Below are 72089 nucleotides of genomic sequence, written 5' to 3'. Positions count from 1 at the left end.
CCAAATGCGCCACGGAGACAGTCCTGCTCCACTCTCACCACCATCAGAACATATCTTCAAAGCTATCAGTGCAAAGAAAAAAGCAACACACCACTCCCGGGAGGGCTCGAACCTCCAACCTTTCGGTTAACAGCCGATCGCGCTAGCAAATTGCGCCACGGAGACAGTCCTGCTGTACTCTCACCACCATCAGAACATGTCTTCAAAGTGATCGGCCCAAAAAAAAGTGCCGCACCACCACCAGGTGGGCTCGAACCTCCAACTTTTCGGTTAAATGCCGAACGCGCTAGCCAATTGCGCCACGGAGACAGTCGTGCTCCACTCTCACCACCGTCAGAACATTTCTTCAGAGCTATCAGCCCAAAGAAAAAGAAGCGCCGCACCACCACCGGGTGGGTGAGAACCTCCAACCTTTCGGTCAACAGCAGACTGCGCTAGCCAATTGCGCCGCGGAGACAGTCGTGCTCCAGTCTCACCACCATCAGAACATATTTTCAAAGCTATCAGCGCAAAGAAAAACGCGACACACCACTCCCGGGAGGGCTCGAAACTCCAATTTTTCGGTTAACAGCCGAATGTGCTAGCCAATTGCGCCAAGGAGACAGTCGTGCTCCAATCTCACCACCGCGAGAACATTTGTGCAAAGCTATCAGTGGAAAGAAAAAAAAGTGCCGCACCACCACCTGGTGGGCTCGAAACTCCAATTTTTCGGTTAACAGCCAAACGTGCTAGCCAATTGCGCCACGGAGACAGTCGTCCTCCACTCTCACCACCGTCAGAACATTTCTTCAGAGCTATCAGCCCAAAGAAAAAAAAGCGCCCTGCCACCACCGGGTGGGCTCGGACCTCCAACCTTTCGGTGAACAGCCGATCGCGCTAGCCTATTGCGCCACAGAGACAGTCGTGCTTCACTCTCACCACCGTCAGAACATTTCTTCAGAGCTATCAGCCAAAAAAAAAATAAAGCGCCGCACCACCACCGGGTGGGCTCGAACCTCCAACCTTTAGGTTAACAGCGGATAGCGCTAGCCAATTGGGCCACGGAGACAGTTGTGCTCCACTCTCACCTCCATCAGAACATATCTTCAAAGCTATCAGCTCAAAGAAAAAAAAGCGCCGCACCACCACAGGCTGGGCTCGAACCTCAAACCTTTTGGTTAACAGCCGATCGTGCTAGCGAATTGCGCCACGTAGACAGTCCTGCTCCCCTCTTACCACCATCAGAACATATCTTCAAAGCAATCAGCCCATAGAAAAAAAAGCCCGCACCACCACCTAATGGGCTCGAACCTCCAACCTTTCGGTTAACGGCCGAACGTGCTAGCCAATTACGCCACGGAGATTTGCGTGCTCGAGTCTCACCACCGTCAGAACCTTTCTCTAAAGCTATCAGCGCAAAGAAAAAAAAGCGCCCCACCACCACCGGGTGGGCTCGAACCTCCAACCTTTCGGTGAACAGCCGATCGCGCTAGCCAATTGCGCCACGGAGACAGTCGTGCTCCACTTTCACCACCGTCAGAACATATGTTCAGTGCTATCAGCTCAAAGAAAAAAAAGCGCCGAACCACCACCGGGTGGGCTCGAACCTCCAACCTTTAGGTTAACAGCGGATAGCGCTAGCCAATTGGGCCACGGAGACAGTTGTGCTCCACTCTCACCACCATCAGAACATATCTTCAAAGCTATCAGCCCAAAGAAAAAAAAGCGCCGCACCACCACCGGGTGGGCTCGAACCTCAAACCTTTCGGTGAACAGCCGATCGCGCTAGCCAATTGCGCCACGGAGACAGTCGTGCTTCACTCTCACCACCGTCAGAACATTTCTTCAGAACTATCAGCCCAAATAAAATAAAGCGCCGCACCACCACCGGGTGGGCTCGAACCTCCAACCTTTAGGTTAACAGCGGATAGCGCTAGCCAATTGTGCCACGGAGACAGTTGTGCTCCACTCTCACCACCATCAGAACATATCTTCAAAGCTATCAGCCCAAAGAAAAAAAAGCGCCGCGCCACCACCGGGTGGGCTCGAACCTCAAACCTTTCGGTTAACAGCCGATCGCGCTAGCCAATTGCGCCACGGAGACAGTCCTGCTCCCCTCTCACCACCATCAGAACATATCTTCAAAGCAATCAGCCCATAGAAAAAAAAGCCCGCCCCACCACCGGGTTGGCTCGAACCTCCAACCTTTCGGTTAACGGCCGAACGTGCTAGCCAATTGCGCCACAGAGATTGTCGTGCTCGAGTCTCACCACCGTCAGAACATTTCTCCAAAGCTATCAGCGCAAAGAAAAAAAAGCGCCCCACCACCACCGGGTGTGCTCGAGGCTCCAACCTTTCGGTTAACAGCCGATCGCACTAGCCAATTGTGCCACGGACACAGTCCTGCTCCACTCTCACCACCATCAGAATATATCTTCAAAGCTATCAGCCCAAAGAAAAAGAAAAAAAAGCGCCGCACCGCCACCGGGTGGGCTCGAACCTCCAACCTTTTGGTTAACAGCCGATCGCTCTAGCCAATTGCGCAACGGAGACAGTCCTGCTCCACTCTCACCACCATCAGAACATATCTTAAAAGCTATCAGCCTAAAGAAAAAAAAGCAACACACCACTCCCAGGAGGGCTCGAACCTCCAACCTTTCGGTCAACAGCAGATCGCGTTAGCTAATTGCGCGACGGTGACAGTCGTGCTCCACTCTCAACACCATCAGAACATATCTTGAAAGCTATCAGCGAAAAGAAAAAAAAAGCGACAGACCGTCCCCGGGTGGGCTCAAACCTCCAACCTTTCGGTTAACCACCGATCGCGCTAGCCAATTGCGCCACGGAGACAGTCCTGCTTCACTCTCACCACCGTCAGAACATTTCTTCAGAGCTATCAGCCCAAAGAAAAAAGAGCGCCGCACCCCCACCAGGTGGGCTCGAACCTCCAACTTTTCGGTTAAATGCCGAACGCGCTAGCCAATTGCGCCACGGAGACAGTCGTGCTCCACTCTCACCACCGTCAGAACATTTCTTCAGAGCTATCAGCCCAAAGAAAAAGAAGCGCCGCACCACCACCGGGTGGGCGAGAACCTCCAACCTTTCGGTTAACAGCAGACTGCGCTAGCCAATTGCGCCGCGGAGACAGTCGTGCTCCAGTCTCACCACCATCAGAACATATATTCAGAGCTATCAGCCCAAAGAAAATAAAGCGCCGCACCACCACCGGGTGGGCTCGAACCTCCTACCTTTAGGTTAACAGCGGATAGCGCTAGCCAATTGGGCCACGGAGACAGTTGTGCTCCACTCTCACCACCATCAGAACATATCTTCAAAGCTATCAGCGCAAAGAAAAAAGCAACACACCCCCCCGGGTGGGCTTAAATCCAACTTTTCGGTTAACAGCCGATCGCGCTAGCCAATTGCGCCACGAAGACAGTCGTGCTCCACTCTCACCACCGTCAGAACATTTCTTCAGAGCTATCAGCCCAAAGAAAAAAAAGCAACACACCACTCCCGAGAGGGCTCGAACCTCCAACCTTTCGGTTAACAGCCGATCGCGCTAGCAAATTGCGCCACGGAGACAGTCCTGCTATACTCTCACCACCATCAGAACATGTCTTCAAAGTTATCGGCCCAAAAAAAAGTGCCGCACCACCACCAGGTGGGCTCGAACATCCAACTTTTCGGTTAACTGCCGAACGCGCTAGCCAATTGCGCCACGGAGACAGTCGTGCTCCACTCTCACCACCTTCAGAACATTTCTTCAGAGCTATCAGCCCAAAGAAAAAGAAGTGCCGCACCACCACCGGGTAGGCGAGAACCTCCAACCTTTCGGTCAACAGCAGATCGCGCTAGCCAATTGCGCCGCGGGGACAGTCGTGCTTCACTCTCACCACCGTCAGAACATTTCTTCAGAGCTATCAGCCCAAAGAAAATAAAGCACCGCACCACCACCGGGTGGGCTCGAACCTCAAACCTTTCGGTGAACAGCCGATCGCGCTAGCCAATTGCGCCACGGAGACAGTCGTGCTTCACTCTCACCACACTCAGAACATTTCTTCAGAACTATCAGCCCAAAGAAAATAAAGCGCCGCACCACCACCGGGTGGGCTCGAACCTCCAACCTTTAGGTTAACAGCGGATAGCGCTAGCCAATTCGGCCACGGAGACAGTTGTGCTCCACTCTCACCACCATCAGAACTCATCTTCAAAGCTATCAGCCCAAAGAGAAAAAAAGCGCCGCACCACCACCGGGTGGGCTCGAACCTCAAACCTTTCGGTGAACAGCCGATCGCGCTAGCCAATTGCGCCACGGAGACAGTCGTGCTTCACTCTCTCCACCGTCAGAACATTTCTTCAGAACTATCAGCCCAAAGAAAATAAAGCGCCGCACCACCACCGGGTGGGCTCGAACCTCCAACCTTTAGGTTAACAGCGGATAGCGCTAGCCAATTGGGCCACGGAGACAGTTGTGCTCCACTCTCACCACCATCAGAACATATCTTCAAAGCTATCAGCCGAAAGACAAAGAAAAAAAAAGCGCCGCACCGCCACAGGGTGGGCTCGAACCTCCAACCTTTCGGTTAACAGCCGATCGCTCTAGCCAATTGCGCCACGGAGACAGTCCTGCTCCACTCTCACCACCATCAGAACATATCTTAAAAGCTATCAGCCTAAAGAAAAAAAAGCAACACACCACTCCCAGGAGGGCTCGAACCTCCAACCTTTCGGTCAACAGCAGATCGCGTTAGCTAATTACGCGACGGAGACAGTCGTGCTCCACTCTCAACACCATCAGAACATATCTTGAAAGCTATCAGCAAAAAGAAAAAAAAGCGACACACCGTCCCCGGGTGGGCTCAAACCTCCAACCATTCGGTTAACCACCGATCGCGCTAGCCAATTGCGCCTGGGAGACAGTCCTGCTCCACTCTCACCACCATCAGAACATATCTTCAAAGCTATCAGTGCAAAGAAAAAAGCAACACACCACTCCCGGGAGGGCTCGAAACTCCAGTTTTTCGGTTAGCAGCCGAATGTGCTAGCCAATTGCGCCACGGAGACAGTCGTGCTCCACTCTCACCACCGTCAGAACATTTCTTCAGAGCTATCAGCCCAAAGAAAAAAGAGCGCCGCACCCCCACCGGGTGGGCTCGAACCTCCAACCCTTCGGTTAACAGCCGATCGCGCTAGCCAATTGCACCACGAAGACAGTCGTGCTCCACTCTCACCACCGTCAGAACATTTCTTCAGAGCTATCAGCCCAAAGAAAAAAAAGCAACACACCACTCCCGAGAGGGCTCGAACCTCCAACCTTTCGGCTAACAGCTGATCGCGCTAGCAAATTGCGCCACGGAGACAGTCCTGCTATACTCTCACAACCATCAGAAAATGTCTTCAAAGTTATCGGCCCAAAAAAAAGTGCCGCACCACCACCAGGTGGGCTCGAACCTCCAACTTTTCGGTTAAATGCCAAACGCGCTAGCCAATTGCGCCACGGAGACAGTCGTGCTTCACTCTCACCACACTCAGAACATTTCTTCAGAACTATCAGCCCAAAGAAAATAAAGCGCCGCACCACCACCGGGTGGGCTCGAACCTCCAACCTTTAGGTTAACAGCGGATAGCGCTAGCCAATTGGGCCACGGAGACAGTTGTGCTCCACTCTCACCACCATCAGAACTTATCTTCAAAGCTATCAGCCCAAAGAGAAAAAAGCGCCGCACCACCACCGGGTGGGCTCGAACCTCAAACCTTTCGGTGAACAGCCGATCGCGCTAGCCAATTGCGCCGCGGAGACAGTCGTGCTCCAGTCTCACCACCATCAGAACATATATTCAGAGCTATCAGCCCAAAGAAAATAAAGCGCCGCACCACCACCGGGTGGGCTCGAACCTCCTACCTTTAGGTTAACAGCGGATAGCGCTAGCCAATTGGGCCACGGAGACAGTTGTGCTCCACTCTCACCACCATCAGAACATATCTTCAAAGCTATCAGCGCAAAGAAAAAAGCAACACCCCCCCCCCCCGGGTGGGCTCAAACCTCCAACTTTTCGGTTAACAGCCGATCACGCTAGCCAATTGCGCCACGAAGACAGTCGTGCTCCACTCTCACCACCGTCAGAACATTTCTTCAGAGCTATCAGCCCAAAGAAAAAAAAGCAACACACCACTCCCGAGAGGGCTCGAACCTCCAACCTTTCGGTTAACAGCCGATCGCGCTAGCAAATTGCGCCACGGAGACAGTCCTGCTATACTCTCACCACCATCAGAACATGTCTTCAAAGTTATCGGCCCAAAAAAAAGTGCCGCACCACCACCAGGTGGGCTCGAACATCCAACTTTTCGGTTAACTGCCGAACGCGCTAGCCAATTGCGCCACGGAGACAGTCGTGCTCCACTCTCACCACCTTCAGAACATTTCTTCAGAGCTATCAGCCCAAAGAAAAAGAAGTGCCGCACCACCACCGGGTAGGCGAGAACCTCCAACCTTTCGGTCAACAGCAGATCGCGCTAGCCAATTGCGCCGCGGGGACAGTCGTGCTTCACTCTCACCACCGTCAGAACATTTCTTCAGAGCTATCAGCCCAAAGAAAATAAAGCGCCGCACCACCACCGGGTGGGCTCGAACCTCAAACCTTTCGGTGAACAGCCGATCGCGCTAGCCAATTGCGCCACGGAGACAGTCGTGCTTCACTCTCACCACACTCAGAACATTTCTTCAGAACTATCAGCCCAAAGAAAATAAAGAGCCGCACCACCACCGGGTGGGCTCGAACCTCCAACCTTTAGGTTAACAGCGGATAGCGCTAGCCGATTGGGCCACGGAGACAGTTGTGCTCCACTCTCACCACCATCAGAACTTATCTTCAAAGCTATCAGCCCAAAGAGAAAAAAGCGCCGCACCACCACCGGGTGGGCTCGAACCTCAAACCTTTCGGTGAACAGCCGATCGCGCTAGCCAATTGCGCCACGGAGACAGTCGTGCTTCACTCTCTCCACCGTCAGAACATTTCTTCAGAACAATCAGCCCAAAGAAAATAAAGCGCCGCACCACCACCGGGTGGGCTCGAACCTCCAACCTTTAGGTTAACAGCGGATAGCGCTAGCCAATTGGGCCACGGAGACAGTTGTGCTCCACTCTCAGCACCATCAGAACATATCTTCAAAGCTATCAGCGCAAAGACAAAGAAAAAAAAAGCGCCGCACCGCCACAGGGTGGGCTCGAACCTCCAACCTTTCGGTTAACAGCCGATCGCTCTAGCCAATTGCGCCACGGAGACAGTCCTGCTCCACTCTCACCACCATCAGAACATATCTTAAAAGCTATCAGCCTAAAGAAAAAAAAGCAACACACCACTCCCAGGAGGGCTCGAACCTCCAACCTTTCGGTCAACAGCAGATCGCGTTAGCTAATTACGCGACGGAGACAGTCGTGCTCCACTCTCAACACCATCAGAACATATCTTGAAAGCTATCAGCAAAAAGAAAAAAAAGCGACACACCGTCCCCGGGTGGGCTCAAACCTCCAACCATTCGGTTAACCACCGATCGCGCTAGCCAATTGCGCCTGGGAGACAGTCCTGCTCCACTCTCACCACCATCAGAACATATCTTCAAAGCTATCAGTGCAAAGAAAAAAGCAACACACCACTCCCGGGAGGGCTCGAAACTCCAGTTTTTCGGTTACCAGCCGAATGTGCTAGCCAATTGCGCCACGGAGACAGTCGTGCTCCACTCTCACCACCGTCAGAACATTTCTTCAGAGCTATCAGCCCAAAGAAAAAAGAGCGCCGCACCCCCACCGGGTGGGCTCGAACCTCCAACCCTTCGGTTAACAGCCGATCGCGCTAGCCAATTGCACCACGAAGACAGTCGTGCTCCACTCTCACCACCGTCAGAACATTTCTTCAGAGCTATCAGCCCAAAGAAAAAAAAGCAACACACCACTCCCGAGAGGGCTCGAACCTCCAACCTTTCGGCTAACAGCTGATCGTGCTAGCAAATTGCGCCACGGAGACAGTCCTGCTATACTCTCACAACCATCAGAAAATGTCTTCAAAGTTATCGGCCCAAAAAAAAGTGCCGCACCACCACCAGGTGGGCTCGAACCTCCAACTTTTCGGTTAAATGCCGAACGCGCTAGCCAATTGCGCCACGGAGACAGTCGTGCTTCACTCTCACCACACTCAGAACATTTCTTCAGAACTATCAGCCCAAAGAAAATAAAGCGCCGCACCACCACCGGGTGGGCTCGAACCTCCAACCTTTAGGTTAACAGCGGATAGCGCTAGCCAATTGGGCCACGGAGACAGTTGTGCTCCACTCTCACCACCATCAGAACTTATCTTCAAAGCTATCAGCCCAAAGAGAAAAAAGCGCCGCACCACCACCGGGTGGGCTCGAACCTCAAACCTTTCGGTGAACAGCCGATCGCGCTAGCCAATTGCGCCACGGAGACAGTCGTGCTTCACTCTCTCCACCGTCAGAACATTTCTTCAGAACTATCAGCCCAAAGAAAATAAAGCGCCGCACCACCACCGGGTGGGCTCGAACCTCCAACCTTTAGGTTAACAGCGGATAGCGCTAGCCAATTGGGCCACGAAGACAGTTGTGCTCCACTCTCACCACCATCAGAACATATCTTCAAAGCTATCAGCCCAAAGACAAAGAAAAAAAAAGCGCCGCACCGCCACAGGGTGGGCTCGAACCTCCAACCTTTCGGTTAACAGCCGATCGCTCTAGCCAATTGCGCCACGGAGACAGTCCTGCTCCACTCTCACCACCATCAGAACATATCTTAAAAGCTATCAGCCTAAAGAAAAAAAAGCAACACACCACTCCCAGGAGGGCTCGAACCTCCAACCTTTCGGTCAACAGCAGATCGCGTTAGCTAATTACGCGACGGAGACAGTCGTGCTCCACTCTCAACACCATCAGAACATATCTTGAAAGCTATCAGCAAAAAGAAAAAAAAGCGACACACCGTCCCCGGGTGGGCTCAAACCTCCAACCATTCGGTTAACCACCGATCGCGCTAGCCAATTGCGCCTGGGAGACAGTCCTGCTCCACTCTCACCACCATCAGAACATATCTTCAAAGCTATCAGTGCAAAGAAAAAAGCAACACACCACTCCCGGGAGGGCTCGAAACTCCAGTTTTTCGGTTACCAGCCGAATGTGCTAGCCAATTGCGCCACGGAGACAGTCGTGCTCCACTCTCACCACCGTCAGAACATTTCTTCAGAGCTATCAGCTCAAAGAAAAAAGAGCGCCGCACCCCCACCGGGTGGGCTCGAACCTCCAACCCTTCGGTTAACAGCCGATCGCGCTAGCCAATTGCACCACGAAGACAGTCGTGCTCCACTCTCACCACCGTCAGAACATTTCTTCAGAGCTATCAGCGCAAAGAAAAAAAAGCAACACACCACTCCCGAGAGGGCTCGAACCTCCAACCTTTCGGCTAACAGCTGATCGCGCTAGCAAATTGCGCCACGGAGACAGTCCTGCTATACTCTCACAACCATCAGAAAATGTCTTCAAAGTTATCGGCCCAAAAAAAAGTGCCGCACCACCACCAGGTGGGCTCGAACCTCCAACTTTTCGGTTAAATGCCGAACGCGCTAGCCAATTGCGCCACGGAGACAGTCGTGCTCCACTCTCACCACTGTCAGAACATTTCTTCAGAGCTATCGGCCCAAAGAAAAAGAAGCGCCGCACCACCACCGGGTGGGCGAGAACCTCCAACCTTTCGGTCAACAGCAGACTGCGCTAGCCAATTGCGCCGCGGAGACAGTCGTGCTGCAGTCTCACCACCATCAGAACATATTTTCAAAGCTATCAGCGCAAAGAAAAACGCGACACACCACTCCCGGGAGGGCTCGAAACTCCAATTTTTCGGTTAACAGCCGAATGTGCTATCCAATTGCGCCAAGGAGACAGTCGTGCTCCAATCTCACCACCGCGAGAACATTTGTGCAAAGCTATCAGTGAAAAGAAAAAAAAGTGCCGCACCACCACCTGGTGGGCTGGAAACTCCAATTTTTCGGTTAACAGCCAAACGTGCTAGCCAATTGCGCCACGGAGACAGTCGTCCTCCACTCTCACCACCGTCAGAACATTTCTTCAGAGGTATCAGCCCAAAGAAAAAAAAGCGCCCCACCACCACCGGGTGGGCTCGGACCTCCAACCTTTCGGTGAACAGCCGATCGCGCTAGCCTATTGCGCCACAGAGACAGTCGTGCTTCACTCTCACCACCGTCAGAACATTTCTTCAGAGCTATCAGCCCAAAAAAAATAAAGCGCCGCACCACCACCGGGTGGGCTCGAACCTCCAACCTTTATGTTAACAGCGGATAGCGCTAGCCAATTGGGCCACGGAGACAGTTGTGCTCCACTCTCACCTCCATCAGAACATATCTTCAAAGCTATCAGCCGAAAGAAAAAAAAAGCGCCGCACCACCACTGGCTGGGCTCGAACCTCAAACCTTTCGGTTAACAGCCGATCGTGCTAGCGAATTGCGCCACGTAGACAGTCCTGCTCCCCTCTTACCACCATCAGAACATATCTTCAAAGCAATCAGCCCATAGAAAAAAAAAGCCCGCACCACCACCTAATGGGCTCGAACCTCCAACCTTTCGGTTAACGGCCGAACGTGCTAGCCAATTACGCCACGGAGATTGTCGTGCTCGAGTCTCACCACCGTCAGAACCTTTCTCCAAAGCTATCAGCGCAAAGAAAAAAAAGCGCCCCACCACCACCGGGTGGGCTCGAAACTCCAATTTTTCGGTTGACAGCCGAACGTGCTAGCCAATTGCGCCACGGAGATAGTCGTGCTCCAATCTCACCACCATCAGAACATATCTTCAAAGCTATCAGCGCAAAGAAAACAAAAGCGACACACCGTCCCCGGGTGATCTCGAAACTCCAACCTTTCAGTTAGCAGCCGATCGCGCTGGCCAATTGCACCACGGCGACAGTCCTGCTCCACTCTCACCACCATCAGAACATATCTTCAAAGCTATCAGCCCAAAGAAAAAAAAGCGCCGCACCGCCACCAGGTGGGCTCGAACCTCCAACCTTTCGGTTAACAGCCGATCGCTCTAGCCAATTGCGCCACGGAGACAGTCCTGCTCCACTCTCACCACCATCAGAACATATCTTCAAAGCTATCAGCCTAAAGAAAAAAAAGCAACACACCACTCCCGGGAGGGCTCGAACCTCCAACCTTTCAGTTAACAGCCGATCGCGCTAGCCAATTGCGCCACGGAGACAGTCGTGCTCCAATCTTACCACCGTCAGAACATGTCTCCAAAGCTATCAGCGCAAAGAAAAAAGCAACACACCACTCCCGGGAGGGCTCGAACCACCAACCTTTCGGTCAACAGCAGATCGCGTTAGCTAATTGCGCGACGGAGACAGTCGTGCTCCACTCTCAACACCATCAGAACATATCTTCAAAGCTATCAGTGCAAAGAAAAAAGCAACACACCACTCCCGGGAGGGCTCGAAACTCCAGTTTTTCGGTTACCAGCCGAATGTGCTAGCCAATTGCGCCACGGAGACAGTCGTGCTCCACTCTCACCACCGTCAGAACATTTCTTCAGAGCTATCAGCCCAAAGAAAAAAGAGCGCCGCACCCCCACCGGGTGGGCTCGAACCTCCAACTTTTCGGTTAACAGCCGATCGCGCTAGCCAATTGCGCCACGAAGACAGTCGTGCTCCACTCTCACCACCGTCAGAACATTTCTTCAGAGCTATCAGCCCAAAGAAAAAAAAGCAACACACCACTCCCGAGAGGGCTCGAACCTCCAACCTTTCGGTTAACAGCCGATCGCGCTAGCAAATTGCGCCACGGAGACAGTCCTGCTGTACTCTCACCACCATCAGAACATGTCTTCAAAGTTATCGGCCCAAAAAAAAGTGCCGCACCACCACCAGGTGGGCTCGAACCTCCAACTTTTCGGTTAAATGCCGAACGCGCTAGCCAATTGCGCCACGGAGACAGTCGTGCTCCACTCTCACCACCGTCAGAACATTTATTCAGAGCTATCAGCCCAAAGAAAAAAAAGCAACACACCACTCCCCAGAGGGCTCGAACCTCCAACCTTTCGGTTAACAGCCGATCGCGCTAGCAAATTGCGCCACGTAGACAGTCCTGCTGTACTCTCACCACCATCAGAACATGTCTTCAAAGTTATCGGCCCAAAAAAAAGTGCCGCACCACCACCAGGTGGGCTCGAACCTCCAACCTTTTGGTGAACAGCCGATCGCGCTAGCCAATTGCGCCACGGAGACAGTCGTGCTCCACTTTCACCACCGTCAGAACATATGTTCAGTGCTATCAGCTCAAAGAAAAAAAAGCGCCGAACCACCACCGGGTGGGCTCGAACCTCCAACCTTTAGGTTAACAGCGGATAGCGCTAGCCAATTGGGCCACGGAGACAGTTGTGCTCCACTCTCACCACCATCAGAACATATCTTCAAAGCTATCAGCCCAAAGAAAAAAAAGCGCCGCACCACCACCGGGTGGGCTCGAACCTCAAACCTTTCGGTGAACAGCCGATCGCGCTAGCCAATTGCGCCACGGAGACAGTCGTGCTTCACTCTCACCACCGTCAGAACATTTTTTCAGAACTATCAGCCCAAAGAAAATAAAGCGCCGCACCACCACCGGGTGGGCTCGAACCTCCAACCTTTAGGTTAACAGCGGATAGCGCTAGCCAATTGTGCCACGGAGACAGTTGTGGTCCACTCTCACCACCATCAGAACATATCTTCAAAGCTATCAGCCCAAAGAAAAAAAAGCGCCGCGCCACCACCGGGTGGGCTCGAACCTCAAACCTTTCGGTTCACAGCCGATCGCGCTAGCCAATTGCGCCATGGAGACAGTCCTGCTCCCCTCTCACCACCATCAGAACATATCTCCAAAGCAATCAGCCCATAGAAAAAAAAGCCCGCCCCACCACCGGGTTGGCTCGAACCTCCAACCTTTCGGTTAACGGCCGAACGTGCTAGCCAATTGCGCCACAGAGATTGTCGTGCTCGAGTCTCACCACCGTCAGAACATTTCTCCAAAGCTATCAGCGCAAAGAAAAAAAAGCGCCCCACCACCACCGGGTGTGCTCGAGGCTCCAACCTTTCGGTTAACAGCCGATGGCACTAGCCAATTGTGCCACGGAGACAGTCCTGCTCCACTCTCACCACCATCAGAATATATCTTCAAAGCTATCAGCCCAAAGAAAAAGAAAAAAAAAGCGCCGCACCGCCACCGGGTGGGCTCGAACCTCCAACCTTTCGGTTAACAGCCGATCGCTCTAGCCAATTGCGCCACGGAGACAGTCCTGCTCCACTCTCACCACCATCAGAACATATCTTAAAAGCTATCAGCCTAAAGAAAAAAAAGCAACACACCACTCCCAGGAGGGCTCGAACCTCCAACCTTTCGGTCAACAGCAGATCGCGTTAGCTAATTGCGCGACGGAGACAGTCGTGCTCCACTCTCAACACCATCAGAACATATCTTGAAAGCTATCAGCGAAAAGAAAAAAAAGCGACAGACCGTCCCCGGGTGGGCTCAAACCTCCAACCTTTCGGTTAACCACCGATCGCGCTAGCCAATTGCGCCACGGAGACAGTCCTGCTTCACTCTCACCACCATCAGAACATATCTTCAAAGCTATCAGTGCAAAGAAAAAAGCAACACACCACTCCCGGGAGGGCTCGAAACTCCAGTTTTTGGTTACCAGCCGAATGTGCTAGCCAATTGCGCCACGGAGACAGTCGTGCTCCACTCTCACCACCGTCAGAACATTTCTTCAGAGCTATCAGCCCAAAGAAAAAAGAGCGCCGCACCCCCACCGGGTGGGCTCGAACCTCCAAACTTTCGGTTAACAGCCGATCGCGCTAGCCAATTGCGCCACGAAGACAGTCGTGCTCCACTCTCAACACCATCAGAACATTTCTTCAGAGCTATCAGCCCAAAGAAAAAAAAGCAACACACCACTCCGGAGAGGGCTCGAACCTCCAACCTTTCGGTTAACAGCCGATCGCGCTAGCAATTTGCGCCACGGAGACAGTCCTGCTATACTCTCACCACCATCAGAACATGTCTTTAAAGTTATCGGCCCAAAAAAAAGTGCCGCACCACCACCAGGTGGGCTCGAACCTCCAACTTTTCGGTTAAATGCCGAACGCGCTAGCCAATTGCGCCACGGAGACAGTCATGCTCCACTCTCACCACCGTCAGAACATTTCTTCAGAGCTATCAGCCCAAAGAAAAAGAAGCGCCGCACCACCACCGGGTGGGCGAGAACCTCCAACCTTTCGGTCAACAGCAGACTGCGCTAGCCAATTGCGCCGCGGAGACAGTCGTGCTCCAGTCTCACCACCATCAGAACATATATTCAAAGCTATCAGCGCAAAGAAAAACGCGACACACCACTCCCGGGAGGGCCCGAACCTCCAACCTTTAGGTTAACAGTGGATAGCGCTAGCCAATTGGGCCACGGAGACAGTTGTGCTCCACTCTCACCACCATCAGAACATATCTTCAAAGCTATCAGCCCAAAGAAAAAAAAGCGCCGCACCACCACAGGGTGGGCTCGAACCTCAAACCTTTCGGTTAACAGCCGATCGTGCTAGCCAATTGCGCCACGGAGACAGTCCTGCTCCCCTCTCACCACCGTCAGAACATTTCTTCAGAACTATCAGCCCAAAGAAAATAAAGCGCCGCACCACCACCGGGTGGGCTCGAACCTCCTACCTTTAGGTTAACAGCGGATAGCGCTAGCCAATTGGGCCACGGAGACAGTTGTGCTCCACTCTCACCACCATCAGAACATATCTTCAAAGCTATCAGCGCAAAGAAAAAAGCCACACACACCCCCCCCGGGTGGGCTCAAACCTCCAACTTTTCGGATAACAGCCGATCGCGCTAGCCAATTGCGCCACGAAGACAGTCGTGCTCCACTCTCACCACCGTCAGAACATTTCTTCAGAGCTATCAGCCCAAAGAAAAAAAAGCAACACACCACTCCCGAGAGGGCTCGAACCTCCAACCTTTCGGTTAACAGCCGATCGCGCTAGCAAATTGCGCCACGGAGACAGTCCTGCTATACTCTCACCACCATCAGAACATGTCTTCAAAGTTATCGGCCCAAAAAAAAGTGCCGCACCACCACCAGGTGGGCTCGAACATCCAACTTTTCGGTTAACTGCCGAACGCGCTAGCCAATTGCGCCACGGAGACAGTCGTGCTCCACTCTCACCACCGTCAGAACATTTCTTCAGAGCTATCAGCTCAAAGAAAAAAGAGCGCCGCACCCCCACCGGGTGGGCTCGAACCTCCAACCCTTCGGTTAACAGCCGATCGCGCTAGCCAATTGCACCACGAAGACAGTCGTGCTCCACTCTCACCACCGTCAGAACATTTCTTCAGAGCTATCAGCCCAAAGAAAATAAAGCGCCGCACCACCACCGGGGAGCTCGAACCTCAAACCTTTCGGTGAACAGCCAATCGCGCTAGCCAATTGCGCCACGGAGACAGTCGTGCTTCACTCTCACCACCGTCAGAACATTTCTTCAGAACTATCAGCCCAAAGAAAATAAAGCGCCGCACCACCACCGGGTGGGCTCGAACCTCCAACCTTTAGGTTAACAGCGGATAGCCCTAGCCAATTGGGCCACGGAGACAGTCGTGCTCCACTCTCACCACCATCAGAACTTATCTTCAAAGCTATCAGCCCAAAGAGAAAAAAGCGCCGCACCACCACCGGGTGGGCTCGAACCTCAAACCTTTCGGTGAACAGCCGATCGCGCTAGCCTATTGCGCCACGGAGACAGTCGTGCTTCACTCTCTCCACCGTCAGAACATTTCTTCAGAACTATCAGCCCAAAGAAAATAAAGCGCCGCACCACCACCGGGTGGGCTCGAACCTCCAACCTTTAGGTTAACAGCGGATAGCGCTAGCCAATTGGGCCACGGAGACAGTTGTGCTCCCCTCTCACCACCATCAGAACATATCTTCAAAGCTATCAGCCCAAAGACAAAGAAAAAAAAAGCGCCGCACCGCCACAGGGTGGGCTCGAACCTCAAACCTTTCGGTTAACAGCCGATCGCTCTAGCCAATTGCGCCACGGAGACAGTCCTGCTCCACTCTCACCACTGTCAGAACATTTCTTCAGAGCTATCGGCCCAAAGAAAAAGAAGCGCCGCACCACCACCGGGTGGGCGAGAACCTCCAACCTTTCGGTCAACAGCAGACTGCGCTAGCCAATTGCGCCGCGGAGACAGTCGTGCTGCAGTCTCACCACCATCAGAACATATTTTCAAAGCTATCAGCGCAAAGAAAAACGCGACACACCACTCCCGGGAGGGCTCGAAACTCCAATTTTTCGGTTAACAGCCGAATGTGCTATCCAATTGCGCCAAGGAGACAGTCGTGCTCCAATCTCACCACCGCGAGAACATTTGTGCAAAGCTATCAGTGGAAAGAAAAAAAAGTGCCGCACCACCACCTGGTGGGCTCGAAACTCCAATTTTTCGGTTAACAGCCAAACGTGCTAGCCAATTGCGCCACGGAGACAGTCGTCCTCCACTCTCACCACCGTCAGAACATTTCTTCAGAGGTATCAGCCCAAAGAAAAAAAAGCGCCCCACCACCACCGGGTGGGCTCGGACCTCCAACCTTTCGGTGAACAGCCGATCGCGCTAGCCTATTGCGCCACAGAGACAGTCGTGCTTCACTCTCACCACCGTCAGAACATTTCTTCAGAGCTATCAGCCCAAAAAAATAAAGCGCCGCACCACCACCGGGTGGGCTCGAACCTCCAACCTTTATGTTAACAGCGGATAGCGCTAGCCAATTGGGCCACGGAGACAGTTGTGCTCCACTCTCACCTCCATCAGAACATATCTTCAAAGCTATCAGCCGAAAGAAAAAAAAGCGCCGCACCACCACTGGCTGGGCTCGAACCTCAAACCTTTCGGTTAACAGCCGATCGTGCTAGCGAATTGCGCCACGTAGACAGTCCTGCTCCCCTCTTACCACCATCAGAACATATCTTCAAAGCAATCAGCCCATAGAAAAAAAAAGCCCGCACCACCACCTAATGGGCTCGAACCTCCAACCTTTCGGTTAACGGCCGAACGTGCTAGCCAATTACGCCACGGAGATTGTCGTGCTCGAGTCTCACCACCGTCAGAACCTTTCTCCAAAGCTATCAGCGCAAAGAAAAAAAAGCGCCCCACCACCACCGGGTGGGCTCGAAACTCCAATTTTTCGGTTGACAGCCGAACGTGCTAGCCAATTGCGCCACGGAGATAGTCGTGCTCCAATCTCACCACCATCAGAACATATCTTCAAAGCTATCAGCGCAAAGAAAACAAAAGCGACACACCGTCCCCGGGTGATCTCGAAACTCCAACCTTTCAGTTAGCAGCCGATCGCGCTGGCCAATTGCACCACGGCGACAGTCCTGCTCCACTCTCACCACCATCAGAACATATCTTCAAAGCTATCAGCCCAAAGAAAAAAAAGCGCCGCACCGCCACCAGGTGGGCTCGAACCTCCAACCTTTCGGTTAACAGCCGATCGCTCTAGCCAATTGCACCACGGAGACAGTCCTGCTCCACTCTCACCACCATCAGAACATATCTTCAAAGCTATCAGCCTAAAGAAAAAAAAGCAACACACCACTCCCGGGAGGGCTCGAACCTCCAACCTTTCAGTTAACAGCCGATCGCGCTAGCCAATTGCGCCACGGAGACAGTCGTGCTCCAATCTTACCACCGTCAGAACATGTCTCCAAAGCTATCAGCGCAAAGAAAAAAGCAACACACCACTCCCGGGAGGGCTCGAACCACCAACCTTTCGGTCAACAGCAGATCGCGTTAGCTAATTGCGCGACGGAGACAGTCGTGCTCCACTCTCAACACCATCAGAACATATCTTCAAAGCTATCAGTGCAAAGAAAAAAGCAACACACCACTCCCGGGAGGGCTCGAAACTCCAGTTTTTGGTTACCAGCCGAATGTGCTAGCCAATTGCGCCACGGAGACAGTCGTGCTCCACTCTCACCACCGTCAGAACATATCTTCAAAGCTATCAGCCGAAAGAAAAAAAAGCGCCGCACCACCACTGGCTGGGCTCGAACCTCCAACCTTTCGGTCAACAGCAGATCGCGTTAGCTAATTGCGCGACGGAGACAGTCGTGCTCCACTCTCAACACCATCAGAACATATCTTGAAAGCTATCAGCGAAAAGAAAAAAAAGCGACAGACCGTCCCCGGGTGGGCTCAAACCTCCAACCTTTCGGTTAACCACCGATCGCGCTAGCCAATTGCGCCACGGAGACAGTCCTGCTTCACTCTCACCACCATCAGAACATATCTTCAAAGCTATCAGTGCAAAGAAAAAAGCAACACACCACTCCCGGGAGGGCTCGAAACTCCAGTTTTTGGTTACCAGCCGAATGTGCTAGCCAATTGCGCCACGGAGACAGTCGTGCTCCACTCTCACCACCGTCAGAACATTTCTTCAGAGCTATCAGCCCAAAGAAAAAAGAGCGCCGCACCCCCACCGGGTGGGCTCGAACCTCCAAACTTTCGGTTAACAGCCGATCGCGCTAGCCAATTGCGCCACGAAGACAGTCGTGCTCCACTCTCAACACCATCAGAACATTTCTTCAGAGCTATCAGCCCAAAGAAAAAAAAGCAACACACCACTCCGGAGAGGGCTCGAACCTCCAACCTTTCGGTTAACAGCCGATCGCGCTAGCAATTTGCGCCACGGAGACAGTCCTGCTATACTCTCACCACCATCAGAACATGTCTTTAAAGTTATCGGCCCAAAAAAAAGTGCCGCACCACCACCAGGTGGGCTCGAACCTCCAACTTTTCGGTTAAATGCCGAACGCGCTAGCCAATTGCGCCACGGAGACAGTCATGCTCCACTCTCACCACCGTCAGAACATTTCTTCAGAGCTATCAGCCCAAAGAAAAAGAAGCGCCGCACCACCACCGGGTGGGCGAGAACCTCCAACCTTTCGGTCAACAGCAGACTGCGCTAGCCAATTGCGCCGCGGAGACAGTCGTGCTCCAGTCTCACCACCATCAGAACATATATTCAAAGCTATCAGCGCAAAGAAAAACGCGACACACCACTCCCGGGAGGGCCCGAACCTCCAACCTTTAGGTTAACAGTGGATAGCGCTAGCCAATTGGGCCACGGAGACAGTTGTGCTCCACTCTCACCACCATCAGAACATATCTTCAAAGCTATCAGCCCAAAGAAAAAAAAGCGCCGCACCAACACAGGGTGGGCTCGAACCTCAAACCTTTCGGTTAACAGCCGATCGTGCTAGCCAATTGCGCCACGGAGACAGTCCTGCTCCCCTCTCACCACCGTCAGAACATTTCTTCAGAACTATCAGCCCAAAGAAAATAAAGCGCCGCACCACCACCGGGTGGGCTCGAACCTCCTACCTTTAGGTTAACAGCGGATAGCGCTAGCCAATTGGGCCACGGAGACAGTTGTGCTCCACTCTCACCACCATCAGAACATATCTTCAAAGCTATCAGCGCAAAGAAAAAAGCCACACACACCCCCCCCGGGTGGGCTCAAACCTCCAACTTTTCGGATAACAGCCGATCGCGCTAGCCAATTGGGCCACGGAGACAGTCGTGCTCCACTCTCACCACCATCAGAACTTATCTTCAAAGCTATCAGCCCAAAGAGAAAAAAGCGCCGCACCACCACCGGGTGGGCTCGAACCTCAAACCTTTCGGTGAACAGCCGATCGCGCTAGCCTATTGCGCCACGGAGACAGTCGTGCTTCACTCTCTCCACCGTCAGAACATTTCTTCAGAACTATCAGCCCAAAGAAAATAAAGCGCCGCACCACCACCGGGTGGGCTCGAACCTCCAACCTTTAGGTTAACAGCGGATAGCGCTAGCCAATTGGGCCACGGAGACAGTTGTGCTCCCCTCTCACCACCATCAGAACATATCTTCAAAGCTATCAGCCCAAAGACAAAGAAAAAAAAAGCGCCGCACCGCCACAGGGTGGGCTCGAACCTCCAACCTTTCGGTTAACAGCCGATCGCTCTAGCCAATTGCGCCACGGAGACAGTCCTGCTCCACTCTCACCACCATCAGAACATATCTTAAAAGCTATCAGCCTAAAGAAAAAAAAGCAACACACCACTCCCAGGAGGGCTCAAACCTCCAACCTTTTGGTCAACAGCAGATCGCGTTAGCTAATTGCGCGACGGAGACAGTCCTGCTCCACTCTCACCACCATCAGAACATATCTTCAAAGCTATCAGTGCAAAGAAAAAAGCAACACACCACTCCCGGGAGGGCTCGAAACTCCAGTTTCTCGGTTACCAGCCGAATGTGCTAGCCAATGGCGCCACGGAGACAGTCGTGCTCCACTCTCACCACCGTCAGAACATATTTTCAGAGCTATCAGCCCAAAGAAAAATGAGCGCCGCACCCCCACCGGGTGGGCTCGAACCTCCAACCCTTCGGTTAACAGCCGATCGCGCTAGCCAATTGCGCCACGAAGACAGTCGTGCTCCACTCTCACCACCGTCAGAACATTTCTTCAGAGCTATCAGCCCAAAGAAAAAAAAGCAACACACCACTCCCGAGAGGGCTCGAACCTCCAACCTTTCGGTTAACAGCTGATCGCGCTAGCAAATTGCGCCACGGAGACAGTCCTGCTATACTCTCACAACCATCAGAACATGTCTTCAAAGTTATCGGCCCAAAAAAAAGTGCCGCACCACCACCAGGTGGGCTCGAACCTCCAACTTTTCGGTTAAATGCCGAACGCGCTAGCCAATTGCGCCACGGAGACAGTCGTGCTCCACTCTCACCACTGTCAGAACATTTCTTCAGAGCTATCAGCCCAAAGAAAAAGAAGCGCCGCACCACCACCGGGTGGGCGAGAACCTCCAACCTTTCGGTCAACAGCAGACTGCGCTAGCCAATTGCGCCGCGGAGACAGTCGTGCTCCAGTCTCACCACCATCAGAACATATTTTCAAAGCTATCAGCGCAAAGAAAAACGCGACACACCACTCCCGGGAGGGCTCGAAACTCCAATTTTTCGGTTAACAGCCAACTGTGCTAGCCAATTGCGCCAAGGAGACAGTCGTGCTCCAATCTCACCACCGCGAGAACATTTGTGCAAAGCTATCAGTGGAAAGAAAAAAAGTGCCGCACCACCACCTGGTGGGCTCGAAACTCCAATTTTTCGGTTAACAGCCAAACGTGCTAGCCAATTGCGCCACGGAGACAGTCGTCTTCCACTCTCACCACCGTCAGAACATATCTTCAAAGCAATCAGCCCATAGAAAAAAAAAGCCCGCACCACCACCTAATGGGCTAGAACCTCCAACCTTTCGTTTAACGGCCGAACGTGCTAGCCAATTACGCCACGGAGATTGTCGTGCTCGAGTCTCACCACCGTCAGAACGTTTCTCCAAAGCTATCAGCGCAAAGAAAAAAAAGCGCCCCACCACCACCGGGTGGGCTCGAAACTCCAATTTTTCGGTTGACAGCCGAACGTGCTAGCCAATTGCGCCACGGAGATAGTCGTGCTCCAATCTCACCACCATCAGAACATATCTTCAAAGCTATCAGCGCAAAGAAAACAAAAGCGACACACCGTCCCCGGGTGATCTCGAAACTCCAACCTTTCAGTTAGCAGCCGATCGCGCTGGCCAATTGCACCACGGCGACTGTCCTGCTCCACTCTCACCACCATCAGAACATATCTTCAAAGCTATCAGCCCAAAAAAAAAGCGCCGCACCGCCACCAGGTGGGCTCGAACCTCCAACCTTTCGGTTAACAGCCGATCGCTCTAGCCAATTGCGCCACGGAGACAGTCCTGCTCCACTCTCACCACCATCAGAACATATCTTCAAAGCTATCAGCCTAAAGAAAAAAAGCAACACACCACTCCCGGGAGGGCTCGAACCTCCAACCTTTCAGTTAACGGCCGATCGCGCTAGCCAATTGCGCCACGGAGACAGTCGTGCTCCAATCTTACCACCGTCAGAACATGTCCTCAAAGCTATCAGCGCAAAGAAAAAAGCAACACACCACTCCCGGGAGGGCTCGAACCACCAACCTTTCGGTCAACAGCAGATCGCGTTAGCTAATTGCGCGACGGAGACAGTCGTGCTCCACTCTCAACACCATCAGAACATATCTTGAAAGCTATCAGCGAAAAGAAAAAAAAGCGACACACCGTCCCCGGGTGGGCTCAAACCTCCAACCTTTCGGTTAACCACCGATCGCGCTAGCCAAATGCGCCACGGAGACAGTCCTGCTCCACTCTCACCACCATCAGAACATATCTTCAAAGCTATCAGTGCAAAGAAAAAAGCAACACACCACTCCCGGGAGGGCTCGAAACTCCAGTTTTTCGGTTACCAGCCGAATCTGCTAGCCAATTGCGCCACGGAGACAGTCGTGCTCCACTCTCACCACCGTCAGAACATTTCTTCAGAGCTATCAGCCCAAAGAAAAAAGAGCGCCGCACCCCCACCGGGTGGGCTCGAACCTCCAACCCTTCGGTTAACAGCCGATCGCGCTAGCCAATTGCGCCACGAAGACAGTCGTGCTCCACTCTCACCACCGTCAGAACATTTCTTCAGAGCTATCAGCCCAAAGAAAAAAAAGCAACACACCACTCCCGAGAGGGCTCGAACCTCCAACCTTTAGGTTAACAGCGGATAGCGCTAGCCAATTGGGCCACGGAGACAGTCGTGCTCCACTCTCAACACCGTCAGAACATTTCTACAGAGCTATCAGCCCAAAGAAAAAGAAGCGCCGCACCACCACCGGGTGGGTGAGAACCTCCAACCTTTCGGTCAACAGCAGACTGCGCTAGCCAATTGCGCCGCGGAGACAGTCGTGCTCCAGTCTCACCACCATCAGAACATATTTTCAAAGCTATCAGCGCAAAGAAAAACGCGACACACCACTCCCGGGAGGGCTCGAAACTCCAATTTTTCGGTTAACAGCCGAATGTGCTAGCCAATTGCGCCAAGGAGACAGTCGTGCTCCAATCTCACCACCGCGAGAACATTTGTGCAAAGCTATCAGTGGAAAGAAAAAAAAAGTGCCGCACCACCACCTGGTGGGCTCGAAACTCCAATTTTTCGGTTAACAGCCAAACGTGCTAGCCAATTGCGCCACGGAGACAGTCGTCCTCCACTCTCACCACCGTCAGAACATTTCTTCAGAGCTATCAGCTCAAAGAAAAAAAAGCGCCCCACCACCACCGTGTGGGCTCGGACCTCCAACCTTTCGGTGAACAGCCGATCGCGCTAGCCTATTGCGCCACGGAGACAGTCGTGCTTCACTCTCACCACCGTCAGAACATTTCTTCAGAGCTATCAGCCCAAAGAAAAAAAAGCGCCCCACCACCGCCGGGTGGGCTCGAACCTCCAACCTTTAGGTTAACAGCGGATAGCGCTAGCTAATTGGGCCACGGAGACAGTTGTGCTCCACTCTCACCTCCATCAGAACATATCTTCAAAGCTATCAGCCCAAAGAAAAAAAAGCGCCGCACCACCACAGGCTGGGCTCGAACCTCAAACCTTTCGGTTAACAGCCGATCGTGCAAGCGAATTGCGCCACGTAGACAGTCCTGCTCCCCTCTTACCACCATCAGAACATATCTTCAAAGCAATCAGCCCATAGAAAAAAAAAGCCCGCACCACCACCTAATGGGCTCGAACCTCCAACCTTTCGGTTAACGGCCGAACGTGCTAGCCAATTACGCCACGGAGATTGTCGTGCTCGAGTCTCACCACCGTCAGAACCTTTCTCTAAAGCTATCAGCGCAAAGAAAAAAAAGCGCCCCACCACCACCGGGTGGGCTCGAACCTCCAACCTTTCGGTGAACAGCCGATCGCGCTAGCCAATTGCGCCACGGAGACAGTCGTGCTCCACTCTCACCACCGTCATAACATATGTTCAGTGCTATCAGCTCAAAGAAAAAAAAGCGCCGCACCACCACCGGGTGGGCTCGAACCTCAAACCTTTCGGTGAACAGCCGATCGCGCCAGCCAATTGCGCCACGGAGACAGTCGTGCTTCACTCTCACCACCGTCAGAACATTTCTTCAGAACTATCAGCCCAAAGAAAATAAAGCGCCGCACCACCACCGGGTGGGCTCGAACCTCCAACCTTTAGGTTAACAGCGGATAACGCTAGCCAATTGTGCCACGGAGACAGTTGTGCTCCACTCTCACCACTGTCAGAACATATCTTCAAAGCTATCAGCCCAAAGAAAAAAAAGCGCCGCGCCACCACCGGGTGGGCTCGAACCTCAAACCTTTTGGTTAACAGCCGATCGCGCTAGCCAATTGCGCCACGGAGACAGTCCTGCTCCACTCTCACCACCATCAGAACATATCTTTAAAGCTATCAGCCCAAAGAAAAAAAAAGCACCGCACCACCACCGGGTGGGCTCGAACTTCCAACCTTTCGGTTAACGGCCAATCGCGCCAGCCCATTGCGCCACGGAGACAGTCCTGCTCCACTCTCACCACCATCAGAACATATCTTCAAAGCTATCAGCCCATAGACAAAAAAGCCCGCCCCACCACCGGGTTGGCTCGAACCTCCAACCTTTCGGTTAACGGCCGAACGTGCTAGCCAATTGCGCCACAGAGATTGTCGTGCTCAAGTCTCACCACCGTCAGAACATTTCTCCAAAGCTATCAGCGCAAAGAAAAAACAGCGCCCCACCACCACCGGGTGTGCTCGAGGCTCCAACCTTTCGGTTAACAGCCGATCGCACTAGCCAATTGCGCCACGGAGACAGTCCTGCTCCACTCTCACCACCATCAGAACATATCTTAAAAGCTATCAGCCTAAAGAAAAAAAAGCAACACACCACTCCCAGGAGGGCTCGAACCTCCAACCTTTCGGTCAACAGCAGATCGCGTTAGCTAATTGCGCGACGGACACAGTCGTGCTCCACTCTCAACACCATCAGAACATATCTTGAAAGCTATCAGCGAAAAGAAAAAAAAAGCGACAGACCGTCCCCGGGTGGGCTCAAACCTCCAACCTTTCGGTTAACCACCGATCGCGCTAGCCAATTGCGCCACGGAGACAGCCCTGCTTCCCTCTCACCACCATCAGAACATATCTTCAAAGCTATCAGTGCAAAGAAAAAAGCAACACCCCACTCCCGGGAGGGCTCGAAACTCCAGTTTTTCGGTTACCAGCCGAATGCGCTAGCCAATTGCGCCACGGAGACAGTCGTGCTCCACTCTCACCACCGTCAGAACATTTCTTTAGAGCTATCAGCCCAAAGAAAAAAGAGCGCCGCACCCCCGCCGGGTGGGCGAGAACCTCCAACCTTTCGGTCAACAGCAGACTGCGCTAGCCAATTGCGCCGCGGAGACAGTCGTGCTCCAGTCTCACCACCATCAGAACATATATTCAAAGCTATCAGCGCAAAGAAAAACGCGACACACCACTCCCGGGAGGGCCCGAACCTCCAACCTTTAGGTTAACAGCGGATAGCGCTAGCCAATTGGGCCACGGAGACAGTTGTGCTCCACTCTCACCACCATCAGAACATATCTTCAAAGCTATCAGCCCAAAGAAAAAAAAGCGCCGCACCACCACAGGGTGGGCTCGAACCTCAAACCTTTCGGTTAACAGCCGATCGTGCTAGCCAATTGCGCCACGGAGACAGTCCTGCTCCCCTCTCACCACCGTCAGAACATTTCTTCAGAACTATCAGCCCAAAGAAAATAAAGCGCCGCACCACCACTGGGTGGGCTCGAACCTCCTACCTTCAGGTTAACAGCGGATAGCGCTAGCCAATTGGGCCACGGAGACAGTCGTGCTCCAGTCTCACCACCATCAGAACATATATTCAAAGCTATCAGCGCAAAGAAAAACGCGACACACCACTCCCGGGAGGGCCCGAACCTCCAACCTTTAGGTTAACAGCGGATAGCGCTAGCCAATTGGGCCACGGAGACAGTCCTGCTCCCCTCTCACCACCGTCAGAACATTTCTTCAGAACTATCAGCCCAAAGAAAATAAAGCGCCGCACCACCACCGGGTGGGCTCGAACCTCCTACCTTTAGGTTAACAGCGGATAGCGCTAGCCAATTGGGCCACGGAGACAGTTGTGCTCCACTCTCACCACCATCAGAACATATCTTCAAAGCTATCAGCGCAAAGAAAAAAGCAACACCCCCCCTCCCGGGTGGGCTCAAACCTCCAACTTTTCGGTTAATAGCCGATCGCGCTAGCCAATTGCGCCAGCAAGACAGTCGTGCTCCACTCTCACCACCGTCAGAACATTTCTTCAGAGCTATCAGCCCAAAGAAAAAAAAGCAACACACCACTCCCGAGAGGGCTCGAACCTCCAACCTTTCGGTTAACTGCCGATCGCGCTAGCAAATTGCGCGACGGAGACAGTCCTGCTATACTCTCACCACCATCAGAATATGTCTTCAAAGTTATCGGCCCAAAAAAAAAGTGCCGCACCACCACCAGGTGGGCTCGAACATCCAACTTTTCGGTTAACTGCCGAAAGCGCAAGCCAATTGCGCCACGGAGACAGTCGTGCTCCACTCTCACCACCGTCAGAACATTTCTTCAGAGCTATCAGCCCAAAGAAAAAGAAGTGCCGCACCACCACCGGGTAGGCGAGAACCTCCAACCTTTCGGTCAACAGCAGATCGCGCTAGCCAATTGCGCCGCGGGGACAGTCGTGCTTCACTCTCACCACCGTCAGAACATTTCTTCAGAGCTATCAGCCCAAAGAAAATAAAGCGCCGCACCACCACCGGGTGGGCTCGAACCTCAAACCTTTCGGTGAACAGCCGATCGCGCTAGCTAATTGCGCCACGGAGACAGTCGTGCTTCACTCTCACCACCGTCAGAACATTTCTTGAAAGCTATCAGCGAAAAGAAAAAAAAAGCGACACACCGTCCCCGGGTGGGCTCAAACCTCCAACCATTCGGTTAACCACCGATCGCGCTAGCCAATTGCGCCAGGGAGACAGTCCTGCTCCACTCTCACCACCATCAGAACATTTCTTCAGAGCTATCAGCCCAAAGAAAAAGAAGTGCCGCACCACCACCGGGTAGGCGAGAACCTCCAACCTTTCGGTCAACAGCAGATCGCGCTAGCCAATTGCGCCGCGGGGACAGTCGTGCTTCACTCTCACCACCGTCAGAACATTTCTTCAGAGCTATCAGCCCAAAGAAAATAAAGCGCCGCACCACCACCGGGTGGGCTCGAACCTCAAACCTTTCGGTGAACAGCCGATCGCGCTAGCCAATTGCGCCACGGAGACAGTCGTGCTTCACTCTCACCACCGTCAGAACATTTCTTCAGAACTATCAGCCCAAAGAAATTAAAGCGCCGCACCACCACCGGGTGGGCTCGAACCTCCAACCTTTAGGTTAACAGCGGATAGCGCTAGCCAATTGGGCCACGGAGACAGTTGTGCTCCACTCTCACCACCATCAGAACTTATCTTCAAAGCTATCAGCCCAAAGAGAAAAAAGCGCCGCACCACCACCGGGTGGGCTCGAACCTCAAACCTTTCGGTGAACAGCCGATCGCGCTAGCCAATTGCGCCACGGAGACAGTCGTGCTTCACTCTCTCCACCGTCAGAACATTTCTTCAGAACTATCAGCCCAAAGAAAATAAAGCGCCGCACCACCACCGGGGGGGCTCGAACCTCCAACCTTTAGGTTAACAGCGGATAGCGCTAGCCAATTGGGCCACGGAGACAGTTGTGCTCCACTCTCACCACCATCACAACATATCTTCAAAGCTATCAGCCCAAAGACAAAGAAAAAAAAAGCGCCGCACCGCCACAGGGTGGGCTCGAACCTCCAACCTTTCGGTTAACAGCCGATCGCTCTAGCCAATTGCGCCACGGAGACAGTCCTGCTCCACTCTCACCACCATCAGAACATATCTTAAAAGCTATCAGCCTCAAGAAAAAAAAGCAACACACCACTCCCAGGAGGGCTCGAACCTCCAACCTTTCGGTCAACAGCAGATCGCGTTAGCTAATTGCGCGACGGAGACAGTCGTGCTCCACTCTCAACACCATCAGAACATATCTTGAAAGCTATCAGCGAAAAGAAAAAAAAGCGACACACCGTCCCCGGGTGGGTTCAAACCTCCAACCATTCGGTTAACCACCGATCGCGCTAGCCAATTGCGCCAGGGAGACAGTCCTGCTCCACTCTCACCACCATCAGAACATATCTTCAAAGCTATCAGTGCAAAGAAAAAAGCAACACACCACTCCCGGGAGGGCTCGAAACTCCAGTTTTTCGGTTACCAGCCGAATGTGCTAGCCAATTGCGCCACGGAGACAGTCGTGCTCCACTCTCGCCACCGTCAGAACATTTCTTCAGAGCTATCAGCCCAAAGAAAAAAGGGCGCCGCACCCCCACCGGGTGGGCTCGAACCTCCAACCCTTCGGTTAACAGCCGATCGTGCTAGCCAATTGCGCCACGAAGACAGTCGTGCTCCACTCTCGCCACCGTCAGAACATTTCTTCAGAGCTATCAGCCCAAAGAAAAAAAAGCAACACACCACTCCCGAGAGGGCTCGAACCTCCAACCTTTCGGTTAACAACTGATCGCGCTAGCAAATTGCGCCACGGAGACAGTCCTGCTATACTCTCACAACCATCAGAACATGTCTTCAAAGTTATCGGCCCAAAAAAAAGTGCCGCACCACCACCAGGTGGGCTCGAACCTCCAACTTTTCGGTTAAATGCCGAACGCGCTAGCCAATTGCGCCACGGAGACAGTCGTGCTCCACTCTCACCACTGTCAGAACATTTCTTCAGAGCTATCAGCCCAAAGAAAAAGAAGCGCCGCACCACCACCGGGTGGGCGAGAACCTCCAACCTTTCGGTCAACAGCAGACTGCGCTAGCCAAATGCGCCGCGGAGACAGTCGTGCTCCAGTCTCACCACCATCAGAACATATTTTCAAAGCTATCAGCCCAAAGAAAAAAAAGCGCCGCACCACCACCGGGTGGGCTCGAACCTCAAACCTTTCGGTGAACAGCCGATCGCGCCAGCCGATTGCGCCACGGAGACAGTCGTGCTTCACTCTCACCACCGTCGGAACATTTCTTCAGAACTATCAGCCCAAAGAAAATAAAGCGCCGCATCACCACCGGGTGGGCTCGAACCTCCAACCTTTAGGTTAACAGCGGATAGCGCTAGCCAATTGTGCCACGGAGACAGTTGTGCTCCACTCTCACCACCATCAGAACATATCTTCATAGCTATCAGCCCAAAGAAAAAAAAGCGCCGCGCCACCACCGGGTGGGCTCGAACCTCAAACCTTTCGGTTAACAGCCGATCGCGCTAGCCAATTGCGCCACGGAGACAGTCCTGCTCCCCTCTCACCACCATCAGAACATATGTTCAAAGCAATCAGCCCATAGAAAAAAAAAGCCCGCCCCACCACCGGGTTGGCTCGAACCTCCAACCTTTCGGTTAACGGCCGAAGTTGCTAGCCAATTGCGCCACAGAGATTGTCGTGCTCAAGTCTCACCACCGTCAGAACATTTCTCCAAAGCTATCAGCGCAAAGAAAAAACAGCGCCCCACCACCACCGGGTGTGCTCGAGGCTCCAACCTTTCGGTTAACAGCCGATCGCACTAGCCAATTGCGCCACGGAGACAGTCCTGCTCCACTCTCACCACCATCAGAACATATCTTAAAAGCTATCAGCCTAAAGAAAAAAAAGCAACACACCACTCCCAGGAGGGCTCGAACCTCCAACCTTTCGGTCAACAGCAGATCGCGTTATCTAATTGCGCGACGGACACAGTCGTGCTCCACTCTCAACACCATCAGAAAATATCTTGAAAGCTATCAGCGAAAAGAAAAAAAAAGCGACAGACCGTCCCCGGGTGGGCTCAAACCTCCAACCTTTCGGTTAACCACCGATCGCGCTAGCCAATTGCGCCACGGAGACAGCCCTGCTTCCCTCTCACCACCATCAGAACATATCTTCAAAGCTATCAGTGCAAAGAAAAAAGCAACACGCCACTCTCGGGAGGGCTCGAAACTCCAGTTTTTCGGTTACCAGCCGAATGTGCTAGCCAATTGCGCCACGGAGACAGTCGTGCTCCACTCTCACCACCGTCAGAACATTTCTTTAGAGCTATCAGCCCAAAGAAAAAACAGCGCCGCACCCCCATCGGGTGGGCTCGAACCTCCAACCTTTCGGTTAACAGCCGATCGCGCTAGCCAATTGCGCCACGAAGACAGTCGTGCTCCACTCTCACCATCATCAGAACATTTCTTCAGAGCTATCAGCCCAAAGAAAAAAAAGCAACACACCACTCCGGAGAGGGCTCGAACCTCCAACCTTTCGGTTAACAGCCGATCGCGCTAGCAAATTGCGCCACGGAGACAGTCCTGCTATACTCTCACCACCATCAGAACATGTCTTTAAAGTTATCGGCCCAAAAAAAAGTGCCGCACCACCACCAGGTGGGCTCGAACCTCCAACTTTTCGGTTAAATGCCGAACGCGCTAGCCAATTGCGCCACGGAGACAGTCGTGCTCCACTCTCACCACCGTCAGAACATTTCTTCAGAGCTATCAGCCCAAAGAAAAAGAAGCGGCGCACCACCACCGGGTGGGGGAGAACCTCCAACCTTTCGGTCAACAGCAGACTGCGCTAGCCAATTGCGCCGCGGAGACAGTCGTGCTCCAGTCTCACCACCATCAGAACATATATTCAAAGCTATCAGCGCAAAGAAAAAAGCAACACACACTTCCCACCCCCGGGTGGGCTCAAACCTCCAACTTTTCGGTTAACAGCCGATCGCGCTAGCCAATTGCGCCACGAAGACAGTCGTGCTCCACTCTCACCACCGTCAGAACATTTCTTCAGAGCTATCAGCCCAAAGAAAAAAAAGCAACACACCACTCCCGAGAGGGCTCGAACCTCCAACCTTTAGGTTAACAGCGGATAGCGCTAGCCAATTGGGCCACGGAGACAGTCCTGCTCCCCTCTCACCACCGTCAGAACAATTCTTCAGAACTATCAGCCCAAAGAAAATAAAGCGCCGCACCACCACCGGGTGGGCTCGAACCTCCTACCTTTAGGTTAACTTAGGTTAACAGCGGATAGCGCTAGCCAATTGGGCCACGGAGACAGTTGTGCTCCACTCTCACCACCATCAGAACATATCTTCAAAGCTATCAGCGCAAAGAAAAAAGCAACACACACTTCCCCCCCCCCGGGTGGGCTCAAACCTCCAACTTTTCGGTTAACAGCCGATCGCGCTAGCCAATTGCGCCACGAAGACAGTCGTGTTCCACTCTCACCACCGTCAGAACATTTCTTCAGAGCTATCAGCCCAAAGAAAAAAAAGCAACACACCACTCCCGAGAGGGCTCGAACCTCCAACCTTTCGGTTAACTGCCGATCGCGCTAGCAAATTGCGCCACGGAGACAGTCCTGCTATACTCTCACCACCATCAGAACATGTCTTCAAAGCTATCAGCCTAAAGAAAAAAAAGCAACACACCACTCCCAGGAGGGCTCGAACCTCCAACCTTTCGGTCAACAGCAGATCGCGTTAGCTAATTGCGCGACGGAGACAGTCGTGCTGCACTCTCAACACCATCAGAACATATCTTGAAAGCTATCAGCGAAAAGAAAAAAAAGCGACACACCGTCCCCAGGTGGGCTCAAACCTCCAACCTTTCGGTTAACCACCGATCGCGCTAGCCAATTGCGCCACGGAGACAGTCCTGCTCCACTCTCACCACCATCAGAACATATCTTCAAAGCTATCAGTGCAAAGAAAAAAGCAACACACCACTCCCGGGAGGGCTCGAAACTCCAGTTTTTTGGTTACCAGCCGAATGTGCTAGCCAATTGCGCCACAGAGACAGTCGTGCTCCACTCTCACCACCGTCAGAACATTTCTTCAGAGCTATCAGCCCAAAGAAAAAGAAGCGCCGCACCACCACCGGTTGGGCTCGAACCTCCAACCTTTCGGTCAGCAGCAGATCGCGTTAGCCAATTGCGCGACGGAGACAGTCGTGCTCCACTCTCAACACCATCAGAACATATCTTCAAAGCAATCAGCCCATAGAAAAAAAAAGCCCGCACCACCACCAGGTGGGCTCGAACCTTCAACCTTTCGGTTAACGGCCGAACGTGCTAGCCAAGTGTGCCACGGAGATTGTCGTGCTCCACTCTCACCACCATCAGAACATATCTTCAATGCTATCAGCCTAATGAAAAAAAATCAACACACCACTCCCGGGAGGGCTCGAACCTCCAACCTTTCAGTTAACAGCCGATCACGCTAGCCAATTGCGCCACGGAGACAGTAGTGCTCCAATCTCACCACCGTCAGAACATGTCTCCAAAGCTATCAACGCAAAGAAAAAGGCAACACACCACTCCCGGGAGGGCTCGAACCACCAACATTTCGGTTAACAGCCGATCGCGCTAGCAAATTGCGCCACAGAGACAGTCGTGCTCCACTCTCACCACCGTCAGAACATTTCTTCAGAGCTATCAGCCCAAAGAAAAAGAAGCGCCGCACCACCACCGGTTGGGCTCGAACCTCCAAACTTTCAGTCAGCAGCAGATCGCGTTAGCCAATTGCGCGACGGAGACAGTCGTGCTCCACTCTCAACACCATCAGAACATATCTTCAAAGCTATGTGCGAAAATAAAAAAAAGTGACACACCGTCCCCGGGTGGGCTCAAACCTCAAACCTCTCGGTTAACAGCCGATCGCGCTAGCCAATTGCGCCACGGAGACAGGCCTGCTCCACTCTCACCACCATCAAAACATTTCTTCAGAGCTATCAGCCCAAAGAAAAAGAAGCGCCGCACCACCACTGGGTGGGAGAGAACCTCGAACCTTTCGGTCAACAGCAGATTGCGCTAGCCAATTACGCCGCGGAGACAGTCGTGCTCCAGTCTCACCACCATCAGAACATATTTTCAAAGCTATCAGCGCAAAGAAAAACGCGACACACCACTCCCGGGAGGGCTCAAAACTCCAATTTTTCGGTTAACAGCCGAATGTGCTAGCCAATTGCGCCACGGAGACAGTCGTGCTCCAATCTCACCACCGCGAGAACATTTCTGCAAAGCTATCAGTGAAAAAAAAAAGTGCCGCACCACCACCGGGTGGGCTCGAAACTCCAATTTTTCGGTTGACAGCCGAACGTGCTAGCCAATTCCGCCACGGAGATAGTCATGCTCCAATCTCACCACCATCAGAACATTTCTTCAAAGCTATCAGCGCAAAGAAAAAAAAGCGCCCCACCACCACCGGGTGTGCTCGAGCCTCCAACCTTTCGGTTAACAGCCGATCGCACTAGCCAATTGTGCCACGGAGACAGTCCTGCTCCACTCTCACCACCATCAGAACATATCTTCAAAGCTATCAGCCCAAAGAAAAAGAAAAAAAGCGCCGCACCACCACCGGGTGGGCTCGAATCTCCAACCTTTCGGTTAACAGCCGATCGCTCTAGCCAATTGCGCCACGGAGACAGTCCTGCTCCACTCTTACCACCATCAGAACATATCTTAAAAGCTATCAGCCTAAAGAAAAAAAAGCAACACACCACTCCCAGGAGGGCTCGAACCTCCAACCTTTCGGTCAACAGCAGATCGCGTTAGCTAATTGCGCGACGGAGACAGTCGTGCTGCACTCTCAACACCATCAGAACATATCTTGAAAGCTATCAGCGAAAAGAAAAAAAAGCGACACACCGTACCCAGGTGGGCTCAAACCTCCAACCTTTCGGTTAACCACCGATCGCGCTAGCCAATTGCGCCACGGAGACAGTCCTGCTCCACTCTCACCACCATCAGAACATATCTTCAAAGCTATCAGTGCAAAGAAAAAAGCAACACACCACTCCCGGGAGGGCTCGAAACTCCAGTTTTTTGGTTACCAGCCGAATGTGCTAGCCAATTGCGCCACGGAGACAGTCGTGCTCCACTCTCACCACCGTCAGAACATTTCTTCAGAGCTATCAGCCCAAAGAAAAAGAAGCGCCGCACCACCACCGGTTGGGCTCGAACCTCCAACCTTTCGGTCAGCAGCAGATCGCGTTAGCCAATTGCGCGACGGAGACAGTCGTGCTCCACTCTCAACACCATCAGAACATATCTTCAAAGCAATCAGCCCATAGAAAAAAAAGCCCGCACCACTCCCGAGAGGGCTCGAACCTGCAACATTTCGGTTAACAGCCGATCGCGCTAGCAAATTGCGCCACGGAGACAGTCCTGCTATACTCTCACCACCATCAGAACATGTCTTCAAAGTTATCGGCCCAAAAAAAAGTTCCGCACCACCACCAGGTGGGCTCGAACCTCCAACTTTTCGGTTAAATGCCGAACACGCTAGCCAATTGTGCCACGGAGACAGTCGTGCTCCACTCTCACCACCGTCAGAACATTTCTTCAGAGCTATCAGCCCAAAGAAAAAGAAGCGCCGCACCACCACCGGGTGGGCGAGAACCTCCAACCTTTCGGTCAACAGCAGACTGCACTAGCCAATTGCGCCGCGGAGACAGTCGTGCTCCAGTCTCACCACCATCAGAACATATTTTCAAAGCTATCAGCCCAAAGAAAAAGAAGCGCCGCACCACCACCGGGTGGGCGAGAACCTCCAACCTTTCGGTCAACAGCAGACTGCACTAGCCAATTGGGCCACGGAGACAGTCGTGCTCCACTCTCACCACCATCAGAACATATCTTCAAAGGAATCAGCCCAAAGAAAAAAAAAGCGCCGCACCCCCACCGGGTGGGCTCGAACCTCCAACCTTTCGGTTAACAGCCGATCGCGCTAGCCAATTGCGCCACGAAGACAGTCGTGCTCCACTCTCACCACCGTCAGAACATTTCTTCAGAGCTATCAGCCCAAAGAAAAAAAAGCAACACACCACTCCCGAGAGGGCTCGTACTTACAACCTTTCGGTTATTAGCCGATCGCGCTAGCAAATTGCGCCACGGAGACAGTCGTGCTCCACTCTCACCACCATCAGAACATACCTTCAAAGCAATCAGCCCATAGAAAAAAAAGCCCGCACCACCACCAGGTGGGCTCGAACCTTCAACCTTTCGGTTAACGGCCGAACGTGCTAGCCAATTGTGCCACGGAGATTGTCGTGCTCGAGTCTCACCACCGTCAGAATCTTTCTTTAAAGCTATCAGCGCAAAGAAAAAAAAGCGCCGCACCGCCACCGGGTGGGCTCGAACCTCCAACCTTTTGTTTAACAGCCGATCGTTCTAGCCAATAGCGCCACCGAGACAGTCCTGCTCCGCTCTCACCACCATCAGAACATATCTTCAATGCTATCAGCCTAAAGAAAAAAAAGCAACACACCACTCCCGGGAGGGCTCGAACCTCCAACCTTTCAGTTAACAGCCGATCACGCTAGCCAATTGCGCCACGGAGACAGTAGTGCTCCAATCTCACCACCGTCAGAACATGTCTCCAAAGCTATCAACGCAAAGAAAAAGGCAACACACCACTCCCGGGAGGGCTCGAACCACCAACATTTCGGTTAACAGCCGATCGCGCTAGCAAATTGCGCCACAGAGACAGTCGTGCTCCATTCTCACCACCCTCAGAACATTTTTCAGAGCTATCAGCCCAAAGAAAAAAGAAGCGCTGCACTACCACCGGTTGGGCTCGAACCTCCAAACTTTCGGTCAGCAGCAGATCGCGTTAGCCAATTGCGCGACGGAGACAGTCGTGCTCCACTCTCAACACCATCAGAACATATCTTCAAAGCTATCTGCGAAAATAAAAAAAAGCGACACACCGTCCCCGGGTGGGCTCAAACCTCCAACCTCTCGGTTAACAGCCGATCGCGCTAGCCAATTGCGCCACGGAGACAGTCCTGCTCCACTCTCACCACCATCAAAACGTTTCTTCAGAGCTATCAGCCCAAAGAAAAAGAAGCGCCGCACCACCACCGGGTGGGCGAGAACCTCCAACCTTTCGGTCAACGGCAGATTGCGCTAGCCAATTGCGCCGCGGAGACAGTCGTGCTCCAGTCTCACCACCATCAGAAAATATTTTCAAAGCTATCAGCGCAAAGAAAAACGCGACACACCACTCCCGGGAGGGCTCAAAACTCCAATTTTTCGGTTAACAGCCGAATGTGCTAGCCAATTGCGCCAAGGAGACAGTCGTGCTCCAATCTCACCACCGCGAGAACATTTCTGCAAAGCTATCAGTGGAAAGAAAAAAAAGTGCCGCACCACCACCTGGTGGGCTCGAAACTCCAATTTTTCGGTTATTAGCCAAACGTGCTAGCCAATTGCGCCACGGAGACAGTCGTCCTCCACTCTCACCACCGTCAGAACATTTCTTCAGAGCTATCAGCTCAAAGAAAAAAAAGCGCCCCACCACCACCGGGTGGGCTCGGACCTCCAACCTTTCGGTGAACAGCCGATCGCGCTAGCCTATTGCGCCACGGAGACAGTCGTGCTTCACTCTCACCACCGTCAGAACATTTCTTCAGAGCTATCAGCCCAAAGGAAATAAAGCGCCGCACCCCCACCGGGTGGGCTCGAACCTCCAACCTTTAGATTAACAGCGGATAGCGCTAGCCAATTGGGCCACGGAGACAGTTGTGCTCCACTCTCACCACCATCAGAACATATCTTCAAAGCAATCAGCCCATAGAAAAAAAAAGCCCGCACCACCACCGGGTGGGCTCGAACCTCCAACCTTTCGGTTAACGGCCGAACGTGCTAGCCGATTGCGCCACGGAGATTGTCGTGCTCGAGTCTCACCACCATCAGAACATATCTTCAAAGCTATCAGTGCAAAGAAAAAAGCAACACACCACTCCTGGGAGGGCTCGAAACTCCAGTTTTTCGGTTACCAGCCGAATGTGCTAGCCAATTGCGCCACGGAGACAGTCGTGCTCCACTCTCACCACCGTCAGAACATTTCTTCAGAGCTATCAGCCCAAAGAAAAAAGAGCGCCGCACCCCCACCGGGTGGGCTCGAACCTCCAACCCTTCGGTTAACAGCCGATCGCGCTAGCAAATTGCGCCACGGAGACAGTCCGGCTATACTCTCACCACCATCAGAACATTTCTTCAGAGCTATCAGCCCAAAGAAAAAAAAGCAACACACCACTCCCGAGAGGGCACGAACCTCCAACCTTTCGGTTAACAGCTGATCGCGCTAGCAAATTGCGCCACGGAGACAGTCCGGCTATACTCTCACCACCATCAGAACATGTCTTCAAAGTTATCGGCCCAAAAAAAAGTGCCGCACCACCACCAGGTGGGCTCGAACCTCCAACTTTTCGGTTAAATGCCGAACGCGCTAGCCAATTGCGCCACGGAGACAGTCGTGCTACACTCTCACCACTGTCAGAACATTTCTTCAGAGCTATCAGCCCAAAGAAAAAGAAGCGCCGCACCACCACCGGGTGGGCGAGAACCTCCAACCTTTCGGTCAACAGCAGACTGCGCTAGCCAATTGCGCCGCGGAGACAGTCGTGCTCCAGTCTCACCACCATCAGAACATATTTTCAAAGCTATCAGCGCAAAGAAAAACGCGACACACCCCTCCCGGGAGGGCTCGAAACTCCAATTTTTCGGTTAACAGCCGAATGTGCTAGCCAATTGCGCCAAGGAGACAGTCGTGCTCCAATCTCACCACCGCGAAAATATTTCTGCAAAGCTATCAGTGGAAAGAAAAAAAAGTGCCGCACCACCACCTGGTGGGCTCGAAACTCCAATTTTTCGGTTAACAGCCAAACGTGCTAGCCAATTGCGCCACGGAGACAGTCGTCCTCCTCTCTCACCACCGTCAGAACATTTCTCCAGAGCTATCAACCCAAAGAAAAAAAAGCGCCCCACCACCACCGGGTGGCCTCGGACCTCCAACCTTTCGGTGAACAGCCGATCGCGCTAGCCTATTGCGCCACCGAGACAGTCGTGCTTCAATCTCACCACCGCCAGAACATTTCTTCAGAGCTATCAGCCCAAAGAAAATAAAGCGCCGCACCTCCACCGGGTGGGCTCGAACCACCTACCTTTAGGTTAACAGCCGATCGTGCTAGCCAATTGCGCCACGGAGACAATCTGCTCCCCTCTCACCACCATCAGAACATATCTTCAAAGCAATCAGCCCATAGAAAAAAAAAAGCCCGCACCACCACCGGGTGGGCTCGAACCTCCAACCTTTCGGTTAACGGCCGAACGTGCTAGGCAATTGCGCCACGGAGATTGTCGTGCTCGAGTCTCACCACCGTCAGAACCTTTCTCTAAAGCTATCAGCGCAAAGAAAAAAAAGCGCCCCACCACCACCGGGTGGGCTCGAAACTCCAATTTTTCGGTTGACAGCCGAACGTGCTAGCCAATTCCGCCACGGAGATAGTCGTGCTCCAATCTCACCACCGTCAGAACATTTCTCCAAAGCTATCAGCGCAAAGAAAAAAAAGCGCCCCACCACCACCGGGTGTGCTCGAGCCTCCAACCTTTCGGTTAACAGCCGATCGCACTAGCCAATTGTGCCACGGAGACAGTCCTGCTCCACTCTCACCACCATCAGAACATATCTTCAAAGCTATCAGCCCAAAGAAAAAGAAAAAAAAAGCGCCGCACCACCACCGGGTGGGCTCGAACCTCCAACCTTTCGGTTAACAGCCGATCACTCTAGCCAATTGCGCCACGGAGACAGTCCTGCTCCACTCTCACCACCATCAGAACATATCTTAAAAGCTATCAGCCTAAAGAAAAAAAAGCAACACACCACTCCCAGGAGGGCTCGAACCTCCAACCTTTCGGTCAACAGCAGATCGCGTTAGCTAATTGCGCGACGGAGACAGTCGTGCTGCACTCTCAACACCATCAGAACATATCTTGAAAGCTATCAGCGAAAAGAAAAAAAAGCGACACACCGTCCCCAGGTGGGCTCAAACCTCCAACCTTTCGGTTAACCACCAATCGCGCTAGCCAATTGCGCCAAGGAGACAGTCCTGCTCCACTCTCACCAACATCAGAACATATCTTCAAAGCTATCAGTGCAAAGAAAAAAGCAACACACCACTCCCGGGAGGGCTCGAAACTCCAGTTTTTTGGTTACCAGCCGAATGTGCTAGCCAATTGCGCCACGGAGACAGTCGTGCTCCACTCTCACCACCGTCAGAACATTTCTTGAGAGCTATCAGCCTAAAGAAAAAAGAGCGCCGCACCCCCACCGGGTGGGCTCGAACCTCCACCCTTTCGGTTAACAGCCGATCGCGCTAGCCCATTGCGCCACGAAGACAGTCGGGCTCCACTCTCACCACCATCAGAACATTTCTTCAGAGCTATCAGCCCAAAGAAAAAAAGCATCACACCACTCCCGAGAGGGCTCGAACCTCCAACCTTTCGGTTAACAGCCGATCGCGCTAGCAAATTGCGCCACGGAGACAGTCCTGCTATACTCTCACCACCATCAGAACATGTCTTCAAAGTTATCGGCCCAAAAAAAAGTTCCGCACCACCACCAGGTGGGCTCGAACCTCCAACTTTTCGGTTAAATGCCGAACGCGCTAGCCAATTGCGCCACGGAGACAGTCGTGCTCCACTCTCACCACCGTCAGAACATTTCTTCAGAGCTATCAGCCCAAAGAAAAAGAAGCGCCGCACCACCACCGGGTGGGCGAGAACCTCCAACCTTTCGGTCAACAGCAGACTGCACTAGCCAATTGCGCCGCGGAGACAGTCGTGCTCCAGTCTCACCACCATCAGAACATATTTTCAAAGCTATCAGCGCAAAGAAAAACGCGACACACCACTCCCGGGAGGGCTCGAACCTCCAACTTTTCAGTTAACAGCCGATCGCGCTAGCCAATTGCGCCAAGGAGACAGTCGTGCTCCAATCTCACCACTGTCAGAACATATCTTCAAAGCTATCAGCCCAAAGAAATAAAGCGCCGCACCACCACCGAGTGGGCTCGAACCTCCAACCTTTAGGTTAACAGCAGATAGCGCTAGCCAATTGGGCCACGGAGACAGTCGTGCTCCACTCTCACCACCATCAGAACATATCTTCAAAGCAATCAGCCCTAAGAAAAAAAAGCGCCGCACCCCCACCGGGTGGGCTCGAACCTCCAACCTTTCGGTTAACAGCCGATCGCGCTAGCCAATTGCGCCACGAAGACAGTCGTGCTTCACTCTCACCACCGTCAGAACATTTCTTTAGAGCTATCAGCCCAAAGAAAAAAAAGCAACACACCACTCCCGAGAGGGCTCGAACTTCCAACCTTTCGGTTATTAGCCGATCGCGCTAGCAAATTGCGCCACGAAGACAGTCGTGCTCCACTCTCACCACCATCAGAACATATCTTCAAAGCAACCAGCCCATAGAAAAAAAGCCCGCACCACCACCAGGTGGGCTCGAACCTTCAACCTTTCGGTTAACGGCCGAACGTGCTAGCCAAGTGTGCCACGGAGATTGTCGTGCTCGAGTCTCACCACCGTCAGAACCTTTCTCTAAAGCTATCAGCGCAAAGAAAAAAAAGCGCCGCACCGCCACTGGGTGGGCTCGAACCTCCAACCTTTTGTTTAACAGCCGATTGTTCTAGCCAATTGCGCCACGGAGACAGTCCTGCTCCACTCTCACCACCATCAGAACATATCTTCAATGCTATCAGCCTAAAGAAAAAAAAGCAACACACCACTCCCGGGAGGGCTCGAACCTCCAACCTTTCAGTTAACAGCCGATCACGCTAGCCAATTGCGCCACGGAGACAGTAGTGCTCCAATCTCACCACCGTCAGAACATGTCTCCAAAGCTATCAACGCAAAGAAAAAGGCAACACACCACTCACGGGAGGGCTCGAACCACCAATATTTCGGTTAACAGCCGATCGCGCTAGCAAATTGCGCCACAGAGACAGTCGTGCTTCACTCTCACCATCGTCAGAACATTTCTTCAGAGCTATCAGCCTAAAGAAAAAAAAGCAACACACCACTCCCAGGAGGGCTCGAACCTCCAACCTTTCGGTCAACAGCAGATCGCGTTAGCTAATTGCGCGACGGAGAAAGTCGTGCTCCACTCTCAACACCATCAGAACATATCTTGAAAGCTATCAGCGAAAAGAAAAAAAAAGCGACACACCGTCCCCGGGTGGGCTCAAACCTCCAACCATTCGGTTAACCACCGATCGCGCTAGCCAATTGCGCCAGGGAGACAGTCCTGCTCCACTCTCACCACCATCAGAACATATCTTCAAAGCTATCAGTGCAAAGAAAAAAGCAACACACCACTCCCGGGAGGGCTCGAAACTCCAGTTTTTCGGTTACCAGCCGAATGTGCTAGCCAATTGCGCCACGGACACAGTCGTGCTCCACTCTCACCATCGTCAGAACATTTCTTCAGAGCTATCAGCCCAAAGAAAAAAGAGCGCCGCACCCCCACCGGGTGGGCTCGAACCTCCAACCCTTCGGTTAACAGCCGATCGCGCTAGCCAATTGCTCCACGAAGACAGTTGTGCTCCACTCTCACCACCGTCAGAACATTTCTTCAGAGCTATCAGCCCAAAGAAAAAAAAGCAACACACCACTCCCGAGAGGGCTCGAACCTCCAACCTTTCGGTTAACAGCTGATCGCGCTAGCAAATTGCGCCACGGAAACAGTCCGGCTATACTCTCACCACCATCAGAACATGTCTTCAAAGTTATCGGCCCCAAAAAAAGTGCCGCACCACCACCAGGCGGGCTCGAACCTCCAACTTTTCAGTTAAATGCCGAACGCGCTAGCCAATTGCGCCACGGAGACAGTCGTGCTCCACTCTCACCACTGTCAGAACATTTCTTCAGAGCTATCAGCCCAAAGAAAAAGAAGCGCCGCACCACCACCGGGTGGGCGAGAACCTCCAACCTTTCGGTCAACAGCAGACTGCGCTAGCCAATTGCGCCGCGGAGACAGTCGTGCTCCAGTCTCACCACCATCAGAACATATTTTCAAAGCTATCAGCGCAAAGAAAAACGCGACACACCACTCCCGGGAGGGCTCGAAACTCCAATTTTTCGGTTAACAGCCGAATGTGCTAGCCAATTGCGCCAAGGAGACAGTCGTGCTCCAATCTCACCACCGCGAAAATATTTGTGCAAAGCTATCAGTGGAAAGAAAAAAAAGTGCCGCACCACCACCTGGTGGGCTCGAAACTCCAATTTTTTGGTTAACAGCCAAACGTGCTAGCCAATTGCGCCACGGAGACAGTCGTCCTCCTCTCTCACCACCGTCAGAACATTTCTTCAGAGCTATCAGCCCAAAGAAAAAAAAGCGCCCCACCACCACCGGGTGGACTCGGACCTCCAACCTTTCGGTGAACAGCCGATCGCGCTAGCCTATTGCGCCACCGAGACAGTCGTGCTTCTCTCTCACCACCGTCAGAACATTTCTTCAGAGCTATCAGCCCAAAGAAAATAAAGCGCCGCACCTCCACCGGGTGGGCTCGAACCACCAACCTTTAGGTTAACAGCCGATCGTGCTAGCCAATTGCGCCACGGAGACAGTCCTGCTCCACTCTCACCACCATCAGAACATATCTTCAAAGCTATCAGCCCAAAGAAAAAGAAAAAAAAGCGCCGCACCACCACCGGGTGGGCTCGAACCTCCAACCTTTCGGTTAACAGCCGATCGCTCTAGCCAATTGCGCCACGGAGACAGTCCTGCTCCACTCTCACCACCATCAGAACATATCTTAAAAGCTATCAGCCTAAAGAAAAGAAAGCAACACACCACTCCCAGGAGGGCTCGAACCTCCAACCTTTCGGTCAACAGCAGATCGCGTTAGCTAATTGCGCGACGGAGACAGTCGTGCTGCACTCTCAACACCATCAGAACATATCTTGAAAGCTATCAGCGAAAAGAAAAAAAAGCGACACACCGTCCCCAGGTGGGCTCAAACCTCCAACCTTTCGGTTAACCACCGATCGCGCTAGCCAATTGCGCCACGGAGACAGTCCTGCTCCACTCTCACCACCATGAGAACATATCTTCAAAGCTATCAGTGCAAAGAAAAAAGCAACACACCACTCCCGGGAGGGCTCGAAACTCCAGTTTTTTGGTTACCAGCCGAATGTGCTAGCCAATTGCGCCACGGAGACAGTCGTGCTCCACTCTCACCACCGTCAGAACATTTCTTGAGAGCTATCAGCCTAAAGAAAAAAGAGCGCCGCACCCCCACCGGGTGGGCTCGAACCTCCAACCTTTCGGTTAACAGCCGATCGCGCTAGCCCATTGCGCCACGAAGACAGTCGGGCTCCACTCTCACCACCATCAGAACATTTCTTCAGAGCTATCAGCCCAAAGAAAAAAAGCAACACACCACTCCCGAGAGGGCTCGAACCTCCAACCTTTCGGTTAACAGCTGATCGCGCTAGCAAATTGCGCCACGGAGACAGTCCTGCTATACTCTCACCACCATCAGAACATGTCTTCAAAGTTATCGGCCCAAAAAAAAGTTCCGCACCACCTCCAGGTGGACTCGAACCTCCAACTTTTCGGTTAAATGCCGAACGCGCTAGCCAATTGTGCCACGGAGACAGTCGTGCTCCACTCTCACCACCATCAGAACATTTCTTCAGAGCTATCAGCCCAAAGAAAAAGAAGCGCCGCACCACCACCGGGTGGGCGAGAACCTCCAACCTTTCGGTCAACAGCAGACTGCACTAGCCAATTGCGCCGCGGAGACAGTCGTGCTCCAGTCTTACCACCATCAGAACATATTTTCAAAGCTATCAGCGCAAAGAAAAACGCGACACACCACTCCCGGGAGGGCTCGAACCTCCAACTTTTCAGTTAACAGCCGATCGTGCTAGCCAATTGCGCCACGGAGACAGTCGTGCTCCAATCTCACCACTGTCAGAACATATCTTCAAAGCTATCAGCCCAAAGAAATAAAGCGCCGCACCACCACCGAGTGGGCTCGAACCTCCAACCTTTAGGTTAACAGCAGATAGCGCTAGCCAATTGGGCCACGGAGACAGTCGTGCTCCACTCTCACCACCATCAGAACATATCTTCAAAGCAATCAGCCCTAAGAAAAAAAAGCGCCGCACTCCACCGGGTGGGCTTGAACCTCCAACCTTTCGGTTAACAGCCGATCGCGCTAGCCAATTGCGCCACGAAGACAGTCGTGCTTCACTCTCACCACCGTCAGAACATTTCTTCAGAGCTATCAGCCCAAAGAAAAAAAAGCAACACACCACTCCCGAGAGGGCTCGAACTTCCAACCTTTCGGTTATTAGCCGATCGCGCTAGCAAATTGCGCCACGGAGACAGTCGTGCTCCACTCTCACCACCATCAGAACATATCTTCAAAGCAACCAGCCCATAGAAAAAAAAGCCCGCACCACCACCAGGTGGGCTCGAACCTTCAACCTTTCGGGTAACGGCCGAACGTGCTAGCCAAGTGTGCCACGGAGATTGTCGTTCTCGAGTCTCACCACCGTCAGAACCTTTCTCTAAAGCTATCAGCGCAAAGAAAAAAAAGCGCCGCACCGCCACCGGGTGGGCTCGAACCTCCAACCTTTTGTTTAACAGCCGATTGTTCTAGCCAATTGCGCCACGGAGACAGTCCTGCTCCACTCTCACCACCATCAGAACATATCTTCAATGCTATAAGCCTAAAAAAAAGCAACACACCACTCCCGGGAGGGCTCGAACCTCCAACCTTTCAGTTAACAGCCGATCACGCTAGCCAATTGCGCCACGGAGACAGTAGTGCTCCAATCTCACCACCGTCAGAACATGTCTCCAAAGCTATCAACGCAAAGAAAAAGGCAACACACCACTCCCGGGAGGGCTCGAACCACCAACATTTCGGTTAACAGCCGATCGCGCTAGCAAATCGCGCCACAGAGACAGTCGTGCTCCACTCTCGCCACCGTCAGAACATTTCTTCAGAGCTATCAGCCCAAAGAAAAAGAAGCGCCGCACCACCACCGGTTGGGCTCGAACCTCCAACCTTTCGGTCAGCAGCAGATCGCGTCAGCCAATTGCGCGACGGAGACAGTCGTGCTCCACTCTCAACACCATCAGAACATATCTTCAAAGCTATCTGCGAAAATAAAAACGCGACACACCACTCCCGGGAGGGCTCAAAACTCCAATTTTTCGGTTAACAGCCGAATGTGCTAGCCAATTGCGCCAAGGAGACAGTCGTGCTCCAATCTCACCACCGCGAGAACATTTCTGCAAAGCTATCAGTGGAAAAAAAAAAGTGCCGCACCACCACCGGGTGGGCTCGAAACTCCAATTTTTCGGTTGACAGCCGAACGTGCTAGCCAATTCCGCCACGGAGATAGTCATGCTCCAATCTCACCACCGTCAGAACATTTCTCCAAAGCTATCAGCGCAAAGAAAAAAAAGCGCCCCACCACCACCGGGTGTGCTCGAGCCTCCAACCTTTCGGTTAACAGCCGATCGCACTAGCCAATTGTGCCACGGAGACAGTCCTGCTCCACTCTCACTACCATCAGAACATATCTTCAAAGCTATCAGCCCAAAGAAAAAGAAAAAAAAGCGCCGCACCACCACCGGGTGGGCTCGAATCTCCTACCTTTCGGTTAACAGCCGATCGCTCTAGCCAATTGCGCCACGGAGACAGTCCTGCTCCACTCTCACCATCATCAGAACATATCTTAAAAGCTATCAGCCTAAAGAAAAAAAAACCAACACACCACTCCCAGGAGGGCTCGAACCTCCAACCTTTCGGTCAACAGCAGATCGCGTTAGCTAATTGCGCGACGGAGACAGTCGTGCTGCACTCTCAACACCATCAGAACATATCTTGAAAGCTATCAGCGAAAAGAAAAAAAGGCGACACACCGTCCCCAGGTGGGCTCAAACCTCCAACCTTTCGGTTAACCACCGATCGCGGTAGCCAATTGCGCCACGGAGACAGTCGTGCTCCACTCTCACCACCGTCAGAACATTTCTTCAGAGCTATCAGCCCAAAGAAAAAAGAGCGCCGCACCCCCACCGGGTGGGCTCGAACCTCCAACCTTTCGGTTAACAGCCGATCGCGCTAGCCCATTGCGCCACGAAGACAGTCGGGCTCCACTCTCACCACCATCAGAACATTTCTTCAGAGCTATCAGCCCAAAGAAAAAGAAGCGCCGCACCACCACCGGGTGGGCGAGAACCTCCAACCATTCGGTCAACAGCAGACTGCACTAGCCAATTGCGCCGCGGAGACAGTCGTGCTCCAGTCTCACCACCATCAGAACATATTTTCAAAGCTATCAGCGCAAAGAAAAACGCGACACACCACTCCCGGGAGGTCTCGAACCTCCAACTTTTCAGTTAACAGCCGATCGCGCTAGCCAATTGCGCCACGGAGACAGTCGTGCTCCAATCTCACCACTGTCAGAACATATCTTCAAAGCTATCAGCCCAAAGAAATAAAGCGCCGCACCACCACCGAGTGGGCTCGAACCTCCAACCTTTAGGTTAACAGCAGATAGCGCTAGCCAATTGGGCCACGGAGACAGTCGTGCTCCACTCTCACCACCATCAGAACATATCTTCAAAGCAATCAGCCCTAAGAAAAAAAAGCGCCGCACCCCCACCGGGTGGGCTCGAACCTCCAACCTTTCGGTTAACAGCCGATCGCGCTAGCCAATTGCGCCACGAAGACAGTCGTGCATCACTCTCACCACCGTCAGAACATTTCTTCAGAGCTATCAGCCCAAAGAAAAAAAAGCAACACACCACTCCCGAGAGGGCTCGAACTTCCAACCTTTCGGTTATTAGCCGATCGCGCTAGCAAATTGCGCCACGGAGACAGTCGTGCTCCACTCTCACCACCACCAGAACATATCTTCAAAGCAATCAGCCCATAGAAAAAAAAGCCCGCACCACCACCAGGTGGGCTCGAACCTTCAACCTTTCGGTTAACGGCCGAACGTGCTAGCCAAGTGTGCCACGGAGATTGTCGTGCTCGAGTCTCACCACCGTCAGAACCTTTCTCTAAAGCTATCAGCGCAAAGAAAAAAAGCGCCGCACCGCCACCGGGTGGGCTCGAACCTCCAACCTTTTGTTTAACAGCCGATTGTTCTAGCCAATTGCGCCACGGAGACAGTCCTGCTCCACTCTCACCACCATCAGAACATATCTTCAATGCTATCAGCCTAAAGAAAAAAAAGCAACACACCACTCCCGGGAGGGCTCGAACCTCGAACCTTTCAGTTAACAGCCGATCACGCTAGCCAATTGCGCCACGGAGACAGTAGTGCTCCAATCTCACCACCGTCAGAACGTGTCTCCAAAGCTATCAACGCAAAGAAAAAGGCAACACACCACTCCCGGGAGGGCTCGAACCACCAACATTTCGGTTAACAGCCGATCGCGCTAGCAAATTGCGCCACAGAGACAGTCGTGCTCCACTCTCACCACCGTCAGAACATTTCTTTAGAGCTATCAGCCCAAAGAAAAAGAAGCGCCGCACCACCACCGGTTGGGCTCGAACCTCCAACCTTTAGGTCAGCAGCGGATCGCGTTAGCCAATTGCGCGACGGAGACAGTCGTGCTCCACTCTCAACACCATCAGAACATATCTTCAAAGCTATCTGCGAAAATAAAAAAAAGTGACACACCATCCCCGGGTGGGCTCAAACCTCCAACCTCTCGGTTAACAGCCGATCGCGCTAGCCAATTGCGCCACGGAGACAGTCCTGCTCCACTCTCACCACCATCAAAACGTTTCTTCAGAGCTATCAGCCCAAAGAAAAAGAAGCGCCGCACCACCACCGGGTGGGAGAGAACCTCCAACCTTTCGGTCAACAGCAGATTGCGCTAGCCAATTTCGCCGCGGAGACAGTCGTGCTCCAGTCTCACCACCATCAGAACATATTTTCAAAGCTATCAGCGCAAAGAAAAACGCGACACACCACTCCCGGGAGGGCTCAAAGCTCCAATTTTTCGGTTAACAGCCGAATGTGCTAGCCAATTGCGCCAAGGAGACAGTCGTGCTCCAATCTCACCACCGCGAGAACATTTCTGCAAAGCTATCAGTGGAAAAAAAAGTGCCGCACCACCACCGGGTGGGCTCGAAACTCCAATTTTTCGGTTGACAGCCGAACGTGCTAGCCAATTCCGCCACGGAGATAGTCATGCTCCAATCTCACCACCGTCAGAACATTTCTCCAAAGCTATCAGCGCAAAGAAAAAAAAGCGCCCCACCACCACCGGGTGTGCTCGAGCCTCCAACCTTTCGGTTAACAGCCGATCGCACTAGCCAATTGTGCCACGGAGACAGTCCTGCTCCACTCTCACCACCATCAGAACATATCTTCAAAGCTATCAGCGCAAAGAAAAAGAAAAAAAAAGCGCCGCACCACCACCGGGTGGGCTCGAATCTCCTACCTTTCGGTTAACAGCCGATCGCTCTAGCCAATTGCGCCACGGAGACAGTCCTGCTCCACTCTCACCACCATCAGAACATATCTTAAAAGCTATCAGCCTAAAGAAAAAAAAGCAATACACCACTCCCAGGAGGGCTCGAACCTCCAACCTTTCGGTCAACAGCAGATCGCGTTAGCTAATTGCGCGACGGAGACAGTCGTGCTGCACTCTCAACACCATCAGAACATATCTTGAAAGCTATCAGCGAAAAGAAAAAAAAGCGACACACCGTCCCCAGGTGGGCTCAAACCTCCAACCTTTCGGTTAACCACCGATCGCGCTAGCCAATTGCGCCACGGAGACAGTCCTGCTCCACTCTCACCACCATCAGAACATATCTTCAAAGCTATCAGTGCAAAGAAAAAAGCAACACACCACTCCCGGGAGGGCTCGAAACTCCAGTTTTTTGGTTACCAGCCGAATGTGCTAGCCAGTTGCGCCACGGAGACAGTCGTGCTCCACTCTCACCACCGTCAGAACATTTCTTCAGAGCTCTCAGCCCAAAGAAAAAAGAGCGCCGCACCCCCACCGGGTGGGCTCGAACCTCCAACCTTTCGGTTAACAGCTGATCGCGCTAGCCCATTGCGCCACGAAGACAGTCGGGCTCCACTCTCACAACCATCAGAACATTTCTTCAGAGCTATCAGCCCAAAGAAAAAAAGCAACACACCACTCCCGAGAGGGCTCGAACCTCCAAACTTTCGGTTAACAGCCGATCGCGGTAGCAAATTGCGCCACGGAGACAGTCCTGCTATACTCTCACCACCATCAGAACATGTCTTCAATGTTATCGGCCTAAAAAAAGTTCCGCACCACCACCAGGTGGGCTCGAACCTCCAACTTTTCGGTTAAATGCCGAACGCGCTAGCCAATTGCGCCACGGAGACAGTCGTGCTCCACTCTCACCACCGTCAGAACATTTCTTCAGAGCTATCAGCCCAAAGAGAAAAAAGCGCCGCACCACCACCGGGTGGGCGAGAACCTCCAACCTTTCGGTCAACAGCAGACTGCACTAGCCAATTGCGCCGCGGAGACAGTCGTGCTCCAGTCTCACCACCATCAGAACATATTCTCAAAGCTATCAGCGCAAAGAAAAACGCGACACACCACTCCCGGGAGGGCTCGAACCTCCAACTTTTCAGTTAACAGCCGATCGCGCTAGCCAATTGCGCCACGGAGACAGTCGTGCTCCAATCTCACCACTGTCAGAACATATCTTCAAAGCTATCAGCCCAAAGAAATAAAGCGCCGCACCACCACCGAGTGGGCTCGAACCTCCAACCTTTAGGTCAACAGCAGATAGCGCTAGCCAATTGGGCCATGGAGACAGTCGTGCTCCACTCTCACCACCATCAGAATATATCTTCAAAGCAATCAGCCTAAAGAAAAAAAAGCGCCGCACCCCCACCGGGTGGGCTCGAACCTCCAACCTTTCGGTTAACAGCCGATCGCGCTAGCCAATTGCGCCACGAAGACAGTCGTGCTCCACTCTCACCACCGTCAGAACATTTCTTCAGAGCTATCAGCCCAAAGAAAAAAAAGCAACACACCACTCCCGAGAGGGCTCGAACTTCCAACCTTTCGGTTATTAGCCGATCGCGCTAGCAAATTGCGCCACGGAGACAGTCGTGCTCCACTCTCACCACCATCAGAACATATCTTCAAAGCAATCAGCCCATAGAAAAAAAAGCCCGCACCACCACCAGGTGGGCTCTAACCTTATACCTTTCGGTTAACAGCCGAACGTGCTAGCCAATTGTGCCACGGAGATTGTCGTGCTCGAGTCTCACCACCGTCAGAATCTTTCTCTAAAGCTATCAGCGCAAAGAAAAAAAAGCGCCGCACCGCCACCGGGTGGGCTCGAACCTCCAACCTTTTGTTTAACAGCCGATCGTTCTAGCCAATAGCGCCACCGAGACAGTCCTGCTCCGCTCTCACCACCATCAGAACATATCTTCAATGCTATCAGCCTAAAGAAAAAAAGCAACACACCACTCCCGGGAGAGCTCGAACCTCCAACCTTTCAGTTAACAGCCGATCACGCTAGCCAATTGCGCCACGGAGACAGTAGTGCTCCAATCTCACCACCGTCAGAACATGTCTCCAAAGCTATCAACGCAAAGAAAAAGGCAACACACCACTCCCGGGAGGGCTCGAACCACCAACATTTCGGTTAACAGCCGATCGCGCTAGCAAATCGCGCCACAGAGACAGTCGTGCTCCACTCTCACCACCGTCAGAACATTTCTTCAGAGCTATCAGCCCAAAGAAAAAAGAAGCGCCGCACCACCACCGGTTGGGCTCGAACCTCCAACCTTTCGGTCAGCAGCAGACCGCGTTAGCCAATTGCGCGACGGAGACAGTCGTGCTCCACTCTCAACACCATCAGAACATATCTTCAAAGCTATCTGCGAAAATAAAAAAAAGCGACACACCGTCCCCGGGTGGGCTCAAACCTCCAACCTCTCGGTTAACAGCCGATCGCGCTAGCCAATTGCGCCATGGAGACAGTCCTGCTCCACTCTCACCACCATCAAAACGTTTCTTCAGAGCTATCAGCCCAAAGAAAAAGAAGCGCCGCACCACCACCGGGTGGGCGAGAACCTCCAACCTTTCGGTCAACAGCAGATTGCGCTAGCCAATTGCGCCGCGGAGACAGTCGTGCTCCAGTCTCACCACCATCAGAAAATATTTTCAAAGCTATCAGCGCAAAGAAAAACGCGACACACCACTCCCGGGAGGGCTTAAAACTCCAATTTTTCGGTTAACAGCCGAATGTGCTAGCCAATTGCGCCAAGGAGACAGTCGTGCTCCAATCTCACCACCGCGAGAACATTTCTGCAAAGCTATCAGTGGAAAGAAAAAAAAGTGCCGCACCACCACCTGGTGGGCTCGAAACTCCAATTTTTCGGTTAACAGCCAAACGTGCTAGCCAATTGCGCCACGGAGACAGTCGTCCTCCACTCTCACCACCGTCAGAACATTTCTTCAGAGCTATCAGCTCAAAGAAAAAAAAGCGCCCCACCAACACCGGGTGGGCTCGGACCTCCAACCTTTCAGTGAACAGCCGATCGCGCTAGCCTATTGCGCCACGGAGACAGTCGTGCTTCACTCTCACCACCGTCAGAACATTTCTTCAGAGCTATCAGCCCAAAGAAAATAAAGCGCCGCACCACCACCGGGTGGGCTCGAACCTCCAACCTTTAGGATAACAGCGGATAGCGCTAGCCAATTGGGCCACGGAGACAGTTGTGCTCCACTCTCACCACCGTCAGAACATATCTTCAAAGCTATCAGCCCAAAGAAAAAAAAGCGCCGCACCACCACAGGGTGGGCTCGAACCTCAAACCTTTCAGTTAACAGCCGATCGTGCTAGCCAATTGCGCCACGGAGACAGTCCTGCTCCCCTCTCACCACCATCAGAACATATCTTCAAAGCAATCAGCCCATAGAAAAAAAAGCCCGCATCACCACCGGGTGGGCTCGAACCTCCAACCTTTCGGTTAACGGCCGAACGTGCTAGCCGATTGCGCCACGGAGATTGTCGTGCTCGAGTCTCACCACCGTCAGAATCTTTCTCTAAAGCTATCAGCGCAAAGAAAAAAAAGCGCCCCACCACCGCCGGGTGGGCTCGAAACTCCAAATTTTCGGTTGACAGCCGAACGTGCTAGCCAATTGCGCCACGGAGATAGTCGTGCTGCAATCTCACCACCGTCAGAACATTTCTCCAAAGCTATCAGCGCAAAGAAAACAAAGCGCCCCACCACCACCGGGTGGGCTCGAACCTCCAACCTTTCGGTTAACAGCTGATCGCGCTAGCCCATTGCGCCACGAAGACAGTCGGGCTCCACTCTCACCACCATCAGAACATTTCTTCAGAGCTATCAGCCCAAAGAAAAAAAGCAACACACCACTCCCGAGAGGGCTCGAACCTCCAAACTTTCGGTTAACAGCCGATCGCGCTAGCAAATTGCGCCACGGAGACAGTCCTGCTTTACTCTCACCACCATCAGAACATGTCTTCAATGTTATCGGCCTAAAAAAAAGTTCCGCACCACCACCAGGTGGGCTCGAACCTCCAACTTTTCGGTTAAATGCCGAACGCGCTAGCCAATTGCGCCACGGAGACAGTCGTGCTCCACTCTCACCACCGTCAGAACATTTCTTCAGAGCTATCAGCCCAAAGAGAAAGAAGCGCCGCACCACCACCGGGTGGGCGAGAACCTCCAACCTTTCGGTCAACAGCAGACTGCACTAGCCAATTGCGCCGCGGAGACAGTCGTGCTCCAGTCTCACCACCATCAGAACATATTTTCAAAGCTATCAGCGCAAAGAAAAACGCGACACACCACTCCCGGGAGGGCTCGAACCTCCAACTTTTCAGTTAACAGCCGATCGCGCTAGCCAATTGCGCCACGGAGACAGTCGTGCTCCAATCTCACCACTGTCAGAACATATCTTCAAAGCTATCAGCCCAAAGAAATAAAGCGCCGCACCACCACGAGTGGGCTCGAACCTCCAACCTTTAGGTCAACAGCAGATAGCGCTAGCCAATTGGGCCATGGAGACAGTCGTGCTCCACTCTCACCACCATCAGAATATATCTTCAAAGCAATCAGCCTAAAGAAAAAAAAGCGCCGCACCCCCACCGGGTGGGCTCGAACCTCCAACCTTTCGGTTAACAGCCGATCGCGCTAGCCAATTGCGCCACGAAGACAGTCGTGCTCCACTCTCACCACCGTCAGAACATTTCTTCAGAGCTATCAGCCCAAAGAAAAAAAAGCAACACACCACTCCCGAGAGGGCTCGAACTTCCAACCTTTCGGTTATTAGCCGATCGCGCTAGCAAATTGCGCCACGGGGACAGTCGTGCTCCACTCTCACCACCATCAGAACATATCTTCAAAGCAATCAGCCCATAGAAAAAAAAGCCCGCACCACCACCAGGTGGGCTCTAACCTTATACCTTTCGGTTAACAGCCGAACGTGCTAGCCAATTGTGCCACGGAGATTGTCGTGCTCGAGTCTCACCACCGTCAGAATCTTTCTCTAAAGCTATCAGCGCAAAGAAAAAAAAGCGCCGCACCGCCACCGGGTGGGCTCGAACCTCCAACCTTTTGTTTAACAGCCGATCGTTCTAGCCAATAGCGCCACCGAGACAGTCCTGCTCCGCTCTCACCACCATCAGAACATATCTTCAATGCTATCAGCCTAAAGAAAAAAAGCAACACACCACTCCCGGGAGAGCTCGAACCTCCAACCTTTCAGTTAACAGCCGATCACGCTAGCCAATTGCGCCACGGAGACAGTAGTGCTCCAATCTCACCACCGTCAGAACATGTCTCCAAAGCTATCAACGCAAAGAAAAAGGCAACACACCACTCCCGGGAGGGCTCGAACCACCAACATTTCGGTTAACAGCCGATCGCGCTAGCAAATCGCGCCACAGAGCCAGTCGTGCTCCACTCTCACCACCGTCAGAACATTTCTTCAGAGCTATCAGCCCAAAGAAAAAAGAAGCGCCGCACCACCACCGGTTAAGCTCGAACCTCCAACCTTTCGGTCAGCAGCAGACCGCGTTAGCCAATTGCGCGACGGAGACAGTCGTGCTCCACTCTCAACACCATCAGAACATATCTTCAAAGCTATCTGCGAAAATAAAAAAAGCGACACACCGTCCCCGGGTGGGCTCAAACCTCCAACCTCTCGGTTAACAGCCGATCGCGCTAGCCAATTGCGCCATGGAGACAGTCCTGCTCCACTCTCACCACCATCAAAACGTTTCTTCAGAGCTATCAGCCCAAAGAAAAAGAAGCGCCGCACCACCACCGGGTGGGCGAGAACCTCCAACCTTTCGGTCAACAGCAGATTGCGCTAGCCAATTGCGCCGCGGAGACAGTCGTGCTCCAGTCTCACCACCATCAGAAAATATTTTCAAAGCTATCAGCGCAAAGAAAAACGTGACACACCACTCCCGGGAGGGCTTAAAACTCCAATTTTTCGGTTAACAGCCGAATGTGCTAGCCAATTGCGCCAAGGAGACAGTCGTGCTCCAATCTCACCACCGCGAGAACATTTCTGCAAAGCTATCAGTGGAAAGAAAAAAAGTGCCGCACCACCACCTGGTGGGCTTGAAACTCCAATTTTTCGGTTAACAGCCAAACGTGCTAGCCAATTGCGCCACGGAGACAGTCGTCCTCCACTCTCACCACCGTCAGAACATTTCTTCAGAGCTATCAGCTCAAAGAAAAAAAAGCGCCCCACCAACACCGGGTGGGCTCGGACCTCCAACCTTTCGGTGAACAGCCGATCGCGCTAGCCTATTGCGCCACGGAGACAGTCGTGCTTCACTCTCACCACCGTCAGAACATTTCTTCAGAGCTATCAGCCCAAAGAAAATAAAGCGCCGCACCACCACCGGGTGGGCTCGAACCTCCAACCTTTAGGTTAACAGCGGATAGCGCTAGCCAATTGGGCCACGGAGACAGTTGTGCTCCACTCTCACCACCGTCAGAACATATCTTCAAAGCTATCAGCCCAAAGAAAAAAAAGCGCCGCACCACCACAGGGTGGGCTCGAACCTGAAACCTTTCAGTTAACAGCCGATCGTGCTAGCCAATTGCGCCACGGAGACAGTCCTGCTCCCCTCTCACCACCATCAGAATATAACTTCAAAGCAATCAGCCCATAGAAAAAAAAGCCCGCACCACCACCGGGTGGGCTCGAACCTCCAACCTTTCGGTTAACGGCCGAACGTGCTAGCCGATTGCGCCACGGAGATTGTCGTGCTCGAGTCTCACCACCGTCAGAATCTTTCTCTAAAGCTATCAGCGCAAAGAAAAAAAAGCGCCCCACCACCGCCGGGTGGGCTCGAAACTCCAAATTTTCGGTTGACAGCCGAACGTGCTAGCCAATTGCGCCACGGAGATAGTCGTGCTGCAATCTCACCACCGTCAGAACATTTCTCCAAAGCTATCAGCGCAAAGAAAACAAAGCGCCCCACCACCACCGGGTGTGCTCGAGCCTCCAACCTTTCGGTTAACAGCCGATCGCACTAGCCATTTGTGCCACGGAGACAGTCCTGCTCCACTCTCACCACCATCAGAACATATCTTCAAAGCTATCAGCCCAAAGAAAAAGAAAAAAAAGCGCCGCACCGCCTCCGGGTGGGCTCGAACCTCCAACCTTTCGGTTAACAGCCGATCGCTCTAGCCAATTGCGCCACGGAGACAGTCCTGCTCCACTCTCACCACCATCAGAACATATCTTCAAAGCTATCAGCCTAAAGAAAAAAAGCACCGCACCGCCACCGGTTGGGCTCGAACCTCCAACCTTTTGGTTAACAGCCGATCGCTCTAGCCAATTGCGCCACGGAGACAGTCCTGCTCCACTCTCACCACCATCAGAACATATCTTCAATGCTATCAGCCTAAAGAAAAAAAAGCAACACACCACTCCCGGGAGGGCTCGAACCTCCAACCTTTCAGTTAACAGCCGATCGCGCTAGCCAATTGCGCCACGGACACAGTAGTGCTCCAATCTCATCACCGTCAGAACATGTCTCCAAAGCTATCAGCGCAAAGAAAAAAGCAACACACCACTCCCGGGAGGGCTTGAAACGCCAATTTTTCGGTTAACAGCCGAACGTGCTAGCCAATTGCGCCACGGAGACAGTCCTGCTCCACTCTCGCCACCATCAGAACATATCTTCAAAGCTATCAGCGCAAAGAAAAAGAAGCGCCGCACCACCACCGGTTGGGCTCGAACCTCCAACCTTTCGGTCAGCAGCAGATCGCGTTAGCCAATTGCGCGACGGAGACAGTCGTGCTCCACTCTCAACACCATCAGAACATATCTTCAAAGCTATCTGCGAAAATAAAAAAAAGCGACACACAGTCCCCGGGTGGGCTCAAACCTCCAACCTCTCGGTTAACAGCCGATCGCGCTAGCCAATTGCGCCACGGAGACAGTCCTGCTCCACTCTCACCACCATCAAAACGTTTCTTCAGAGCTATCAGCCCAAAGAAAAAGAAGCGCCGCACCCCCACCGGGTGGGCTCGAACCTCCAACCTTTCGGTTAAAAGCCGATCGCGCTAGCCCATTGCGCCACGAAGACAGTCGGGCTCCACTCTCACCACCATCAGAACATTTCTTCAGAGCTATCAGCCCAAAGAAAAAAAGCAACACACCACTCCCGAGAGGGCTCGAACCTCCAACCTTTCGGTTAACAGCCGATCGCGGTAGCAAATTGCGCCACGGAGACAGTCCTTCTATACTCTCACCACCATCAGAACATGTCTTCAAAGTTATCGGCCCAAAAAAAAGTTCCGCACTACCACCAGGTGGGCTCGAAGCTCCAACTTTTCGGTTAAATGCCGAACGCGCTAGCCAATTGCGCCACGGAGACAGTCGTGCTCCAATCTCACCACTGTCAGAACATATCTTCAAAGCTATCAGCCCAAAGAAATAAATCGCCGCACCACCACCGAGTGGGCTCGAACCTCCAACCTTTAGGTTAACAGCAGATAGCGCTAGCCAATTGGGCCACGGAGACAGTCGTGCTCCACTCTCACCACCATCAGAACATATCTTCAAAGCAATCAGCCCAAAGAAAAAAAAGCGCCGCACCCCCACTGGGTGGGCTCGAACCTCCAACCTTTCGGTTAACAGCCGATCGCGCTAGCCAATTGCGCCACGAAGACAGTCGTGCTCCACTCTCACCACCGTCAGAACATTTCTTCAGAGCTATCAGCCCAAAGAAAAAAAAGCAACACACCACTCCCGAGAGGGCTCGAACTTCCAACCTTTCGGTTATTAGCCGATCGCGCTAGCAAATTGCGCCACGGAGACAGTCGTGCTCCACTCTCACCACCACCAGAACATATCTTCAAAGCAATCAGCCCATAGAAAAAAAAGCCCGCACCACCACCAGGTGGGCTCGAACCTTCAACCTTACGGTTAACGGCCGAACGTGCTAGCCAATTGTGCCACGGAGATTGTCGTGCTCGAGTCTCACCACCGTCAGAATCTTTCTCTAAAGCTATCAGCGCAAAGAAAAATAAGCGCCGCACCGCCACCGGGTGGGCTCGAACCTCCAACCTTTTGTTTAACAGCCGATCGTTCTAGCCAATAGCGCCACCGAGACAGTCCTGCTCCACTCTCACCACCATCAGAACATATCTTCAATGCTATCAGCCTAAAGAAAAAAAAGCAACACACCACTCCCGGGAGGGCTCGAACCTCCAACCTTTCAGTTAACAGCCGATCACGCTAGCCAATTGCGCCACGGAGACAGTAGTGCTCCAATCTCACCACCGTCAGAACATGACTCCAAAGCTATCAACGCAAAGAAAAAGGCAACACACCACTCCCGGGAGGGCTCGAACCACCAACATTTCGGTTAACAGCCGATCGCGCTAGCAAACTGCGCCACAGAGACAGTCGTGCTCCACTCTCACCACCGTCAGAACATTTCTTCAGAGCTATTAGCCCAAAGAAAAAAGAAGCGCCGCACCACCACCGGTTGGGCTCGAACCTCCAACCTTTCGGTCAGCAGCAGATCGCGTTAGCCATATGCGCGACGGAGACAGTCGTGCTCCACTCTCAACACCATCAGAACATATCTTCAAAGCTATCTGCGAAAATAAAAAAAAGCGACACACCGTCCCCGGGTGGGCTCAAACCTCCAACCTCTCGGTTAACAGCCGATCGCGCTAGCCAATTGCGCCACGGAGACAGTCCTGCTCCACTCTCACCACCATCAAAACGTTTCTTCAGAGCTATCAGCCCAAAGAAAAAGAAGCGCCGCACCACCACCGGGTGGGCGAGAACCTCCAACCTTTCGGTCAACAGCAGATTGCGCTAGCCAATTGCGCCGCGGAGACAGTCGTGCTCCAGTCTCACCACCATCAGAAAATATTTTCAAAGCTATCAGCGCAAACAAAAACGCGACACACCACTCCCGGGAGGGCTCAAAACTCCAATTTTTCGGTTAACAGCCGAATGTGCTAGCCAATTGCGCCAAGGAGACAGTCGTGCTCCAATCTCACCACCGCGAGAACATTTCTGCAAAGCTATCAGTGGAAAGAAAAAAAGTGCCGCACCACCACCTGGTGGGCTCGAAACTCCAATTTTTCGGTTAACAGCCAAACGTGCTAGCCAATTGCGCCACGGATACAGTCGTCCTCCACTCTCACCACCGTCAGAACATTTCTTCAGAGCTATCAGCTCAAAGAAAAAAAAGCGCCCCACCACCACCGTGTGGGCTCGGACCTCCAACCTTTCGGTGAACAGCCGATCGCGCTAGCCTATTGCGCCACGGAGACAGTCGTGCTTCACTCTCACCACCGTCAGAACATTTCTTCAGAGCTATCAGCCCAAAGAAAAAAAAGCGCCCCACCACCGCCGGGTGGGCTCGAAACTCCAATTTTTCGGTTGACAGCCGAACGTGCTAGCCAATTGCGCCACGGAGATAGTCGTGCTGCAATCTCACCACCGTCAGAACATTTCTCCAAAGCTATCAGCGCAAAGAAAACAAAGCGCCCCACCACCACCGGGTGTGCTCGAGCCTCCAACCTTTCGGTTAACAGCCGATCGCACTAGCCAATTGTGCCACGGAGACAGTCCTGCTCCACTCTCACCACCATCAGAACATATCTTCAAAGCTATCAGCCCGAAGAAAAAGAAAAAAAAGCGCCGCACCGCCTCCGGGTGGGCTCGAACCTCCAACCTTTCGGTTAACAGCCGATCGCTCTAGCCAATTGCGCCACGGAGACAGTCCTGCTCCACTCTCACCACCATCAGAACATATCTTCAAAGCTATCAGCCTAAAGAAAAAAAGCACCGCACCGCCACCGGGTGGGCTCGAACCTCCAACCTTTTGGTTAACAGCCGATCGCTCTAGCCAATTGCGCCACGGAGACAGTCCTGCTCCACTCTCACCACCATCAGAACATATCTTCAATGCTATCAGCCTAAAGAAAAAAAAGCAACACACCACTCCCGGGAGGGCTCGAACCTCCAACCTTTCAGTTAACAGCCGATCGCGCTAGCCAATTGCGCCACGGACACAGTAGTGCTCGAATCTCACCACCGTCAGAACATGTCTCCAAAGCTATCAGCGCAAAGAAAAAAGCAACACACCACTCCCGGGAGGGCTCGAACCACCAACATTTCGGTTAACAGCCGATCGCGCTTGCAAATTGCGCCACAGAGACAGTCGTGCTCCACTCTTACCACCGTCAGAACATTTCTTCAGAGCTATCAGCCCAAAGAAAAAGAAGCGCCGCACCACCACCGGTTGGGCTCGAACCTCCAACCTTTCGGTCAGCAGCAGATCGCGTTAGCCAATTGCGCGACGGAGATAGTCGTGCTTCACTCTCAACACCATCAGAACATATCTTCAAAGCTATCAGCGAAAATAAAAAAAAGCGACACACCTTCACCGGGTGGGCTCAAACCTCCAACCTCTCGGTTCACAGCCGATCGCGCTAGCCAATTCCGCCACGGAGACAGTCCTGCTCCAATCTCACCACCATCAAAACATATCTTCAAAGCTATCAGCCCAAAGAAAAAAGAGCGCCGCACCATCCCCGGGTGGGCTCGAATCTCCAACCTTTCGATTAAACCCGATGGCGCTAGCCAATTGCGCCACGCAGACAGTCGTGCTCCCCTCTCACCACCATCAGAACATATCTTCAAAGCTATCAGCGCAAAGAAAAAAGCAACACACCACTCCCGGGAGGGCTCGAACCTCCAACCTTTCAGTTAACAGCCGATCGCGCTAGCCAATTGCGCCACGGAGACAGTCGTGCTCCAATCTCACCACCATCAGAACATATCTTCAAAGCTATCAGCGCAAAGAAAAAAAAGCGCCGCACCCCAACCGGGTGGGCTCGAACCTCCAACCTTTCGGTTAACAGCCGATCACGCTAGCCGATTGCGCCACGAAGACAGTCGTGCTCCACTCTCACCACCGTCAGAACATTTCTTCAGAGCTATCAGCCCAAAGAAAAAAAAGCAACACACCACTCCCGAGAGGGCTCGAACTTCTAACCTTTCGGTTAACAGCCGATCGCGCCAGCAAATTGCGCCACGAAGACAGTCGTGCTCCACTCTCACCACCATCAGAACATATCTTCAAAGCAATCAGCCCATAGAAAAAAAGCCCGCACCACCACCGGGTGGGCTCGAACCTTCAACCTTTCGGTTAACGGCCGAACGTGCTAGCCAATTGCGCCACGGAGATTGTCGTGCTCGAGTCTCACCACCGTCAGAACCTTTCTCTAAAGCTATCAGCGCAAAGAAAAGAAAGCGCCGCACCACCACCGGGTGGGCTCGAACCTCCAACTATTTGGTTAACAGCCGATCGTTCTAGCCAATTGCGCCACTTAGACAGTCCTGCTCCACTCTCACCACCATCAGAACATACCTTCAATGCTATCAGCCTAAAGCAAAAAAAGCAACACACCACTCCCGGGAGGGCTCGAACCTCCAACCTTTCAGTTAACAGCCGATCGCGCTAGCCAATTGCGCCACGGAGACAGTAGTGCTCCAATCTCACCACCGTCAGAACATGTCTCCAAAGCTATCAGCGCAAAGAAAAAAGCAACACACCACTCCCGGGAGGGCTCGAACCACCACCATTTCGGTTAACAGCCGATCGCGCTAGCAAATTGCGCCACAGAGACAGTCGTGCTCCACTCTCACCACCGTCAGAACATTTCTTCAGAGCTATCAGCCCAAAGAAAAAGAAGCGCCGCACCACCACCGGTTGGGCTCGAACCTACAACCTTTCGGTCAGCAGCAGATCGAGTTAGCCAATTGCGCGACGGAGACAGTCGTGCTCCACTCTCAACACCATCAGAACATATCTTCAAAGCTATCAGCGAAAATAAAAAAAAGCGACACACCGTCACCGGGTGGGCTCAAACCTCCAACCTCTCTGTTAACAGCCGATCGCGCTAGCCAATTCCGCCACGGAGATAGTCCTGCTCCACTCTCACCACCATCAAAACATATCTTCAAAGCTATCAGCCCAAAGAAAAAAGAGCGCCGCACCATCCCCGGGTGGGCTCGAATCTCCAACCTTTCGATTAACAGCCGATGGCGCTAGCCAATTGCGCCACGCAGACAGTCGTGCTCCCCTCTCACCACCATCAGAACATATCTTCAAAGCTATCAGCGCAAAGAAAAAAGCAACACATCACTCCCGGCAGGGCTCGAACCTCCAACCTTTCAGTTAACAGCCGATCGCGCTAGCCAATTGCGCCACGGAGACAGTCGTGCTCCAATCTCACCACTGTCAGAACATATCTTCAAAGCTATAAGCCCAAAGAAATAAAGCGCCGCACCACCACCGGATGGGCTCGAACCTCCAACCTTTAGGTTAACAGCAGATAGCGCTAGCCAATTGGGCCACGGAGACAGTCGTGCTCCACTCTCACCACCATCAGAACATATCTTCAAAGCTATCAGCCCAAAGAAAAAAAAAGTGCCGCACCCCCACCGGGTGGGCTCGAACCTCCAACTATTTGGTTAACAGCCGATCGTTCTAGCCAATTGCGCCACGGAGACAGTCCTGCTCCACTCTCACCACCATCAGAACATATCTTCAATGCTATCAGCCTAAAGAAAAAAAAGCAACACACCACTCCCGGGAGGGCTCAACCTCCAACCTTTCAGTTAACAGCCGATCGCGCTAGCCAATTGCGCCACGGAGACAGTAGTGCTCCAATCTAACCACCGTCAGAACATGTCTCCAAAGCTATCAGCGCAAAGAAAAAAGCAACACACCACTCCCGGGAGGGCTCGAACCACCAACATTTCGGTTAACAGCCGATCGCGCTAGCAAATTGCGCCACAGAGACAGTCGTGCTCCACTCTCACCACCGTCAGAACATTTCTTCAGAGCTATCAGCCCAAAGAAAAAGAAGCGCCGCACCACCACCGGTTGGGCTCGAACCTCCAACCTTTCGGTCAGCAGCAGATCGAGTTAGCCAATTGCGCGACGGAGACAGTCGTGCTCCACACTCAACACCATCAGAACATATCTTCAAAGCTATTAGTGAAAATAAAAAAAAGCGACACACCGTCCCCGGGTGGACTCAAACCTCCAACCTCTCGGTTAACAGCCGATCGCGCTAGCCAATTGCGCCACGCAGACAGTCCTGCTCCACTCTCACCACCATCAAAACATATCTTCAAAGCTATCAGCCCAAATCAAAAAGAGCGCCGCACCATCCCCGGGTGGGCTCGAACCTCCAACCTTTCGTTTAACAGCCGATCGCGCTAGCCAATTGCGCCACGAAGACAGTCGTGCTCCCCTCTCACCACCATCAGAACATATCTTCAAAGCTATCAGCGCAACGAAAAAGGCAACACACCACTCCCGGGAGGGCTCGAACCACCAACCTTTCGGTTAACAGCCGATCGCGCTAGCAAATTGCGCCACGGAGACAGTCGTGCTCCACTCTTACCACCGTAAGAACATTTCTTCAGAGCTATCAGCCCAAAGAAAAAGAAGTGCCGCACCACCACCGGGTTGGCTCGAACCTCCAACTTTTCGGTCAACAGCAGATCGCGTTAGCTAATTGCGCGACGGAGACAGTCGTGCTCCACTCTCAACACCATCAGAACATATCTTGAAAGCTATCAGCGAAAAGAAAAAAAGCGACACACCGTCCGCGGGTGGGCTCAAACATCCAACCTTTCGGTTAACAACCGATCGCGCTAGCCAATTGCGCCACGGAGACAGTCGTGCTTCACTCTCACCACCGTCAGAACATTTCTTCAGAGCTATCAGCCCAAAGAAAAAAAAGCGCCGCACCACCACCGGGTGGGCTCGAACCTCCAACCTTTCGGTTAACAGCCGATCGCGCTAGCCATTTGCGCCACGGAGACATTCGTGCTCCACTCTTACCACCATCAGAACATATCTTTAAAGCTATCAGCCCAAAGAAAAAAAAGCACCGCACCACCACCGGGTGGGCTCGAACCTCAAACCTTTCGGTTAACAGCCGATCGCGCTAGCCAATTGCGCCACGGAGACAGTCCTGCTCCCCTCTCACCACCATCAGAACGTATCTTCAAAGCAATCAACCCATAGAAAAAAAAGCCCGCACCACCACCGGGTGGGCTCGAACCTCCAACCTTTCGGTTAACGGCCGAACGTGCTAGCCATTTGCGCCACGGAGATTGTCGTGCTCGAGTTTCACCACCGTCAGAACCTTTATCTAAAACTATCAGCGCAAAGAAAAAAAGTGCCGCACCGCCACCGGGTGGGCTCGAACCTCCAACGTTTCGGTTAACAGCCGATCGCTCTAGCCAATTGCGCCACGGATACAGTCCTGCTCCACTCTCACCACCATCAGAACATATCTTCAATGCTATCAGCCTAAAGAAAAAAAAGCAACACACCACTCCCAAGAGGGCTCGAACCTCCAACCTTTCAGTTAACAGCTGATCGCGCTAGTCAATTGCGCCACGGAGACAGTAGTGCTCCAATCTTACCACCGTCAGAACATGTCTCTAAAGCTATCAGCGCAAAGAAAAAAAAGCCCGCACCACCACCGGGTGGGCTCGAACCTCCAACCTTTCGGTTAACGGCCGAACGTGCTAGACAATTGCGCCACGGAGATTGTCGTGCTCGAGTCTCACCACCGTCAGAACCTTTCTCTAAAGCTATCAGCGCAAAGAAAAAAAAGCGCCCCACCACCACCGGGTGGGCTCGAAACTCCAATTTTTCGGTTGACAGTTGAACGTGCTAGCCAATTGCGCCACGGAGATAGTCGTGCTCCGATCTCACCACCGTCAGAACATTTCTCCAAAGCTATCAGCACAAAGAAAAAGAAGTGCCGCACCACCACCGGGTGGGCTCGAACCTCCAACCTTTCGGTTAACAGCAGATCGCGTTAGCTAATTGCGCGACGGAGACAGTCGTGCTCCACTCTCAACACCATCAGAACATATCTTGAAAGCTATCAGCGAAAAGAAAAAAAAGCGACACACCGTCCCCGAGTGGGCGCAAACCTCCAACCTTTCGGTTAACAACCGATCGCGCTAGCCAATTGCGCCATGGAGACAGTCCTGCGCCACTCTCACCACAATCAGAACATATCTTCAAAGCTATCAGTGCAAAGAAAAAAAAGCGCCGCACCACCACCTGGTGGGCTCGAAACTCCAATTTTTCGGTTAACAGCCAAACGTGCTAGCCAATTGCGCCACGGAGACAGTCGTGCTCCACTCTCACCACCGTCAGAACATTTCTTCCGAGCTATCAGCCCAAAGAAAAAAAAGCGCCCCACCACCACCGGGTGGGCTCGGACCTCCAACCTTTCGGTGAACAGCCGATCGCGCCAGCCAATTGCGCCACAGAGACAGTCGTGCTTCACTCTCACCACCGTCAGAACATTTCTTCAGAGCTATCAGCCCAAAGAAAAAAAAGCGCCGCACCACCACTGGGTGGGCTCGAACCTCCAACCTTTCGGTTAACAGCCGATCGCGCTAGCCAATTGCGCCACGAAGACAGTCGTGCTCCACATTACCACCGTCAGAACATTTCTTCAGAGCTATCAGCCAAAAGAAAATAAAGCGCCGCACCACCACCGGGTGGGCTCGAACCTCCAACCTTTCGGTTAACAGCCGATCGCGCTAGCCAATTGCGCCACGAAGACAGTCGTGCTCCGCTCTCACCACCGTCGAAACATTTCTTCAGAGCTATCAGCCCAAAGAAAAAAAAGCAACACACCACTCCCGAGAGGGCTCGAACCTCCAAGCTTTCGGTTAACAGCCGATCGCGCTAGCAAATAGCGCCACGGAGACAGTCCTGCTATACTCTCACCACCATCAGAACATGTCTTCAAAGCTATCGGCCCAAAAAAAAAGTGCCGCACCACCACCAGGTAGGCTCGAACCTCCAACTTTTCGGTTAACTGCCGAACACGCTACCCAATCGCGCCACGGAGACAGTCGTGCTCCCCTCTCACCACCATCAGAACATATCTTCAAAGCTATCAGCCCAAAGAAAAAAAAGCGCCAGACCACCAACGGGTGGGCTCGAACCTCCAACCTTTCGGTTAACAGTCGATCGCGCTAGCCAATTGCGCCAAGGAGACAGTCGTGCTCCATGCTCACCACCGTCAGAACATTTCTTCAGAGCTATCAGCCCAAAGAAAATAAAGCGCCGCACCACCACCGGGTGGGCTCCAACCTCCAACCTTTAGGTTAACAGCGGATAGCGCTAGCCCATTGGGCCACGGAGACAGTCGTGCTCCACTCTCACCACCATCAGAACATATCTTCGAAGCTATCAGCCCAAAGAAAAAAAAGCGCCGCACCACCACCGGGTGGTCTCGAACCTCAAACCTTTCGGTTAACAGCCGATCGCGCTAGCCAATTCAGCCACGGAGACAGTCGTGCTCCAATCTCACCACCGTCAGAACATTTCTTCAGAGCTATCAGCCCAAAGAAAAAGAAGCGCCGCACCACCACCGGCTGGGCGAGAACCTCCAACCTTTCGGTCAACAGCAGATCGCGCTAGCCAATTGCGCCGCGGAGACAGTCGTGCTCCAGTCTCACCATATTCAGAACATATTTTCAAAGCTATCAGCGCAAACAAAAACGCGACACACCACTCCCGGGAGAGCTCAAAACTCCAATTTTTCGGTTAACAGCCGAATGTGCTAGCCAATTGCGCCAAGGAGACAGTCGTGCTCCAATCTCACCACCACGAGAACATTTCTCCAAAGCTATCAGTGCAAAGAAAAAAAAGCGCCGCACCACCACCTGGTCGGCTCGAAACTCCAATTTTTCGGTTAACAGCCAAACGTGCTAGTCAATTGCGCCACGGAGACAGTCCTGCTCCCCTCTCACCACCATCAGAACATATCTTCAAAGCAATCAGCCCAAAGAAAAAAAAGCGCCCCACCACCACCGGGTGGGCTCGGACCTCCAATCTTTCGGTGAACAGCCGATCACGCTAGCCAATTGCACCACGGAGACAGTCGTGCTTCGCTCTCACCACCGTCAGAACATTTCTTCAGAGCTATCAGCCCAAAGAAAAAAAAGCGCCGCCCCACCACCAGGTGGGCTCGAACCTCCAACCTTTCGGTTAACAGTCGATCGCGCTAGCCAATCGCGCCACGGAGACAGTCGTGCTCCACGCTCACCACCGTCAGAACATTTCTTCAGAGCTATCAGCCCAAAGAAAATAAAGCGCCGCACCACCACCGGGTGGACTCCAACCTCCAACCTTTAGGTTAACAGCGGATAGCGCTAGCCCATTGGGCCACGGAGACAGTCGTGCTCCACTCTCACCACCATCAGAATATATCTTCAAAGCTATCAGCCCAAAGAAAAAAAGCGCCGCACCACCACCGGGTGGTCTCGAACCTCAAACCTTTCGGTTAACAGCCGATCGCGCTAGCCAATTGCGCCACGGAGACAGTCCTGCTCCCCTCTTACCACCATCAGAACATATCTTCAAAGCAATCAGCCCATAGCAAAAAAAGCCCGCACCACCACCGGGTGGGCTCGAACCTCCAACCTTTCGGTTAACGGCCGAACGTGCAAGCCAATTGCGCCACGGAGATTGTTGTGCTCGAGTCTTACCATCGTCAGAACCTTTATCTAAAGCTATCAGCGCAAAGATAAAAAAGCGCCGCACCGCCAACGGGTGGGCTCGAACCTCCAACCTTTTGTTTAACAGCCGATCGCTCTAGCCAATTGCGCCACGGAGACAGTCCTGCTCCACTCTCACCACCATCAGAACATATCTTCAATGCTATCAGTCTATAGAAAAAAAAGCAACACACCACTCCCAAGAGTGCTCGAACCTCCAACCTTTCAGTTAACAGCCGATCGCGCTAGTCGACTGCGCCACGGAGACAGTAGTGCTCCAATCTCACCACCGTCAGAACATGTCTCCGAAGCTATCAGCGCAAAGAAAAAAGCAACACACCACTCCCGGGAGGGCTCGAACCACCAACATTTCGGTTAACAGCCGATCGCGCTAGCAAATTGCGCCACAGAGACAGTCGTGCTCCACTCTTACCACCGTCAAAACATTTCTTCAGAGCTATCAGCCCAAAGAAAAAGAAGCGTCGCACAACCACCGGGTGGGCTCGAACCTCCAACCTTTTGGTCAGCAGCAGATCGCGTTAGCCAATTGCGCGACGGAGACAGTCGTGCTCCACTCTCAACACCATCAGAACATATCTTCAAAGCTATCAGTGAAAATAAAAAAAAAGCGGCACACCATCCCTGGGTGGGCTCAAACCTCCAACCTTTAGGTTAACAGCGGATAGCGCTAGCAAATTGGGCCACGGAGATTGTCGTGCTCCACTCTCACCACCGTCAGAACATTTCTTCCGAGCTATCAGCCCAAAGAAAAAAAAGCGCCCCACCACCACCGGGAGGGCTCGGACCTCCAACCTTTCGGTGAACAGCCGATCGCGCCAGCCAATTGCGCCACGGAGACAGTCGTGCTTCACTCTCACCACCGTCAGAACATTTCTTCAGAGCTATCAGCCCAAAGAAAAAAAGCGCCGCACCACCACCGGGTGGGCTCGAACCTCCAACCTTTCGGTTAACAGCCGATCGCGCTAGCCCATTGCGCCACGGAGACAGTCGTACTCCACGCTCATCACCGTCAGAACATTTCTTCAGAGCTATCAGCCCAAAGAAAATAAAGCGCCGCACCACCACCGGGTGGACTCAGACCTCCAACCTCTCGGTTAACAGCCGATCGCGCTAGCCAATTGCGCCACGGAGACAGTCCTGCTCCACTCTCACCACCATCAAAACATATCTTCAAAGCTATCAGCCCAAATCAAAAAGAGCGCCGCACCATACCCGGGTGGGCTCGAACCTCCAACCTTTCGTTTAACAGCCGATCGCGCTAGCCAATTGCGCCACGAAGACAGTCGTGCTCTCCTCTCACCACCATCAGAACATATCTTCAAAGCTATCAGCGCAAAGAAAAAGGCAACACACCACTCCCGGGAGGGCTCGAACCACCAACCTTTCGGTTAACAGCCGATCGCGCTAGCAAATTGCGCCACGGAGACAGTCGTGCTCCACTCTTACCACCGTAAGAACATTTCTTCAGAGCTATCAGCCCAAAGAAAAAGAAGTGCCGCACCACCACCGGGTTGGCTCGAACCTCCAACTTTTCGGTCAACAGCAGATCGCGTTAGCTAATTGCGCGACGGAGACAGTCGTGCTCCACTCTCAACACCATCAGAACATATCTTGAAAGCTATCAGCGAAAAGAAAAAAAAGCGACACACCGTCCGCGGGTGGGCTCAAACATCCAACCTTTCGGTTAACAACCGATCGCGCTAGCCAATTGCGCCACGGAGACAGTCGTGCTTCACTCTCACCACCGTCAGAACATTTCTTCAGAGCTATCAGCCCAAAGAAAAAAAAGCGCCGCACCACCACCGGGTGGGCTCGAACCTCCAACCTTTCGGTTAACAGCCGATCGCGCTAGCCATTTGCGCCACGGAGACATTCGTGCTCCACTCTTACCACCATCAGAACATATCTTTAAAGCTATCAGCCCAAAGAAAAAAAAGCACCGCACCACCTCCGGGTGGGCTCGAACTTCAAACCTTTCGGTTAACAGCCGATCGCGCTAGCCAATTGCGCCACGGAGACAGTCCTGCTCCCCTCTCACCACCATCAGAACATATCTTCAAAGCAATCAACCCATAGAAAAAAAAGCCCGCACCACCACCGGGTGGGCTCGAACCTCCAACCTTTCGGTTAACGGCCGAACGTGCTAGCCAATTGCGCCACGGAGATTGTCGTGCTCGAGTCTCACCACCGTCAGAACCTTTATCTAAAACTATCAGCGCAAAGAAAAAAAGTGCCGCACCGCCACCGGGTGGGCTCGAACCTCCAACGTTTCGGTTAACAGCCGATCGCTCTAGCCAATTGCGCCACGGATACAGTCCTGCTCCACTCTCACCACCATCAGAACATATCTTCAATGCTATCAGCCTAAAGAAAAAAAAGCAACACACCACTCCCAAGAGGGCTCGAACCTCCAACCTTTCAGTTAACAGCTGATCGCGCTAGTCAATTGCGCCACGGAGACAGTAGTGCTCCAATCTCACCACCGTCAGAACATGTCTCTAAAGCTATCAGCGCAAAGAAAAAAAAGCCCGCACCACCACCGGGTGGGCTCGAACCTCCAACCTTTCGGTTAACGGCCGAACGTGCTAGACAATTGCGCCACGGAGATTGTCGTGCTCGAGTCTCACCACCGTCAGAACCTTTCTCTAAAGCTATCAGCGCAAAGAAAAAAAAGCGCCCCACCACCACCGGGTGGGCTCGAAACTCCAATTTTTCGGTTGACAGTTGAACGTGCTAGCCAATTGCGCCACGGAGATAGTCGTGCTCCGATCTCACCACCGTCAAAACATTTCTCCAAAGCTATCAGCACAAAGAAAAAGAAGTGCCGCACCACCACCGGGTGGGCTCGAACCTCCCACCTTTCGGTTAACAGCAGATCGCGTTAGCTAATTGCGCGACGGAGACAGTCGTGCTCCACTCTCAACACCATCAGAACATATCTTGAAAGCTATCAGCGAAAAGAAAAAAAAGCGACACACCGTCCCCGAGTGGGCGCAAACCTCCAACCTTTCGGTTAACAACCGATCGCGCTAGCCAATTGCGCCATGGAGACAGTCCTGCGCCACTCTCACCACAATCAGAACATATCTTCAAAGCTATCAGTGCAAAGAAAAAAAAGCGCCGCACCACCACCTGGTGGGCTCGAAACTCCAATTTTTCGGTTAACAGCCAAACGTGCTAGCCAATTGCGCCACGGAGACAGTCGTGCTCCACTCTCACCACCGTCAGAACATTTCTTCCGAGCTATCAGCCCAAAGAAAAAAAAGCGCCCCACCACCACCGGGTGGGCTCGGACCTCCAACCTTTCGGTGAACAGCCGATCGCGCCAGCCAATTGCGCCACAGAGACAGTCGTGCTTCACTCTCACCACCGTCAGAACATTTCTTCAGAGCTATCAGCCCAAAGAAAAAAAAGCGCCGCACCACCACCGGGTGGGCTCGAACCTCCAACCTTTCGGTTAACAGCCGATCGCGCTAGCGAATTGCGCCACGAAGACAGTCGTGCTCCACTTTCACCACCGTCAGAACATTTCTTCAGAGCCCTCAGCCAAAAGAAAATAAAGCGCCGCACCACCACCGGGTGGGCTCGAACCTCCAACCTTTCGGTTAACAGCCGATCGCGCTAGCCAATTGCGCCACGAAGACAGTCGTGCTCCGCTCTCACCACCGTCAAAACATTTCTTCAGAGCTATCAGCCCAAAGAAAAAAAAGCAACACACCACTCCCGAGAGGGCTCGAACCTCCAAGCTTTCGGTTAACAGCCGATCGCGCTAGCAAATTGCGCCACGGAGACAGTCCTGCTATACTCTCACCACCATCAGAACATGTCTTCAAAGCTATCGGCCCAAAAAAAAGTGCCGCACCACCACCAGGTAGGCTCGAACCTCCAACTTTTCGGTTAACTGCCGAACACGCTACCCAATCGCGCCACGGAGACAGTCGTGCTCCCCTCTCACCACCATCAGAACATATCTTCAAAGCTATCAGCCCAAAGAAAAAAAAGCGCCAGACCACCAACGGGTGGGCTCGAACCTCCAACCTTTCGGTTAACAGTCGATCGCGCTAGCCAATTGCTCCACGGAGACAGTCGTGCTCCATGCTCACCACCGTCAGAACATTTCTTCAGAGCTATCAGCCCAAAGAAAATAAAGCGCCGCACCACCACCGGGTGGGCTCCAACCTCCAACCTTTAGGTTAACAGCGGATAGCGCTAGCCCATTGGGCCACGGAGACAGTCGTGCTCCACTCTCACCACCATCAGAACATATCTTCGAAGCTATCAGCCCAAAGAAAAAAAAGCGCCGCACCACCACCGGGTGGTCTCGAACCTCAAACCTTTCGGTTAACAGCCGATCGCGCTAGCCAATTCAGCCACGGAGACAGTCGTGCTCCAATCTCACCACCGTCAGAACATTTCTTCAGAGCTATCAGCCCAAAGAAAAAGAAGCGCCGCACCACCACCGGCTGGGCGAGAACCTCCAACCTTTCGGTCAACAGCAGATCGCGCTAGCCAATTGCGCCGCGGAGACAGTCGTGCTCCAGTCTCACCATATTCAGAACATATTTTCAAAGCTATCAGCGCAAAGAAAAACGCGACACACCACTCCCGGGAGAGCTCAAAACTCCAATTTTTCGGTTAACAGCCGAATGTGCTAGCCAATTGCGCCAAGGAGACAGTCGTGCTCCAATCTCACCACCACGAGAACATTTCTCCAAAGCTATCAGTGCAAAGAAAAAAAAGCGCCGCACCACCACCTGGTCGGCTCGAAACTCCAATTTTTCGGTTAACAGCCAAACGTGCTAGTCAATTGCGCCACGGAGACAGTCGTGCTCCACTCTCACCACCGTCAGAACATTTCTTCAGAGCTATCAGCCCAAAGAAAAAAAAGCGCCCCACCACCACCGGGTGGGCTCGGACCTCCAACCTTTCGGTGAACAGCCGATCACGCTAGCCAATTGCACCACGGAGACAGTCGTGCTTCGCTCTCAC

General features: G+C 52.8%; 3 non-coding genes across 3 annotated transcripts; all 3 read right to left on the bottom strand.

Annotated features, from left to right (window-relative positions):
* Positions 1-35853: 35853 nt before the first annotated feature.
* Positions 35854-35927, bottom strand: TRNAN-GUU (transfer RNA asparagine (anticodon GUU)). The gene has a single exon. It is a non-coding gene; the product is annotated as a tRNA-Asn (tRNA).
* A 20428-nt stretch (positions 35928-56355) lies between these two features.
* TRNAN-GUU (transfer RNA asparagine (anticodon GUU)) lies at positions 56356-56429 on the bottom strand. The gene has a single exon. It is a non-coding gene; the product is annotated as a tRNA-Asn (tRNA).
* A 1694-nt stretch (positions 56430-58123) lies between these two features.
* TRNAN-GUU (transfer RNA asparagine (anticodon GUU)) lies at positions 58124-58197 on the bottom strand. Its single transcript has one exon. It is a non-coding gene; the product is annotated as a tRNA-Asn (tRNA).
* Between the last annotated feature and the right edge of the window lie 13892 nt (positions 58198-72089).

This window comes from Rhipicephalus microplus, chromosome 9 (assembly GCF_043290135.1).
Source record: "Rhipicephalus microplus isolate Deutch F79 chromosome 9, USDA_Rmic, whole genome shotgun sequence".
NCBI lineage: Eukaryota > Metazoa > Arthropoda > Arachnida > Ixodida > Ixodidae > Rhipicephalus > Rhipicephalus microplus.
The sequence above is the reverse complement of the archived record's forward strand: the minus strand, read 5'-3'. Positions and strand labels throughout refer to the sequence as shown.